This window comes from Schistocerca serialis, chromosome 6, assembly GCF_023864345.2.
Source record: "Schistocerca serialis cubense isolate TAMUIC-IGC-003099 chromosome 6, iqSchSeri2.2, whole genome shotgun sequence".
Lineage (NCBI taxonomy): Eukaryota > Metazoa > Arthropoda > Insecta > Orthoptera > Acrididae > Schistocerca > Schistocerca serialis.
Window position 1 is genome coordinate 503,750,293 of NC_064643.1, and position 72,089 is coordinate 503,822,381.

Consider the following 72,089-nt stretch of genomic DNA (forward strand, 5'->3'; position numbering starts at 1 on the left):
TAGTTCACATCGACGAACACTTTTTTCATATCGACAAATCCTATGAGCCCGTTTTAATTCTTCTTCAGTCTTGCTTTCATTATCAACCGCAACCTCAGAATTGCCTCTCTGCTGCATTTACCTTCCGTAAAGCTAAACTGATCGTCTTCTAACAGATCCTCAGTTTTTTTCTCATTCTTCTGTTTATTACTCTTGTCAGCAACTTGGATGCATGAGCTGTCCAGCTGAACGTGCGATAGCTTTTCCTTCTGCCTTATCTGATCTTAAGTCTTCCAAAGCTCTTTTAAATTTCGATTCTTATGCTGAATATTGGTACTCACAAATTTAATCCCTCCAGGAATTTGCAATGCAGTGCATATTCCCCTACAGAAAGATAGGTTAATTCCTGCGTGACTAAATTTGCATCTGGGAACTTTGGTAGCAATTTGTTCCCACGCTCCAGTTCCCTTCCAAAGCACATTAAACACGGTAAAATTTTAGATTTGACGCTAATGATTAATCATTCAATAACCAGAGTAATGTTTTACTGGACGGTCTGGCTACTCAAAGCTTCTACCATGGTTTCATTACATCCGACGGCCAAGCTTAATTGACTGATTTCTGCTCTGAAATTGGCGTCCGAGTTACAATTACGTTCGCCACTGCATTTGCATGATCAAAATTCGGCGCAGTTAGTTCCCATTAGTCTGAAGAGATAGCTATATGCACGAGGTATTTAATTACGCTGTAACTGCGAAGTAGAAATTTTAAGCCATGCTACAACCAGAAAGCTCTCAACTTGGAATGTGGCCATAAAACAGAGAGTGCATAAAAGGGCCAATTTTATAAATAAATTAAGGCGAATGTTCACTGATTTACGCATTTCGGCAGGTGAGTCAATTCACTGCCATCTCAGCGGCGGGATTAACTTCTCTTTGAACAAAATTGTTGGATATCAAATAGTGTAGCATCAGATGTACACTGATGAGCCAAATGGTTATTACCACGCGGCTTATAGGTTGTCTGTACGTCTTTGGAACCAAACACATAATTGATTCTGCGTATCAGGGATCTGACCAATTGTTCACAGGTTTGTGGAGGTACGTGGCATTAGTTGTCTACGCGCAGGTCATGTAAATCATGTAAATAATGAACCGCCGATTTGCGCACTCGGTGATGGCGCCCGATACCGACCCAGATGGGTTCTATAGGATTTACGGCAGGCGAATTTGGTCTCCGAGACATAAACGTGAGTTCACTATAACGCTTCTCAAATCACTGTAGGACGGCTCTGGCTCCGAGACACGGAAACATACACTGCTGAAGGATGGTATCGCCGCCGGGGAAGAAATCAAGCATGAAGGGATGGATGCAAGTGGCTCGAAGCTTCCAGTCTTCGATCACTACCACATGTTCCATGCAAGCGCAGGACAATGTCATCCTTAGCATAATACTGCTTCCACCAGCCTGCGTCGTGCCATTATGTTCTTTCGGCAGATTCTATGAAGATTCGAGGACGTACAACTATTTAACGCCTAGTTGTAGTTTCACTGTCCTATCTCTTTCCGTAGATGCTCACGACAGCAGCACGTGAATGTTTGACCAACTTCGCCGTTTTCAGGATACTCGTTTGCAGGTTCTACGTAATGATAATCTGCCGTTTGTCAAAGTCACTTATCTCAATCGATTTTCATATTTGCAGCCCATGTCTTCAATAGGGTGATCCCCTGTCTGCGTCTGCTCCGCTTACATTCTAAAGTTATCGCGCCACTGCCCGCGACGGCAACAGGTGACATTCAACGTCGTGGTGGGCAACGCTCATAATGCTTTGGCTGATCGTTGTATTTTACAACTGTATACTGTGGGGAAACACTGGTGGAAGTAGACCATAATAACATAAAACAGAAGCAGCTCTTTTTATTCTAGGAAGCGTATCTTCATTCAGCAGTTCAAATATCTTTACTGTGGATCACTTATCACAATTCAGTTTTTTGTTAATTTACAGCGTAAAATATGCCGTGGAGACTGACAGCGTAGGTGAAAACTGAAATGCATGTGCACTTTGCGAAATTCTTGTCGTCGGCTTAATGCGTCGAGTATTTTAACCAAGGCGATAGAGCATAACACAGAAGACTATGATTTTATGTTACATTTAAAGAATTTATATTTCATTACCGATGCTTAGTATTCTTCACACCATCCTGTACATCTTCAGAACCAGTTAATTTGTCTCGCCAAGTTCTGAAGCCAGCGTCAACGTCACTGTTGCCACTTGTAGGTGGAAAAAGGTGTGGTTCAGAGTCCGAGTGGAGCTTTATGTTACGAGGGGCATTACATACTGGTCTCCTCCGTAGTCTGTGACAAATTCTCCGGATCTGAAACTACTTAAACGTGAGCCACATTTATTAGACACTGAACATAAAGACTGGCATGCAGAGGCGGAATTTGTTAAGTACGCAAGTGCGCTTATAACTGCGCCAGAATTGCAGTTTCAGTAACACCATTGTAGCTGTTTTCTTACGTTTCTTTGTTCACTTCTTAATGTGCAAGATTCGTATCGTCATCGAACTGTTATCTTCATTTCTTGTGAATTTTGTCCTTACTTTGGTCACATCGGGCATGTATTATAGAATTCACTTCGTTACTTCTGCGCACTGGCAGTCATGGAATGGTGACACGCAGAAGACTACGATACAAGATGATCTAACATGAAAGAAGGCGCAGAACATTCGTGACAAGTAAAGCTTTTATATACTGAAAGGTTTATCGACAGCATAAAAGTATTCTGGTAGAAATAAGAAGATTCGAAATTTGTTTTATCTGTAGTATTGTACTTTGTGGCATTTAATACCTTCACAGTTAAAATTTATTTGGCGTAAGTTTGAAAAATTAAAGGTCAAAACCTGTATTCCTTTGTAATAAATAATATACTTTCACTACCAAAAACTTTTTAAGCCGACCAATTTTGAAAATCGATGAAGTGGGACATGGGACACATGTGACCCCTCAATCTAACTAGAGCCATGTTTTCACTTGCGTCTAGGATTTTCAGAGTTAAATATATAATTTTAGAATTATTTTATCAAGGTGGTGGTTATGTAAAATGTATAAAAGATCAGTACCAAAACATATTTATTCTCCTGACAATGAAAAACATGAAATATCGCACACAGATTTTCAACATAGCATTTGAAGATGGCTCTGAAATATCATACAAAAAACAGTTGTTGAAGTTTTATGGACCATAAGCAGATTCAGAAGGATGTAGGTTGCAGTAGTTACTGGGAGATGAAGAAGCTTGCACAGGATAGAGTACCATGGAGAGCTGCATCAAACCAGTCTCAGGACTGAAGACCACAACAACAACAACATCTATCCCACTAGATACATAGGACATACAGATTAGCAGAATTACTGAGTTGTGTAATAACGTTTAGAAACAAAGTCTATGATGTGTAAGAAAACTCAGTTACTTCATTCTTGGAATTGAGATGATGGTGATTTGATCTGATTTTCGTGGAACATTCTACAAACACACTCCACCCCATTTGATCGCTTATATCTTTCTATATATCCACCTCACAGCCAGAGGGACATATATGTACCACCAACCACGAAAGAGTTAATCGGGAAAACAGGACAAGATATAGTAGCATAAGAAATGGCATCAACAGAAAATGCAGTGAAAGATAGAAAACTGCTGACAAGACGCCTTCTAAATTCCTTAAGTGGTCTGATGAGGAAACCAAATAGAACTCTTGACAACACTACTAAAGACAATTTCTAATTCTGATATCATTTCTCAAAATTGGCTACAATGAGAGTTTTTAATCTTGCCAGAAAAACGAGGAGACAAAAGGAAGCAGTAATTTAAGAACAATAAGTTTGATGCACCATATCCAGGAAGTATTTCTAAAAGTTACTCACAAAAGAATCTACGAAGTTTGGAAGAACAGATGGTGTCCACACAGTTTGGATTCAGAAATGCCTCGGTACTAGAGAGGCTCTGTTCTGCACTCAAATATTATTCAAGAGGTGTGGAGACATGAACTGTGTCACCTATGCATGCTTTATTGACTACCAAAACGCTTTTGTTAGTGTACAAAATTATAAGATAGCACAACTGCTAAAAATAGTGAGATGGATGACAAAGATCTCTGGATCATAATTAACCAATATTAGAATCAACACGATACTGTGAGGGTAGAAAATCGGAAATTTTGCACATTAGAAATATGCCAAGGAGTGATACTGGGCCGTATTTTCTTCCCACTGATATTTAATCATTATTTGGAATGTATATGCAGAGAAGTCAGTGAAAATGTCGATGACGAAATCGTCTTGGATTGAGAGAAACTAATCAATATCTGCTACGCTGGCGATACTGTAATATTTACTGACAGCTTAGTCTTCAACATCTTGTATCCTGAATCAACGAAAGTAGTGAACGTTATGGGTCCAGAAATCAACTTCAATAACACCAAATTAATGGTCATCAGCAAGAAAGAAATACCAAAGTGTCATCTGAACATTAATGCAAAGTTACTGAGCAAGTAAAGAAATACATTATCTGAGAGCTAACATTAATAGTGGGATAACTGACAAGAAATTAAAGTCCATGTTGAGAAAACCAGAGGCGTGTTTTGTACAATGAGTGATGTGTCCGAGAGCCGTCACTTCTCAGTCGAAACCAAATTAAGTTTTCTATTTGGTCCATATTTCTCATCCTCTTTGGTGGAGGTGAGACCTAGATTGTGGCCGAGGCGACAGGCAAACGGTTGGCGGCTGTATTGGAGAATTCTAAGTGCACTACGAGCATTTAAAATTGGTAACCACAACATTTTTCAAGGTTTCAAGATTCTGAGAACCTCACACACCGGTGGGAAAATCCAACATCTGGAACAGAAAGGTGCTAAAGAAGAAGATGTCTAAAAGAAATCAGTACATGCTAGGACACTTTTGAAATGTCATTGGGAAATAAACGCACAAAACAGAAACAAGACTGACGGAATACTTTAAAAATGGGCGAGGAAAGAAGCGTAGTGGAGATAATTAGAAGCGGAGAAAACATCTTGTCTGACAAGGGATATCCCCAGGGGTGACATCCTTTTCAATCCATCTGTGCGGTGGTGTAGGTTAGGGTCTAGATATCATACCTCGCAGCCATTCTGAGAAGTGGGTCCTCATTAATTTGCATGAATGTAATTTTCTTATTTATAATCCTTTGCTATGTCATTTCAGTCAACGTACTAACTTCTTTATTTGCTCCCATTCTGTTTCCTGCTATCGTTATTTTTTCATTCGGAATATTTGTGCATGTGATTTTAATTTCACGTATTTTTTTGTCTCTCACAATATTTAAAGGTTAGAAAATGCACGATCTATCGATAGAATACGAAATAATCTACGCACATGGCTCTGAGCACTATGGGACTTAACATCTGAGGTCATCAGTCCCCTAGAACTTAGAACTACTTAAACGTAACTAACCTAAGGACATCACACACATCCATGCCCGAGGCAGGATTCGAACCTGCGACCGTAGTGGTGACGCGGTTCCAGACTGAAGCGCCTAGAACCGCACGGCCACACCGGCCAATCTACGCACATCAAAAAGAGTTTTGCATCACCTCGGTTCCGAGAGTTCCGGAACCTGTACAGAAGAATGGAATAGAGATCAGCATAAACATCATTTCCGCCCTTTTTATTGCTCATGAAAACCACACATTGCATGTTGTACCACCATATAGCGACACCTTCAGAGGTGGTGGTCCATGTTGCTGTACATACCGGTAACTCTAACACCCACTAGCACGTCCTCTTGCATTGATGCATGCCTGTATTCGCCGTGGCATACTAACCGCAAGTTCATCAAGGCACTGTAGATCCAGATTGTCCCACAACGGCGATTTGGCGTAGATAGGTCCCGCAGAGTGGTTGGTGGGTCACGTCGTCCATAAACAACACTTCTTACTCTATTGTAGGAATGTTCGATAGGTTTCATGTCTGGAGAACATGATGGCCACTCTAGTCGAGCGATGTCGTTATCCTGAAGTAAGTCAGTTACAAGATGTGCACGATGGGAATACGAATTCCTCGCCAATATGCTGCCGATATGGCTACACTATCGGTCGGAGGACGGCATTCACGTATCGTAGAGCCTTTACGCGCCTTCCATGGCCACCAGCGGCGTACGTCGGCCCCACATAATGCCACCCCAAAACAGCAGAGACCCTTCACCTTGCTGCACTCGCTGGACAGTGTGTCTTAGGCGTTCAGCCTGACCGGATTGCCTCCAAGCTCGTCTCCGATGATTGTCTGGGTGAAGGCATATGCGACACTCATCGGTGAAGAGAACGTGATGCCAATCCTGAGAGGTCCATTCGGCATGTTTTTTTTGCCCATCTGTACCGTTCAGCTTGGTGACGTGGTTGCAAAGATGGACCTCGCCATGGACGTCGGGAGTGAAATTGCGCATCATGCAGCCAATAGCGCACAGTTTGAGTCGTAAAACGACGTCCTGTGGCTGCACGAAAAGAATTATTCAACATAGTGTCGTTGCTATCAGGATTCCTCCGAGCAATAATCCATAGGTAGCAGTCATCCACTGTAGTAGTAACCTTTGGGCGGCCTGAGGGAGGCATTTTATCGACAGTTCCTGTCTCTCTGTATCTCCTACATGCCCGAATAACATCGCTTATGTTCACTCCGAGACGTCTGGACAATCACTCGTTGAGAGCCCTTCCTGGCGCAAAGTAGCAATGCGGATGCGGTCGAACGGCACTATTGACCGTCTAGGCATGGTTGAACTACAGACAACACGAGCCGTGTGCGTCCTTCCTGGTGGAATGACTGGAACTGATCGGCTGTCGGACCCCTTCCGTCTAACAGGCGCTGCTCATACATAGTCGTTTACATCTTTGAGCGGGTTTAGTGTCATCTCTGAACAGTCAAAGGGACTGTGTCGGTGATACAATATCCACAGTCAACGTCTATCTTCTGGAGTTCTGGGAAGCGGGGCGATGCAAATTTTTTTTGATGTGTGTATTTATATCGTTCGTGCATTAGTGCCAAAAAAAATATTTTTCTTTAAGGGATATACATTTTTTTCAATGTTAATCATATTATAATCATTTGAAAAGTACATTCTTGTTGCAGTAAGCAGATGAAGATATAAAGAAAAAAAGGGATTGTAAATAAAGCGAAATTCAAGAAACGTGGAAATTAAATAATGAACGCAATAATGTGGACGACAATATATGATGGTAAAATGAAAGAAAGTAAATCGTAGTTAGCACATAAGCGCAAAGATTCCAATTGGGAAAATGATACGGTAGCAAGTAGAAAAATGAGAGCAAATAAATAAGTGAATACGATGATTAACATGATATTGCAAAGGACTATATTAATAATAAGTGAATACGATGATTTACATGATATTGCAAAGGACTATATTAATTACATTTAAAACAATTATTTGAGGGAAAGTGATGATCAAAATCATTTAGATGGGGACTTTAAAATAAAAATTTCAAAGTCTATTACGAGTTAAGAACTCAAAACCTTTGACACACTTTAAGCACTACAGTAAGTCAGCGCACCCTGGCGAATACTGCTACGTTTAAGGCTCCAGAGCATTATGCCAAGTTTTTCATTGTCGATTAGTAGCAAATTAGGGGCCTATTTGGTTAATAGCTGCAGGCTGTGAAACCTGGCACACTAACTTGTTACATGGAAGCCTAACCTACACGACTGTATTGGTGATTTCAAACACAAAATTTGAGAGAAAGGGGGAGGGGGGGGGGGGGCGTGTGGGTTGTGAGACGTAAAATGTGTTTGACGTACGAATGAAAAAAAAAATCATGCCTGAACATAAATGCAGATGCCAAGCCAGCGGGTTGCGTTGAACACGAAAGACACCTGCTGTGTAACGTTCTCAAAACGCTGCAAAACGCTGCGAGTGTCATTCGTAGAAACAGTGTTCTGCGTAACTTGAGTCTGTTATGTCGGTGGTGAGTGAATTCGGATACGGGAAGCTCTTGGTGCTCGTTTCGTTGTAACTTCCACAAACAAGGTAGCCGAAGTATTTGGTGTTTCATGATGTGTCTTACCGAAGATTTATACCGCGTACAGGGAAAGCAGAAGAACATCATCCACTAAGTCAGTTGGTGTTTCAAAATGTATCTTACCGAAGATTTATACCGCGTACAGGGAAAGCAGAAGAACATCATCCACTAATTCACGACTTGGATGAAAGTGTGCGATGAGTGATCTTGACAGATAGTCACTGAAGAGAATTTTCACGAAAGATAAAAGGACGACAGCTGCAAAAGTCACTGCAGAACTGGAAGTCGCACTCGCGAATCCTGTCAACACCAAAACAAAACGAAGGGAGATCCATAAGGAGGGAACTTCAGGGCGAGATGAAATTTCAGAGCCGGCCGAAGTGGCCGAGCGGTTCTAGACGCTACAGTCTGGAGCCGTGCGACCGCTACGGTCGCAGGTTCGAATCCTGCCTCGGGCATGGCTGTGTGTGATGTCCTTAGGTTAGTTAGGTTTAAGTAGTTCTAAGTTCTAGGGGACTGATGACCTCAGAAGTTAAGTCCCATAGTGCTCAGAACCATTTGAACCATTTTTATTTTTGAAATTTCAGAAACACGCATCAGCCACGCAAATTCCTGTAACAGGAAGCCACAAAAACTGGAATATGGAGCAATGGAAGAAAGTTATTTGGTCGGATGAGACACTGTTCCCAATTTGTGGACGAGTTTACGTCCGAAGACTTATCGGGGCGGGGCTTCGGTGATGATCTGGGCAGCCATAACTGCTATTCCATCGCCTCCATGATTATTCTGCAAGGTCAGATTACTGTCAAGAATTATGTGACCATTTTGCCTGATGAGGTTCATCGTAAGGTAGAATGTTTTAGCAGTGGTGATACTGTGTGCGAAGCTGTCAGGGATCCTGTTACTGCTCGTTTCCTGCGGGGCTGGTTTTGTGAGCACGAGGGGGAACTGTCGCTTCACCCCTGGCCTACAGAGCCACCAAATATCAATATTATTCAACCTTTGTCGTCTGCTTTGGAGAGAAGAGTGCGCGATAGCTAATAACCTGCCATCGTTACCTGAAGTTACCACTATTTTGCAGGGCGAGTAGTACAGGTTTCCCTTGAAAACTATAGAGGACCTGTAGTTCTCCATTCCGAAACGACTGAAAGCTGTTTTGAATGTCAACAAGTTTCTTGCACAATTTTTTTCCTAATAAAGTGTTGCGTTTTCGGTGTTTTCACATTTTTGTTCGCCTCCTCCTACTGCGGTACTTCGATGGTTGAAAATACAACAGCAGACATCGCTTACCTTATATGATCATATTATATGTAAGACCCGTAAGTCTTTACGTTAGGAGGTAGTACTCGAAGAAAGATCCCAGTGCACCGGTCATACATACTCCTATCCGAAAAAAAATGGTTCAAATGGCTCTGAGCACTATGGGACTTAACTACTGTGGTCATCAGTCCCCTAGAACTTAGAACTACTTAAACCTAACTAACCTAAGGACATCACACACATCCATGCCCGAGGCAGGATTCGAACCTGCGACCGTAGCAGTCACGCGGTTCCGGACTGCGCGCCTAGAACCGCTAGACCACCGCGGCCGGCCCTATCCGAAATTGTGGCTTCGTGTAAAAGAGACGGGTTCAATAACTCTTTACAGCAAAGGGGAGGAATGGTGGTGGCGTGAAGTTCTTTATCACCAGTCTTTGCGCCAATGTCCTGGATTAAATTCCAAGTCTCTCAACATCGTCACGTCAAGTGAGGGCGACACTGTTGATGGTGATCCATCCTACCCACGGGGACCTTAAACTCGGCTATTGGTACTCGAGAGGAATAAACCATATGCCGGCATCCTCCCCCTTCTCTCATCATCATCAAACACAAACATGATACCACACTACACACACACTATACAGTCACGTTCACTTATCAGATCTTAAATACGCAACTGTCACACTTGGCGAAGGAAAAGTGTTAGTGTGAACAAAGGATAAAGAAAAACCTTTCCAGTTAGATTGCTAAACTGCCCTTCTAGATCTCCCAGCCAACCATACCCCACAACCTACCTTTTCTTGGCAGAGAACTTGGAAAAAGCCGCTAATAATCTGTTATCTACATGATTAAATTGCGATTGACACTTATGTATCTGTCATAGGGTTCATAGAAACACTTTATAAAAATTTCTCAGCTTTTCCGCAGCGGGATAAGCTAGTGACTTCGCCGTAGAGCGCTCGTACACCCCCCCCCCCCCCTAAACATTTCCTTACGAGCTCTGATTTATCTTATTTTGTTCCGATGGTATGTAAGTGGATGTCAACCAATCATTTTGGCGTTTGAAAAAGAAAATTGAAATTTCATAGAAATATTTCGCAACAACAGAAATCGCCTATGTTTTAATAATTGCCATCCCAACTCGCGTACCGTATCAGTGACTCTCTTACGCCTAATTTGGCAGAGTAAAAAACGAGTTGCCCTTCTTTGATGTTTTTAGATGTCTTCCGTCAACATTATCTGTTAGGGATTGAGCAGCAGCACTCCAGAACGGAGCCGATTAGTGTAGCGTAGACAGTTTTTTTTGTAGATTTGTAGGATCTTAGAAGAGTTGTGCCAACAACACGATGTCTTTGGTTCACCTTCCCCACAACACTTTCTGTGTAACCGTCCCAGTTTAAGTTATTTGTAGTTATAATCCTTAGGTATTTACATTAGCTAAAGGAAACACCTTTTTAGTGATTTTTCACAAACTTTATTGTTACTGAGCGACTTAAGTTTTGTATCATAATCCTGTTTTCCAATACATAACTGATCCCAAAGATGACAACCAGGCGAAGATAAACGTGTCAACTTTTTTAAATCTATCGGTTCTTGATTGAAACTGTAATTGTTATCTCTGCTGACAGTTCTGACAAATTACATGTGAACTTACGAAATTCATTACGTCAGCAATCAGAATAACTATGACTAACGTACATTAGAGTAGAGTTATGCGCAGGAAAGGATATTTTTACGTGTCAATGAAAGCACCAAGATTCTTCTTCTATGTAGTGGTTGTTGCATTGTTATCTAAACTAACTGAATTGAGTTTGTCCATTCAATAACAAATGTGGGGACGCGCAGAACTGTTTCTTAATTTCTAACTGACTGAGCTATGCACACTTTCCCTCTATGTGAAGTACTTCATGTGTATGATTTATCTGTTGTTTTCGTTTATGCAGCGTTCGGCAAAGGATGAATCTGGTTTCTTTAATCTCCAGTTTCTATGGCATTCTCTGAGCCTAGTGAGATCGACCTCCCAATCTGCCCAATATAGCAGGACTGACACTCTCGGCAGATGAACTTGTAAACCCCACTTTTTATCATTTCTGGTTGTTTATCTTCTGAACTGCAGTCATCTATGTACCGTCTGTAGGACATAGCAAAGCACAGACAAACATTTTGCTTTTAAAAAGGTGCCAATCCCATTTGAAGTTTTAAACATAAAACGTACACTGCACCATTTTCTTTTCAGCATATGCATCTTGTTCACTGGGTACAGTAGGTATCTGGCTTCATTCTTCAGCTTTCTTATTAAGGATTTCGTCAATAATGTTGGAATCAAATTTGTTATTTTGGCTATTGTTTTAATTGTACTGAGTTTCTCCTTACAATCTTGTTGGGTCATGGGGGTGGGAGACGGTGGATCATGTCGTGGTATTTTACAGCGTTTAAATTTGTTGTATAACCGAATTTTTATAGCACTCATGTAGAGGACCTCAGGTTTTATTTTTCCGCATTATGCATATTGCTATCGCTTGAGCCTTGTCCCGCAGTTACGCGGGGTCAGCCATCGTTAATCGGATTCGGCATTTTAATGGTTAAGGGGTGGCCGACACTCCGTACCCTCCAGGACGGAATTAGTGTACCCCACTGTCTGTGTCGAGTGTAATCCATGGAATAGTGCGAAAGTGTTCAGATTTCTGCGAGCCGTGTAACTGAGGCGGAACATGGGGACCAGCCCGGTATTCACCTAGCGGGATGTGGAAAACCGCCTAAAAATCACTTCCAGGCTGGCCGGCACATCAGCCCTCGTCGTTAATCCACCAGGTGGATTCGGTCCGGGGCCGGCGCGCCTACCCGAGTCCAGGAAGCAGCGCTCTCGGGTACCCTGGCGGGTTTTCCACACTATGCATGTATCATGTCTAAATCTTTTTTATTTTAGGTTTGATCTTATGAAGGTTTACTAGACGGCAAACGGTAGTATCATCTGGAAAGATTCTAAGAGGACTGCTCAGATTTTCTCCTAAATCCGACTGAGCACAGCAGAAGGTTCAAATGGTTCAAATGGCTCTAAGCACTACGAGGCTTAATATCAGAGATTTGAGGTCATCAGTCTCCTAGACTTAGAACATCTTAAACATAACTAACCTAAGAACATCACACAGATCCATGCCCGAGGCAGGATTCGAACCCGCGACCGTAGCAGCAGCGCGGTTCCGCTCGGTCACAGCGGCCGGCACAGCAGAAGGCCTGTAACGCTTCCTTGTTATTACGGAATGTGACCTTTCTTGTAGGTATCACGAAACAAGTCGCACAACTGTTGGAAGCTGCCTGTGTGGAACGTTCTCAAAGGCTTCTGAAAAACTAGAAATATTGAGTCATCCACCCATTAGCTCGATAAATATTGTTGCTGTCTCTATTTACGTGGCATCACGATTCGAGGTACAGTCACCACAACTTCCAGAAAGATACACTTACAGTCGAGGACTGTGAAGGATCTTATCGAATCACTGGATTTCGCAACAGCGAAAGTCACGCCCTTTCTCTCCATCCTCGCCGTTTGGGACACTAAGAAGATGCGAAAGAAATTTGCTTTAGTTGCGTCACGAGAAAACTTGACACTCTATTCGATGCTTGGTGTCAGTGATGACTATACAATACTTTAAAGTGGGGAATTAAAAATGCAGATTATGCACGTCGGGAGAGCCTCGGAGGGCACGCCCTAGGAAGCACGTGGTCATTGATCCGTGGCGCGGCGCCAGGGACCGGTCGCCCGTGGACTGGCTCCTGACGAGGGGTCCCTGATGGCCGCACCCGTCAGGCGGCCGTCTTTTTGCTGTCTCCCCGGCGGCCCCGGCGGCGCGAGACGGATTACACCGGCACGGCAAGTGCCGACGTCTCGAACCGAGCCGGCAGGTGTGAGGGCAGTGCGCCGCTGTCGACACTCTGCGGGAAGTCTCGTTCTCCTTACTGAGCAGCCGAGGCACCACCATCAGCACATTCTGACCGAGTGAGGTGGCGTAGTGTCAAGGTGCTGGGCTGGTATTGGAGACGATCGCGGTTCGAATCCACACCTGGTCAGATGGATTTAAATAATCTGCACTTTCCCGTAAACTCCTTAATGCAAATGCTGAGATGGATCGTGAAGTACTGAATCATTTCAATCGAATCAGACAAGTGTAGTTGGGTCGAAAATACTGAAACACTGTAACACAGTGTAACACCCTAATGAACCCCAAAATCTAATTAGGAAAGACCATCATGATGTAAAGTATGGAAAACTTATCCTCACAGGTACGACAACTTTGCCGATGATATAACAGCAGAAAGCCTTGATAAACACCAACATTAAGCATTACAGAGTGTTTCTTGGTAGAAAGGAAGAAGAAAGAAAGGTCATCTTTAGTTATTTGCCAAGCATCTAAGTAATAATTGCAAATTAATACTATGAAAGTTAAGTCCAATGAAATGTCGGTCAGAGATAACTACACTCCTGGAAATTGAAATAAGAACACCGTGAATCCATTGTCCCAGGAAGGGGAAACGTTATTGACACATTCCTGGGGTCATATACATCACATGATCACACTGACAGAACCACAGGCACATGGACACAGGCACAGAGCATGCACAATTTCGGCACTAGTACAGTGTATATCCACCTTTCGCAGCAATGCAGGCTGCTATTCTCCCATGGAGACGATCGTAGAGATGCTGGATGTAGTCCTGTGGAACGGCTTGCCATGCCATTTCCACCTGGCGCCTCAGTTGGACCAGCGTTCGTGCTGGACGTGCAGACCGCGTGAGACGACGCTTCATCCAGTCCCAAACATGCTCAATGGGGGACAGATCCGGAGATCTTGCTGGCCAGGGTAGTTGACTTACACCTTCTAGAGCACGTTGGGTGGCACGGGATACATGCGGACGTGCATTGTCCTGTTGGAACAGCAAGTTCCCTTGCCGGTCTATGAATGGTAGAACGATGGGTTCGATGACGGTTTGGATGTACCGTGCACTATTCAGTGTCCCCTCGACGATCACCAGTGGTGTACGGCCAGTGTAGGAGATCGCCCCCCACACCATGATGCCGGGTGTTGGCCCTGTGTGCCTCGGTCGTATGCAGTCCTGATTGTGGCGCTCACCTGCACGGCGCCAAACACGCATACGACCATCATTGGCACCAAGGCAGAAGCGACTCTCATCGCTGAAGACGACACGTCTCCATTCGTCCCTCCATTCACGTCTGTCGCGACACCACTGGAGGCGGGCTGCACGATGTTGGGGCGTGAGCGGAAGGCGGCCTAACGGTGTGCGGGACCGTAGCCCAGCTTCATGGAGACGGTTGCGAATGGTCCTCGCCGATACCCCAGGAGCAACAGTGTCCCTAATTTGCTGGGAAGTGGCGGTGCGGTCCCGTACGGCACTGCGTAGGATCCTACGGTCTTGGCGTGCATCCGTGCGTCGCTGCGGTCCGGTCCCAGGTCGACGGGCATGTGCACCTTCCGCCGACCACTGGCGACAACATCGATGTACTGTGGAGACCTCACGCCCCACGTGTTGAGCAATTCGGCGGTACGTCCACCCGGCCTCCCGCATGCCCACTATACGCCCTCGCTCAAAGTCCGTCAACTGCACATACGGTTCACGTCCACGCTGTCGCGGCATGCTACCAGTGTTAAAGACTGCGATGGAGCTCCGTATGCCACGGCAAACTGGCTGACACTGACGGCGGCGGTGCACAAATGCTGCGCAGCTAGCGCCATTCGACGGCCAACACCGCGGTTCCTGGTGTGTCCGCTGTGCCGTGCGTGTGATCATTGCTTGTACAGCCCTCTCGCAGTGTCCGGAACAAGTATGGTGGGTCTGACACACCGGTGTCAATGTGTTCTTTTTTCCATTTCCAGGAGTGTATTATGTGGAAAAGAGTTGTAAAAGCAACGATGAAATTCAATGCGTCTGCAATACTCATTCACAGAAAAAGTAAGTCGCTTGCTAGTTATCGTGCTACCAAGTCATACGAGAGCAGCTCTTGCCATAGTTGAGCGAAAGGAGCGCGACGAAATTGTTTCACTTTCAAGAGTCGTTGTTGCATGACGTAGAAAAATGGTTCAAATGGCTCTGAGCACTATGCGACGTAACTTCTGTGGTCATCAATCGTCTAGAAATTAGAACTAATTAAACCTAACGAACCTAAGGACATCACACACATCCATGCCCGAGGCAGGATTCGAACCTGCGACCGTAGCGGTCGCTCGGCTCCAGACAGTAGCGCCTAGAACCGCACGGCCTCTCCGGCAGGCCCACGGATTTTGTGAACTGATATTCAGACTAGAGACTTGAACCGAGATAGTATGCTGACTGTGTATACCGAGTTGTTGGACTTTATTAACAGAAGTAGGCAATATTGGAATCAACATGCCTATAAGTGAACTTATAGAAAGGAATGGACAAAGTTTCAAAAGACTATAACACACGTTTAGTCTCGAGTAGGAGACATTGACACGAATACATGAAGAAGATACAATTAAGCCGAGGGTTAAAGCTGTCGCAATTGTCACGATATTTGTAACTAACAGAACTGCCAGTGCTGATCAACCGTGTGTGCGTGTGGCGTGATGTTTATAAAGTATTTAGCGAAAAGGAACAATAAAATTGTTCATCAAAAGTGGAAATTCAACGTGTCGCCTCCATCATTCTATGAATATTTGGTAACTGCTCATCAAAAGTTGATGAACAGTGACTATATAACTTGGAAGTAAATTCGTGGACTGTTAGTTGTGACAAGGAAGGTTTGGACATACATAATATTACGACGCAAGATAATTAAGACATTGTTAAAGAGTATCTGTGGATCTCGCGTCATATAGAGCGAACAATTTTACTTAGCAACGAACAAACAACGACCAATACGATCTGTAATTGAACTTTTTCCTCGCTTTTGGTGATGTGGACGATGCGCATGAGGGTAGATTCATCAGTTGCTGCACTAAAGTGTTAACGGGGCACATAATAATTCAACTTCAAACCATAAGAGACAATCTGAGTGCGCAGTTCGCATTAATAAGGAAACTGTGCGGACTCGCAATCAAACTTTAATCATTAAGCGAGGAACGATTTCTTAAGACCTTTTTCACATCTTGTCTCTCGTTAACCGACGGAGACATCCATCATCGCGCATCGCGTCTCGACTCCACCGACCGAGCTGTAGCAGTAACAGCTCCACGGCGCCGACAACACCAGCACGCGGCGGAGAGGGAACGTCACAACAGTGAGGGTGTTCAGAAATTACCGTTACAGACTTCTAGGACTTGTAGAGGGGAATGAGCACACAATATTTTGATTAGGAACCCATGTCCGGAAACGTTCAACTCAGCCATTTCTGCTTGAGCAATTCAATTAGGGGCGATGCAGTGCAGTTATTAGACAATAATTCGAAATGAACCATAACGAAACATCCATTTATGACATAAGCAACTGCGACTGTATTAAGACTTAAACATGACGTGTTTATATTATTTAATAAGAAAAAAGAACACAGCATATTGTACGTGCAGAACAGTACTGATGCATTATAATGGCGGCTCAATGTGGCGACCTCCAACGTCGTTACAGACATTGAAAATACGAAACATGTTCTGGTACACTGTCTCCATCCCACCTGGTGTCTCTTCGATTTCTAGTGCAGCGGCCGGAACTCGTGCCAGCGTATCTTCCTCCCCTCTCTACAGGAGTCACGTAGCAAGGCAGATATTAATTGACGTCAGGTCACCTTCTGACGTACATCGTTCATTCCATTCAGCATGTCTACATTCCCCTTCCCCTAAGCAGACTTGCACGCGTTACACATCTGAACTGAAATCGTCGTAGAACGGAAACGGTACGTTTTTGGACATGACGTTCAAATGGTTCAAATGGCTCTGAGCACTATGGGACTTAACATCTGAGGTCGTCAGTCCCCTAGAACTCAGAACTACTTAAACCTAACTAACCTAAGGACATCACACACATCCATGCCCGAGGCAGGATTCGAACCTGCGACCGTAGCGGTTGCGCGGTTCCAGGCTGAAGCGCCTAGCACCGCTCGGCCACCACGGCCGGCTTTACATGAGGTCCTGTTCAAAATATTATGCACTCTCTCCCTTCCAAAAGTCCTAGAAGTTGGTAAAGGGAACTTCAAGACATACTGTGGGAGGAGCGATTGTAATTTTTCCGTTAGTAGGTCACTTTATGCTCTTGCCTCCACATCGGTGCTTATATACCCGCATCGGAATCGAATTGGTTTGCCTACACGCTGCAGCAACGCACTCTAGTGGAAACTTTTTGATCGTCGCTTATATTAATAGACAACTGAATAGTAGAATTTTCAGACGCGGACTGGAGAAGAACGTCTATAACACAGCTAAGTTCCCAGCGTCGCGAATACTTTCCTACATTTTACTGACACACGGAATCAAGTTGTTTTAAAGGAAGGAAAAGTTAAACTTCTTGTAGCTGGGATTCAGTCATGAAAAAGTTTTTGAAGGATATCTTTCCGCAAGTGACTGTTATAAGTTTTTAGTACACTATTGAAATTTTAGCCTTAGGCCATTATCAAGTGAGATTATGCCTTTAAGCCATGTCAACGTAATGTAAGGTAATACATTTCTATGTCGTTGTCAGTACTGCTAAATACACTCGTGACGTTATTACACAGTGCGAGCACACGTATTCAAACATCGTAAAAGACATAATCTGTAAGTGCAAATGTTCGTTAAAACCATCACTAGTCACAAATGCATTACACCACACGTGTGTTTCACTACCATACAATGCTGTACATTCTCAGAAATTTATTCCTCAAATCAAGGCTTATGTTTGATACTAGTAGACTTCTCTTGGACAATAATGCCCTTTTTACCAGTGCTAGTCTGCTTTTTATGCCCTCCTTGCTCTCTATGTCATGGGTTATTTTGCTGCCTAGGTATCAGAATTTCTTAACTTCATCTACTTTGTGACCATCAATCTTGATGTTAAGTTTCTCGCTGTTCTCCTTTCTGTTACTTCTCATTACTTTCGTTTTTCTCTGGTTTACTCTCAGTTCATATCCTGTACTCATTAAATTGTTCATTCCATTCACCATATCATGCATTTCTTCTTCACTTTCACTGAGAATAGCAATGTCATCAGCGAATCGTATCATTGATATCGTTTCACCTGGAATTTTAATCCAAGTCCTGAACCTTACGTATGTTAGAAAGTCGTTGAATCCTGTCCTGAGTCAAGATGTCCCACGACTGTTGTAAATAGTCCTTGTCGTCCTGGATACTGGTTCTGGGATGGAGTTGACGCGGGTGCTGGTCACGCATACATCCTGTCAGCGAAAGAGCTGAGGATTTTGCTGGCCGAGGGAGTGCCTCAACATCACGCAGACATCTCACAGAGACGGATTGCACGTGCGAAAGAGCGTTGTTCTGTTGGAAGATGGCTTCACACTACTGTCGCATGAGAGGTAGCACACCTGAGGTCAGAGGATATATGAAGAACCATAGTGCCGCCAGAGCTCACTCAGTCACTACCAGCTGTCAAACAAAGTCATAAGCGATGGCATCATACTTCGTGACACCAGAAATAACACCATTGTCCCTCTATAAAACTTTGGAAGAACGGCACCACTCCCCTTTTTGGCGCCATACTCGCAGAACGATGGTCATCCGCAGTAGCACAGAACCGTGATTCATTGCTGAACACAGTGCGGCACCATTCTTCGGCAGCCTGTACATGGGACGGCAGTTCCATAGTCCACCTGTTTTAGTCTCAGAACATTGGTACGCAATGACACAGAGTACTGCAGTGAGTCCATTACTCGTTCTTGGATGGCAGGCGCAGATGTGTAGCAGATATAGGTGCTTGGTGCACAAGGTGGCGAGTGGAACCTTGACGACGAGTGTGGTTGTCTTCACGTTCCCATGCAGTCCAACATTGGGTCACTGTCAAATTCTAACAGTGGATATTGCACGAATCGACCAGCCAGCCCAATGGAGATCCTCAATGAGACCCCTTTCAAACTCTTGATAGATTCTGAAAACGCTGACACGAGCACGCATCACCTCCGACTCCTTCACAGTGATCACGTAACTTCTCATGATGTTCGCGCCCCTTATATACATTACCAAGCAACAGCACTAAACACAGACATCAATAATGCACTCTGGTGGTAGTTCTTTCTCTCATAGATTATTGCGACTCGATTCAAATACACTGCCACTGTTGGTTCATACGTTTACAGTGTATTACATACGACATTTTTTCTGCTTGCTTCAAATTTTTGTCAGGCAGAGCATTTCCTGCGCTTGCTCTTTTGGTTTCCTTGTATTTGATATGTTTCATTTTTCTCAAGCTTGTCTAGTTCATGTTCTTCTTGCATATTTCGAATACCATGTACAAGCCGCATCTCTTCGACCGTAAACGATCTCGATGTTGACAAACATCCATCTCATGGATTTATACCATTTATGAAGTCTGGCGAGAGCCATACAGCAGTTGGTCATTTGCTTGTCTAATAAGACTATTGAGTGATGCCTCGAAAGAAACTTCTACATCTACCCACATGTTCGGCAAGCGCCGGCCGCGGTGGTCTAGCGGTTCTAGGCGCTCAGTCCGGAACCGCGCGACCACTACGGTCGCAGGTCCGAATCCTGCATCGGGCATGGATGTGTGTGATGTCCTTAGGTTAGTTAGGTTTAAGTAGTTCTAAGTTCTAGGGGACTGATGACCACAGATGTTAAGTCGCGTAGTGCTCAGAACCATTTGAACCATTTTTTTGTTCGGCAAACCACTGTACGATGCGTGGCGGAAGATACCCTGTACCACAACTAGTTGTTTCGTTTCCTGTTCCACTCCTAGAGAGTGTGAGAAAAAAATACTATCTGTATGCCTCCGTATGAGCCATAATTTCTCGTACTATCGTGGTCCTTGCGTGAAATGTATGTCGACGGCAGTAGGGTCGTTCTGCAATCAGCTTGCCGGTTCTATAAATTTTCTCAGTAGTGTTCTTCGGAATGAATGTCTCCTTCCCTCCAGGGACTTCCACATGAACACTCGAAGCATACTTGCATGTTAATCGAACCTACCGGTAACAAATCTAAAACCCAGCCTTTGTATTCGGTCGATGTCTTCTTTCAATCCGATATGGTGCTGATCGCAGACACTCGAGAAGTACTCAAGTACAGGTAGCCCTAGCGCCCTACACACTATTCCACTCTCGCAGGCAATACGTTCAGTCAGGTGCTGGAAGGTTTCTTGGGGAAGGGCAGCCCATTCTTCACGGAGAGCCGCACTGAGGAGAGATATCTTTGTCGGCCGCTGAGGCCTGGCACGAAGTCGGCGTTCCAAAACATCCCAAAGGTGTTCTACAGGATTCAGGCCAGGAATCGGTGCAGGCCAGTCTATTAAAGGGATGTTACTGTCGTGTAACCACTCCGCCACGGGCAGTGCATTGTGAACAAGCGCACGATCGTGTTGAAAGATGCAATTGCCATCCCGGAATTGCTGTTCAATAGTGGGAAGCAAGAAGGTGCTTCAGTCATCTATTTAGGCCTGTGCTGTGATAGTACAACGCAAAAAAATAAGAGGTACAACCTCCTGCATGAAAAACACGACCACACCATAACACCACCGCCTCCGAATTTTATTGTTGGCACTGCATACGCCAGGTGACGTTCGTCGCCATACCGCACCCTGCCATCGGATCGCCACATTGTGTACCGTGATTCGTCACTCCACACGACGTTTTTCCATTGTTCGATCGTCCAATGTTTACGCTACTTATACCAAGCGAGGTGTCGTTTGGCTTTTAACGGAGTGATGTGTGGCTTATGAGCAGCCGATCGACCATGAGATACAAGTTTTCTCATCTTCCACCTAACCGTTATACTACTTGCAGTGGATCGTGATGCAGTTTGGAATTCCTGTGTGATGGTCTGGATAGGTGTCTGCCTATTACACATTACGACCCTCTTCAACTGTCAGCTGTCTCTGTCAGTCAACGGACGAGGTAGGCCTATGCGCTTTTGCGCTGTACAAGTATCTTCACGTTTCTACGTCACTATCACCTAGAGATGTTTAGGAGTGTGGAAATCTCGCGTACAGACATATGACGCAAGTGACACCCGATGGCTTGACCACGTTCGAAGTCCGTGAGTTCCGCGGAGCGCCCCATTCTGCTCTCTCAAGATGTCTAATGACTACTGAGGTCTCTGATATGCATTACCTGGTATTAGGTGGCAGCACAATGCACCTAATATGAAAAAAACGCATGTTTTTGAGTGTGTCCGGATACTTTTGATCACATAGTGCATGTGGTCTCCTTTACATATGAACCACTCTTTCCTAAAGTTCTCCCAACAACCCGAAGTCGATCATTCGCCTTCCCAATCACAGTTCTCACATTTCATATCGCTATACAACGTTACGCCCAAGTATTTAAACGACTTGACTGTGCCAAGGAGAACACAGGTAATACCGTAACCAAGAATTACAGGATTGTTCTTCTTACTCATCAGCATTAATTACATTTTTCCACATTTAGAGCTAGCTGCCATTTATCACACCAACTAGAAATACTGTCTATGTCTTCTGTATCAGCCTACAGTCGCCTGTCTTCGACATCTTCCTGTACACCACTACATCATCAGCGAAGAACGACAGATTGTTCCCCATCCCGTTTGCCAGATCATTTATGTATATAGGAAATAGCAACGGTCCTATCACACTTCCATAGGGCATTCCTGATGTTATCCCTGTCTCCCACGAACACTCGCCGTCGAGGACAACGTACTGGGTTCTGTTATTTAAGAAGTCTTCGAGACATTCATATATGTGGGAGCCCATTCTGTACGCACGACGTACCTTCGGTAACAGTCTGCGATGGAGTACCGCGTCGAGTGCACTACGGAAAAAGGAAGTGGTATTGCCAAGGAAGAATACAAGGCGTGAAACAATAGCGCATTGGGTCATTCAGACTTCGTGTCCTTCTTAATCAGAGAAGTTAAGCAATAATCAACGTCCATTCTGTACAGATTCCTCGATTCATCCCATGAAATTCCACTCGTAAATCTCCCGTCTGACAGTGATCAGCCGTCAGACAGATGGTTCTCCAGAAGCACAGACAGCTTCATATGCTATTATCGGCAGGCCAAAAGAGAAAAAAAAAAACAATGCAAAATGTCGGCTACGCCTATCAGGAATCTGCCATAATACACGTAAAAATGTTCGTTCCCTTCTGATAGTCCTGTTCTATTACTGGTATCGACTGGACGAGCTCGACTACGTATCTAAGTTAATCATTCAGAACAATATATAATTACAAGATAATGTTATCCTTATAATCATATTCTCTTCTGATACTGAAAATTTTAAAAATAATTATTAAGGCTTGTTTGGCTAAGAAACAAAAATAACAGATAAGCAGTTACAACAGATAAGTAATAGTTATCCTTATCAACAAAATAAACAGCTTTGAGCTAGCAAGTGAGAAAGACCAGGTGCAAATATTAACAATGAAAGTAGTGGTAGTGGTGGAAGTAGCAGCCACTGTCTTTTCATTGTTTAAGACCCGCTTTTCCGCCGGCAGTGGAACTTACTTATATAATCTCAAATGATGAAAACCGCAACAGCTGCGTCTAAATGACATATTAATTTCGACTAGTTCTGTGACATTATAGGGACATCTACAGGTAACAAACTGTTGACCTTTCGATACATAACGTTCTTAAAATCTCCGCAAGATTAATAACGAGAGTCCCCGATCTTGCTGCACATAACTGCCGTCATAAAGTACGCAACCGCCGTGAATATAAGAGCCAGTGGAACTAGAGAAAGACTGATCCCAAATATATTTGGTAAGTACTCTGAGGTACGACGCGCGACGACTGAAAAAACGTATCACGTGTATTTGGGTTAAGTCTTCTCTAGTTTCTGTTCTTGTTGATTACGTACATTACGACGCCAGCTGTGTGCAGGAAGATAGCAGACTCGTTTAATTTACCCATAAGGAGATTTTAATAACATTATCCATTGAAAGGTCAACAGTTTGTCACCTGAAGATGTGACTGTAATACCACGAAACTGGTCGTGTTTAATGCGACATTATGAATCTGCTGTTACTGTTTCCATCAACTGAAATGTGTCATTACGGCTGTGATTGTCCCTCAAGTCAAGTGATTAGTTGCTTATATGACTTATATGTGTAGCTCAGTTTCATCCAGAGGTGATTGCTTTGTGTATCGAACCTGACAATAAAATACGAAGTATGTTGTAACTACACTACTGGCCATTAAAATTGCTACACCAAGAAGAAATGCAGATGATAAACGGGTATTCTTTGGACAAATATATTGTACTAGAACTGACATGTGATTACATTTTCACGCAATTTGAGTGTATAGCCGGCCAGGGTGGCCGAGCGGTTCTAGGCACTACAGTCTGGAACCGCGCGAACGCTGCGGTCGCAGGTTCGAATCCTGCCTCGGGCATGGATGTGTGTGATGTCCTTACGTTAGTTAGGTTTAAGTAGTTCTATGTTCTAGGTGACTGATGACCTCAGAAGTTAAGTCCCATAGTGCTCAGAGCCATTTGAACCATTTGGGTGCATAGATCCTGAGAAATAAGTACCCAGAACAACCACCTCCGGCCGTAATAACGGCTTGATAAGCCTGGCATTGAGTCAAACAGAGCTTGGATGGCGTGTACAGGTACAGCTGCCCATGCAGCTTCAACACGATACCACAGTTCATCAAGAGTAGTGACTGGCGTATTGTGACGAGCCAGTTACTCGGCCACCATTGACCAGACTTTTTTCAGTTGGTGAGAGATCTGGAGAATGTGCTGGCCAGCGCAGCAGTCGAACATTTTCTGTATCCAGAAAGGCCCGTACAGGACCTGCCACATGCGGTCGTGCATTATCCTGCTGAAATGTAGGATTTCGCAGGGATCGAATGAAGGGTCGTACCACATCTGAAATGTAACGTTCACTGTTCAAAGTGCCGTCAGTGCGAACGAGAGGTGACCGAGACGTGTAACCAATTGCACGCAATACCATCACGTCGGGTGATACGCCAGTATGGCGATGACGAATACACGCTTCCAATGTGCGTTCACCGCGATGTCGCGAAATGTGCATGCGACCATCATGATGCTGTAAACAGAGCCTGGATTCGTCCGAAAAAATGATGTTTTGCCATTCGCGCAGCCAGGTTCGTTGTTGAGTACTCTATCGCTGGCGCTCCTGTCTGTGATGCAGCGTCAAGGGTAGCCGGAGCCATGGTCTCCCAGCTGATAGTCCATGCTGCTGCAAACGTCGTCGAACTATTCGTTCAGATGGTTGTTGTCTCGCAAACGTCCCCATCTGTTGAATCAGGGATCAGACGTCGCTGCACGATCCGTTACAGCCATGCGAATAAGATGCCTGTCATCTTGACTGCTAGTGATACGAGGTCGTTGGGATCGAGCACGTCGTTCCGTATTACCCTCCTGAACCCTCCGATTCCATATTCTGCTAACAGTCATTGGATCTCGACCAGCGTGAGCAGTAATGCCGCCATACGATTAACCGCAATCGCGATAGGCTACAATCCGACCTTTATCTAAGTCAGAAACGTGATGGTACGCATTTCTCCTCCTTACACGAGGCATCACAACAACGTTTCACCAGGCAATGTCGGTCAACTGCTGTTTGTGTATGAGAAATCGGTTGGAAACGTTCCTTATGTCAGCAGGTTGTAGATGTCACCACCGGCGCCAGCCTTGTGTGAATGCTCTATAAAGCTAATCATTTGCATATAACAGCATCTTCTTCTTGTCGGTTAAATTTCGCGTCTGTAGCGCGTCATCTTCGTGGTGTAGCAATTTTAATGGCCAGTAGTGTAAATGTAACTAACGCAGAATACTCTTTTATTTATGGGTCAGCTTGCAATGTTACATGACGTATTGTAATATTTATCTGCGACAATTTCTAAATCTGACAGCATTAATTTCCCCTAGACGCTCGGCTGTGACTAGACGAGTGCCGCAAAAAGCGGAGAAGCTCTCGTCCCACCGGCTTCCCCGGAGCGCCTCGCGCAGCAGCGGGTTCGGAGTCGCGTTCTTGAAGCGCGCCGACAGCAATTAATCCGCCAACTCCAGGCAGGCTGCTCATTTAGCAGCCTCATCTTTATTCATACACAATTTTCCGACAGACGGGGGGAAAGGAGAGATATGTATCAGGCGCCTTTGTATGATGATTCTAATGTGGACAAGCGCTGGGAAGCTCTGCGGCCACCCGACGTCCATTAACGCAACTTTCGGCGTCGCTGGGGTCGAGTCCGGTCAAGTGAAGACTTCGTAATTATGAATCATTAACAAGTGCTGTTGTTTAATTAAGATTATACTGCACTTCTGATTCTCGCATACAAATAACTTATTAACAACCTGTACCGAGCTATTGGAAGTTTACGTACGTGGAGAGCGTCGTCCGATTCTTTGGTAGGACTGACAGTGTCCTAAATATTACAACCGAGGTGAATAATGCTTACGTATTAACCAACTGATTATCATCGGGACGTAGGTGTCCCACGATAGGTTATCAGAGAACTGCTGCATGTTATTGCTATGTATCAATGTCCCACTGGTAAAGGGAAGTCTGCTAATGGTTAGCAGGATTATTATAATTACAGATTGCACCTTTAGGTTGTGCTGTCCTAAAGTTTCATTGTTAACCTTCGTCTCCGTATTGTCACACCGAATTAGTTCGCACCTGCAGATAGGCGCTCTTAATACCAGAGTCGCAAAGCGGGTGCCTTCGTGCCTTCTCGGACATATTGGGTCAACGACTTGCACGACGAATTGACGCTTGCCACAGCACAAACTAAGCCATATTGAGCAACTATAGTGTGAGTTACAAATTAGGAGAGGTGTCCTGTCCACCGATGTGTGTCTGTTTTCAGTATTTTTTGCTGTTTTCGCTCAGTCGACTTCTGAAACCCTGGAGATACGTATGAGTAATCCTATTTGTGTGCCACCCTCCTTTCCCAACCCCCTTGCGAAACGAAAGGGCGGGAAACATTCTTTTCACATTGTTACTTTTTTTTTTTGGTCATCAGTCTACTGACTGGTTTGATGCGGCCCGCCACGAATTCCTTTCCTGTGCTAACCTCTTCATCTCAGAGTAGCACTTGCAACCTACGTCCTCAATTATTTGCTTGACGTATTCCAAACTCTGTCTTCCTCTACAGTTTTTGCCCTCTACAGCTCCCTCTAGTACCATGGAAGTCATTCCCTCATGTCTTAGGAGATGTCCTATCATCCTGTCCCTTCTCCTTATCAGTGTTTTCCACATATTCCTTTCCTCTCCGATTCTGCGTACAACCTCCTCATTCCTTACCTTATCAGTCCACCTAATTTTCAACATTCGTCTATAGCACCACATCTCAAATGCTTAGATTCTCTTCTGTTCCGGTTTTCCCACAGTCCATGTTACTTCTATGACGTTAATTAAAATAACCACACATTAAGGTTTTTTAAGTAAAATTGTTAATGAAAGGGTTGAATCGATGCGATACACCACGATAAGGATCCACATCTTTACCTTCCACAGGCAATGCTGAGTAGACACTTCGATCCTGACAGATATACAGTCATTGCTAAAACTTTATGGTCGAAAGAAAGTGGCAACAGTCAGTGATGTCAAGTAGTTTTGGACACGATATGCACCCATTTTAAGTAATATGGAGTACACAACTGTATAGATAAAATTGAAGATTACGTAACTAGTAACAACAATACACTATGCGTAGATATATAATATGTACATTTTATTACTATGCCGGATTTGTCTTTAAGCTCTTCGAGTCCAACCTACTGTCAAAAGGGCATTCAGAGTATGAGATTATATTATTAAATGTCCAGCTACATAACATAATAAGATTAAAAAACCAACGAAAAGGTAACATTCAACGAGGTGGAGCGAAGAATGGTAGCAGTCTAAATATGGTAGGGAATAATCCCCTTGAGGTTGAAGCTCTTTTGTCTGTTTGCTATAACAATAACATATGTTCTTGGGTAGGGTCCGCCTTTAGCAAAACACAATATTGTTTGTTGTCCGAGACATGTTTCACTGCAGTTGCAGCATCATCAGTGGGTTTTTTATTATTATAGCTTCTTACCACATGGTGTTGTTCTCCTGCTGTATTACGTTTTTACAGTGTCTGTTTTTCTTTACAGTTTGTCATCTGCAAGTTTTCTTTTTCCGTCATCTTCTTCATTGTCAAGCTCTGTGTATTGAGTTGTGACAACTCAAACACAGAACTTGACACTGGAGAAGATAACGGAAAAAGAAAATTTGCGGATGACAAACTGTAAAGAAAAACAGACACTGTAAAGACGTAATACCGCAAGAGAACAACACCATGTGGTAAGAAACCATGTTGTTGTTGTGGTCTTCAGTCCAGAGACTGGTTTGATGCAGCTCTCCATGGTACTGTATCCTGTGCAAGCTTCTTCATCTTCGAGTGACTACTGCAACCTACATCCTTCTAGATCTGCTTAGTGTATTGATCTCTTGGTCTCCCTCTACGAATTTTACCCTCCACGCTTCCCTCCATCACTAAAATGGTGATCCCTTGATGCAGCAGAACGTGTCCTACTAACCGATCCCCTCTTCTAGTCAAGTTGTGCCACAAATTCGTCTTCTCCGAGCTTCTATTCACTACCTCCTCATTAGTTACGTGATCTACCCATCTAATCTTCAGCATTCTTCTGTAGCACGACATTTCGAAAGATTCCATTCTCTTCTTGTCTAAATTACTTATCGTCCATGTTTACACAACCATACATGGCTACACTCCATACAAATACTTTCACAAAAGACTTCTTGACGCTTAAATCTATACTCGATGTTAACAAATTTCTCTTCTTCAGAAACGCTTTTCTTTTCATTGCTAGTCTGCATTTCCTATCTTCTCTACTTCGACAATCATCAGTTAGTTTGCTCCCCAATAAGCAGAACTCATCTAGTACTTTAAGTGTCTTATTTCCTAATCTAATTCCCTTAACATCACCTGATTTAACTGGACTACATTCTTTTATCCTCGTTTTGATTTTGTTTGTGTTCATCTTATATCCGCGTTTCAAAACACTGATCATTCCGTTCAACTGTTCTTCCAGGTACTTTGTTGTTTGTGACAGAATTACAATGTCATCGGCAAACCTCAAAGAAAACATAACAACAACAAAAAACCACTGGTGATGCTGAAACTGCAGTAAAACATGTCTGGGACAACAAACAAAATTGTGTTTTGCTAAAGGCGTATCCAACCCAAAAACATATAGTAGAGAACTTATAAAATATAAAAGTGAAATACAAGGGCTGACTATACTAGGGCGTTCAATAAGTAATACAACACATTTTTTCTGAAATGAGTTGGTTTTATTCAGCATTGCGGTACATCATACTATATACCATATTATTTTTCAACAAAATCTCCGTTCAGTGCGACTGCCTTACGCCATCTGACTTCGAAGGCCTGTATGCCCGCATGGTACCATTTAACGGTCGACATCGGAGCCAACGTCTTCCTACATCAATTACCTCATCATCCACGTACTGCTTCGAAGGTGCGAGATCCAGGCTGTAGGGTGGATTACGAAGAACAATCCAGTGAAGTTTTGTGAGCTGCTCTCGGAGGTGCAGCCTTGTGTGAGACTTGTATTGTCACGGAGAAAGAGAGGTTCGTTTGCACTTTTGGGGCGACAAACTTGCCGAAGTAGTTTCTTCAATTTCCTGAGGGAAATCGGACAGGTTTGCGTGACCTTGTTGCAGTGATAACAGACGCCACGGCCAACGACTCACCATGCTTTTGTTCACTTCCAGGTCCCCGTAGATATTCTGCAAAGTGCCTATGAATATCTCGGAAGATCTGATTTTCTGCTAAAAGAAATTCGACGACAGCTGTCTGCTTGGAACCCATCTCCGTGACAGACGACATCGTGAAGGTCGTATATACCGCCGCCACCTATCTGGTCATGCACCTCCACCTGTATGAATTTCATGAGACTACAAGGTGAAGCAGAAATATTCCACAATGGCACACAAAAAATTTCACAATTTCCTAACCGAAAATGACCGAGAAAAAAATGTTGCATTACGTTTTTAGCGCCCCTCGTAGATGCAATAGGGTCAGTGAAGTGAAATGAAAAGAAAACATTTCTGGTCAAAAACAACGAAGGTATTAACAACAAAAACAACAGCCGAAAATCATATAATGGGAATAGGATTCGTTATAAATAGAAGGGTAGGACAAACAGCCAAAGAATGAACTGCTGTGAACACTTGAGCAAGGATAATTCTTATTACAATGGAAATCAAACCAACGCCAACAAGTATGTTTCGGAGATAAAAGTGTACGCAACAAGCATAAAAAGACGAGACGGAAAGATAGTACCAGAGAACGGAAAGGATAATTCGTAAGAAAAGAGATAAGAAAGTTTAACCATTCTGGAGAATTGAAACGCAGCGGAAGTGAAACGTAAAGACAGGAAAGTTGCTGAAGACTGGGAAATCGGCATTACGAATGTGAGAGAAGAAATGCTAAGTGATTACCACAGTAATTCACAGTTGGTATAACACGGCTCAAAATTAATTATAGAAGAAGTATACTTGGAAGAGACCAGAAAATACAAGAGGTCACGGCTGGATTACATCATATTTACATAGAAATTTCGGAATCAGTTATTGACGTAATCAGGTGCAGATGTAGACTCAAGTCACAATTTAGTGTTGATGAAGAGTAGGATGAAGTTTGAAAGAATTGCCAGAAAGACTCAATATGTAATGAGGTGAAAAACTTAAGTAACGATGAATAAAAATGTGCTTTTCAATTTCTCTGAGGTTGTAGATAGTTCGATAACGAATATCAAAATGAACAATTGTGTTGACGAGGAATAGACACACTTAAAAAGGGAAATCGCGGAAGTTGCACGGGCAAATATAGTTATAAGAAAGGTAACTGTGAAGAAATTTTGGGTATCAAAAGAAATAAATTGGTCAACACAACAAATAAATGTACAAATGTCCAGGAAAAAAAACAGAAATATGAGCCACTTAGGAATGAAATTAGTAGACAGGTGTAAGGAAGCTAAAGAAAAACGGATGAAGGAAAAACGTAAAAAAATCGAAAAGGAACTGACGGTCGCAAGGAGAGAGCATAAGAATACAGAAAATACAACAGCAAAGGAGTCAAAATTAAGAGTGCAAAAGGAATTTCACTGTAAACTTAGAGGATAGCGTGGTTAGATGGGAAGAGGATACTGAGGGCCTCCAAGAAGAGGAGGAAGTGTCTGATAACATGATAAATGATGAAATTAGTGTCGACGTTGAGGACGTATGGGATCTAGACTGAGAGTTTGGAAGAGCTTCAGACAACTTCCGATCAGACAAGTCAGTAGAAGTGGAAAACACTTCATCGGCGTTTATAAAATCATTAAATGAAGTGGTAACCAAATGACTGTTGAAGTTAGTGTGTAGAATATAAGAGAATATAGACATCACATCGGAATTTTTGACGAATATCTGCGACGCAGTCCCATAGATACCGAGGCCAGAGATAAAATAGATAATTATTGCACAGTCTTCTTCATAGCACACATATCAACATCGCTGAATAAAATAAAAGAGGATTGGGAATGAAAATTGTCTCACCTCTGCATTCTCCAAACATGCACCCAGTAACTTCTTCTTCTGACGATGAAACCATTGCGTGCCGAAGTTCCCAGGAACGTTTCCTCAGGTCTGTACAACCAAAGTCTCCTCCAATCCATCCTTGATTGGGGAAATGTGTCCCATTGCAATACGAATACGTAGAGAAAAATTATCGCCTATGCAAAATTTCATGATAGCAGCTCGGTTTCTTTCTACATGATACTACCCATCGTATTGTGTAACCACTGCCGCTTTGCACGATACTGGAGTGGTTCCGACTGTTTGTGGGACGTGGTGGTCTCGAAACTGGTCGAGACAATTCAATAAAGCAAAGCCAACATTGATGATGGCTTTTCAACGCGTTGCACAGTCTCTGTTAGCTGGAACCCCAGCCACAGAACTCGTATCACGATTACTATGGCTACCACGTTTTCTGCCTTACACCTCCGTCTATGGGATACGGCACATAATTTCATTTGGCTCTTAGCGCGTCGGAAATCGTTAGCACTGCCACAACGGGGCCACTGCGGTGCTGAATGCGGCAGCGGTTGCTGTCTAGTTACAGGAGGAGATGTATCGCAGCGTATGTCGATGGCGCAGCGTGCGTTCCTCACTGGGGGTTACTGATGCATCGAGGCAGTACGTAGAACAGATGTTACAGCTAGCTCAGGGCGGTAGATCGCATACTGCATTGATGATTACAGCCTTAAAGGTACAGTTCCCCTACTTTATCTACAGACATTTCAAATTCAGGTAGCCCTTATTTTTCGTTTCCTACAGCCTAGTTCACAAACACGCAAAAACGAACACTCCATCAGTTAGTAGGAGGTTCATTCAGTTACAAATCATTTATGCCTTTGCATTCTGGACTAAGGATTCCTGTTTCCAGTACAAAAAATTAAGCAGTTGTTGATGACCATTTCATAGTGTAAGGTGTCAGGCAAATCCAACACCTTCCATGAAAACCCTGACATGATAAGCAAATCCAGTAGTATGTCACATAGCTCCGAATAAATCGTGACATAAAATTAACCAAAGTAATATGAGTAACGAGTGAGCAAATGGAATACCACAGACTAACACAAGAATGCCTAAATGCATGTCATACCTTCCCACCGTAAGACAGACGCAGTTCCGAGGGGAGAAACGAGAACAGAAGCCGAGAGCAGAACAGTGTTAAGCGGGAAGGCCCTATGATAAGCGACAGACACCCACGTCGCCAGCTAACCTCTACGACCACACCACCCGCAAGTTTTTAGCGTGAGACTTTTTCGCGTCTCTGTTACGTTAGGACCACCCCCCAGCCCATGTTAAAAGCTAGAGCCCTCTAGAAGAACAGTATAGATCTTACGATAACACTAAAAGGACCACACCAGCTGCAAGTTTTAGCGTGAGACATTTTCGCTTCTCTGTTACGTTGAAAACTTTAAAAGCATTGCCCCACCACGAAAAGTATAACGTTTCTCATTGGATAGACAGAATTTTTGTAGGCGGAGCTTAAGGTTAACATTGAGACCCTGATTGGTCAGATGAAAACACAGCCAGATAGTTTTTTTTTAAACCAACTTCGGTAAATTGTAGTAAGGAGAAGTTAGAGGAGATTGCTTCTGAGAGGGCGAGCTGGACGGAGCTGCGCCGGCCGCCGCCCCCTGACGAACACCGACAAGGTAATGAACGCATGCGATGACGCATTTTTGAGCGCATAAGGCTTCACTCAGAACTGCAGAAGTCTCATCTGTTACATCCCCTTTACGTAATACTAGTGTCGATCGTCAATTAAAGCTCACATTTGCCACTTGAAGTAAAAATCTGAAACTCGATGATTTTTCTGTTATATAGTTATTGAGAAGCCACATCAGCCACTATAATTTACGACAAGTTAGGTAAGTAATTAAAGATAATTGAGGGTCACTGTAGACCATTTTGGTAGTTTTCTCTTTTGTGAAACTTAATTTAAACCTAGATTTTAGATGTCATATGGCATAACTCATCCTTCGATCCATTGTAGAACTTGGAAACCCATTCAGGGAATATTCGTTCACATTTTTGTTGAACGCAGTTGGTTTTTACCATCCTGTATTAAAACATTTCCTTTTATCAATAGTGCAATTTATAAACGACGTTTTGTGAGTAGAATAAAATTTCCAATGGTAAACTTAACTGCTTTTTCGGCGTTATTTTACCAGATAACTAAAAATAGGAAAGCCTTGAACCCCTTCCACTAAATTTAGTTAGTATTAAGATTCCTTTACAAGGAGTGCAGTGGACCTGACGCTGAAATCATTAAGTATTTGGTTATATCATCGCTAGTCTCACTGAACTCTTCTGAATTCTACATGTCATGTGTGGTCTGACGTCTCCTTACCAGCAACAGGTCCCAGGTTCAAACTAGTCAATTCCCTAAAAAACACCCTCAGAACGTCGTTGCGCGAAAGTGGTAGGGAGACACGATATAGAACAAACAGAAACCACACAGAATGTTTAGAATAGTTATGTTTAAGTTTATATATTGCTAGAACTATAGCAGTTGTCCATCAGAAAAATGTACTGAAAACAGAGAAGTGATCACATGGGCTGCCTACCTAAACGTCAGCCATAGCAATAGTAGTTATCCTAATACACTACCATGGGAAACATGTGCAAACCGGAAAATATACATAACGTGGAGTATGCTTGATAGGTTCTATGGAACTCTAATTGCTACGTACAACATTATGAAATAGAGACCATGAGATCATATTGCTATCCAAGATGAATTCTGACTGTGGATAATGCATGGAGGAATGCAAGCTCACACTCTGTGATCCATTGAGCGCCGTGGGTAAGATCTAAAAAAGTGATTGGGGCTTATATCGCTTGCAACCGTAGAGACACGTGAAACAACGGAAACAAAATTTTGAAAAGACCCGTTTATGAAAGACATAGAGAAAGTTCTCTTTCTGAGTAGTTGAATAAGAACTCGTATTTACGCAGGTGTGTTTGGCGCCATATCTTCCACCTGGAAATTCTTCTGCGGAGTAGAAAGTTGCACATCCATTGTACTTCTATTTTTTAGCCATCTGTCTTCTCACTGGTTTGATACGGCCTGCCACCAATTCCTCTCCTGTGCCAACCTCTTCATCTCGGAGTAGCATCTGCAACCTACGTCCTCAATTATTTTCTGGGCGTATTCCAATCTCTGTCTTCCTCTACAGTTTCCACCCTCTACAGCTTTCCCTGATGTCTTACCATATGTCTTAACATATGATGTCCTATGATCCTACCCCTTCTTCTCGTCATTGTTTTCCGTATATTCTTTTCCTCGCAGATTCTCCGGAGAAACTCCACATTATTTACCTTATTAGTCACCCTAATCTGCAACACTCTTCTGTACACCCACATTTCAAGTACTTCGATTCTCTTCTTTTCCAGTTTTCCCACAGCCCGTATTTCACTAACGTCAATGTTGTGCTCCAAATCTCAGAAATTTATGCCCCACATTAAGGCCTATGTTTGATACTAATAGACTTCTCATTCCAGTAATTCCGTTTTTCCCACTGCTATTCCGCTTTTCACGTCCTTGCTCCGTCCGACATGGGTTATTTCGCATCCTAGATATCAGAATTTCTTAAGGGGGGTAGGACGTCAAACGGGCCAACTTCGAGCAGGAGAGGCACCACTGAACATTTTGATTTCCACTGTCTATACTTTTACAAATAAATTCATAAAACTTTGTCAGCATGACCAGGAAGGATTCAGAATTCACACTCTTAGCAGTGGAAATTCGAAAACATAAGAAATAATTCTTTTTACATGTGAAATTTCTTCATTTCTACACTTACTAATGGCAGCATTTGTTGCTGTAGGTACACGTTTCTTCATAAGTAAGAGAGATTCTTCGATAAATTTTGCACCGCATACAAACCATACTTAAAAGTGTATGAAACTCTAGAATTTTCCAAATCTATTAAAAACTGTGGTAAAAATTGAGGTAATTAACTATACAATTTGTGTTTTTCCTAAACATGAAGTTTAAATTATAACAATTCATTCGTTTCTTCATAAATTAAATAAATTCTAGAGTTTCATACAGCTGTGAGTATGGTATGTATGCTGTGAAAAATTCATAGAAGAATCTCTCTAACTTATGAAGACAAGTGTACCTATAGCAACAAATGCAGCCATTAGTAAGTGAAAAAATTATGAAATTTCGCACGTAAAAAAATTACTTTGTTATGTTTTCGAACTTCCACTGCAATGGGTGTGAATTCTGAATCCTTCCTGGTGATGCTGACAAAGTTTGATGAATTTATTTGTAAAAGTATAGACGCTGGAAATTAAAATGTCCTGTGATGCCTCTCCTGCTCCAAGTCGGCCCGTTTGACGTCATACCACCCTTAACTTCATCTACTTCCTGATTTCCAGATCCGATATTATTTTTCTCGCTGTTATCATTTCTACTACTTCTCATTACTTTCGTCTCTTTTTGGTTTACCCTCAATCCATACTATGTACTCATTAGACCATTTTAATCAAGAGATCCTGTACTACTTCTACACATTCGATGAGGATGGCAATGTGATCAGCGAATCTTATAACCAATATCATTCCACCTTGAATTTTAATCCTACATTTGTACCTTCTTTTTATTTCCGTCATTGCTTCATCGATGTATACACTGAACAGCAGGGGCGAGAGACTGCATCCCAGTCATACACCCTTTTTAATCCGAGCAGTTCGTTTCTTGTTCTCCTACTCTTACTGTTCCCTCTTGGTTCTTCTACATCTTGCGTATTACCAGACTGTCTCTCCAGCTTACCCCTTTTTTTTCAGAGTTGCAAACTTCTTGTACGATTTTACATCGCCGACCGCTTTTTCGAGGTTGACAAAACTGTGAACGTGTCTTGATTTTTCTTCAGCCTTGCTTCCCTCTTCAACCGCAACGTCAGACTTGCCTCTCTGGTGCCTTTACCTTTTCTAAAGCCATAATGATCGTCATTTAGCACATCCTCAAGTTTTGTTCCATTCTTCTGTGTATTGTTCTTGTCAGCAACTTCGATGCGTGAGCTGTGAAGCTGATTGTGTGATAATTCTCACACTTGTCGGGTCTTGCACTCTTGGGATTTGTATGGATGATATTGGATGACGTTTTTCCGGAAGTCAGATGGAATGTCGCCAGACTCATACATTCTACACACCACTGTAAATAGTCGTTTGTTGCCTCGTTCCCCAACGATTTTATAAATTCTGACGGGCTGTTTCATATCCCTATTGTCTTATTCGGTCTTAACTCTTCCTAAGCTGTATTCAATTCTGAAATTAGACCTGAAAAAAGAGTCATGATAATTTCTCCATTTGCAAAAGATTCCGGAATAGTCCCCCATTAGGATCTCCGGGAGGGTACTGCCAAGGGAAGGTGACCATGAGAAAAAGATTGAATAATCAAAGAAATGATAACGTGCTACGAGTCGGGGCGTGGAATGTCAGAAGATATCGTAGGTAAGGAAGCTATAAAATCTGAAAAGGGAATTGCAAAGGCTAGATATAATAGGAGTCAGTGAAGTGAAATGTAAAGAAGACAAGGATTTCTGGTCAGATAAAAAAAAAAAAATGTCGTGTGACGAAGACCTCCCGTCGGATAGACCGTTCGCCTGGTGCAAGTCTTTCGATTTGACGCCACTTCGGCCACTTGCGCGTCGATGGGGATGAAATGATGATGATTAGGACAACACAAGACCCAGTCCCTGAGCGGAGAAAAGGTCAGATGAGTATACGGTAATATCAACAGCTGCAGAAAATGGTATAACGGGAATAGGATTCCTTATGAATAGGAAGGTAGGGCAAAGAGTGTGTTACTGTGAACAGATCAGTCACAGGGTTGTTCTCGTCACAATATAAAGCAAACTACCAGCCCCAACGATACTTCAAGTATAAATGCCGACGTCGTAAGGTTAAGATGAGGAAATAGAGAGTATACGATGGTATTGAAAGCGTAAAACAGTAGATGAAGTGAGATGAAAATTTAATAGTCAGGGGGGACTGAATTACAGTTGTAGGGGAAGGAGTAGAAGAAAAGGTTAATACGAAAGAATATGGGCTGGGGCAAGGAGTGACAGATGAGAAAGACTAATTGAGTTCTGTAATATATTTCAGCTACTAATAGCGAATACTGCGTTCAAGAATCACAAGACGAGAAGGTATACTTGGAAAAGGTCTGGTGATTCAGGAAGATTTCGATTTGATAACATCATGGTTAGACTGAGATTCTGAAATCAGATACTGGATTGTAAGGAGTACCCAGGCGCATGTCCAGATTCACATCACAACGTTATAGTGGTGAAGAGTAAGCTGAAGTTTAAGATATTAGTCATTAAGAATCAATACGCAAAGAAGTGAGATACGGAAGAACTAAAGAATCAGGAGATACGCTTGAAGTTCTCTGAGGCTATAGATACAGCAATAAGGAATAGCTCAGTAGGCAGCATAGTTGCAGAGGAAAGGACATCTCTAAAAAAGGCTATCACAGAAGTTGGAATGACAGACACAGCTACAAGGAAGGTAATTGTGAAGAAACCATGGGTAATACAAGAAATACTTCAGTTGATCGATGAAAGAAGAAAGTACAAAAATGTTCAGGGAAATTCAGAAATACGGAAATACACTCCTGGAAATTGAAATAAGAACACCGTGAATTCATTGTCCCAGGAAGGGGAAACTTTATTGACACATTCCTCGGGTCAGATACATCACATGATCACACTGACAGAACCACAGGCACATAGACACAGGCAACAGAGCATTCACAATGTCGGCACTAGTACAGTGTATATCCACCTTTCGCAGCAATGCAGGCTGCTATTCTCCCATGGAGACGATCGTAGAGATGCTGGATGTAGTCCTGTGGAACGGCTTGCCATGCCTTTTCCACCTGGCGCCTCAGTTGGACCAGCGTTCGTGCTGGACGTGCAGACCGCGCGAGACGACACTTCATCCAGTCCCAAACATGCTCAATGGGGGACAGATCCGGAGATCTTGCTGGCCAGGGTAGTTGACTTACACCTACTAGAGCACGTTGGGTGGCACGGGATACATGCGGACGTGCATTGTCCTTTTGGAACAGCAAGTTCCCTTGCCGGTCTAGGAATGGTAGAACGATGGGTTCGATGACGGTTTGGATGTACCGTGCACTATTCAGTGTCCCCTCGACGATCACCAGTGGTGTACGGCCAGTGTAGGAGATCGCTTCCCACACCATGATGCCGGATGTTGGCCCTGTGTGCCTCGGTCGTATGCAGTCCTGATTGTGGCGCTCACCTGCACGGCGCCAAACACGCATACGACCATCATTGGCACCAAGGCAGAAGCGACTCTCATCGCTGAAGACGACACGTCTCCATTCGTCCCTCCATTCACGCCTGTCGCGACACCACTGGAGGCGGGCTGCACGATGTTGGGGCGTGAGCGGAAGACGGCCTAACGGTGTGCGGGACCGTAGCCCAGCTTCATGGAGACGGTTGCGAATGGTCCTCGCCGATACCCCAGGAGCAACAGTGTCCCTAATTTGCTGGGAAGTGGCGGTGCGGTCCCCTACGGCACTGCGTAGGATCCTACGGTCTTGGCGTGCATCCGTGCGTCGCTGCGGTCCGGTCCCAGGTCGACGGGCACGTGCACCTTCCGCCGACCACTGGCGACAACATCGATGTACTGTGGAGACCTCACGCCCCACGTGTTGAGCAATTCGGCGGTACGTCCAGCCGGCCTCCCGCATGCCCACTATACGCCCTCGCTCAAAGTCAGTCAACTGCACATACGGTTCACGTCCACGCTGTCGCGGCATGCTACCAGTGTTAAAGACTGCGATGGAGCTCCGTATGCCACGGCAAACTGGCTGACACTGACGGCGGCGGTGCACAAATGCTGCGCAGCTAGCGCCATTCGACGGCAAACACTGCGGTTCCTGGTGTGTCCGCTGTGCCGTGCGTGTACAGCCCTCTCGCAGTGTCCGGAGCAAGTATGGTGGGTCTGACACACCGGTGTCAATGTGTTCTTTTTTCCATTTCCAGGAGTGTACAAGTCGCTGAGGAATGAAATAAATAGGAAGTGCACGGAGGCTAAGACGAAGTGGCTGCATGTAAAATGTGAAGAAATCGAAAAAGAAATGATTGTCGGAAGGGCTCACTCAGCTCATAGCAAAGTCAAAACAACCTTCGGTGAAATTAAAAGCAAGTGTGGTAACATTGAGAGTGAACGGGAATTCCACTGTTAAATGCAGAGGAGGGAGCGGATAGGTGAAGACGAGACGGAAGATTTGTCTGATGTGATAGAAGAAGTAACAGATGTCAATATAGAAGAGATAGGGAATCCAATATAACAATCAGAAACTAAGCGAGCTTTGGAGGACTTAAGATTAAATAAGGCAGAAGGGACAGATAACATTTCATAAGAATATCTAAAATCATTGGGAGGAACTGGCAACAAAACGACTACTCACGTTGGTGTGTAGAATGTATGAGTCTGGCGATATACCATCTGACTTTCGGAAAAACATCATCCACACAATTCCGAAGACAGCAAGAGGTAACAAGTGCGAGAGCTATCATACAGTCAGCTTAACAGCCCAACGCATCCTTGTTGCTGACAAGAATAATATACAGAAGAATGTGAAAGAAAAAGGAGGATGTGTTAGATGACGATTAGTTAGGCTTTAGGAAAGGTAAAGCTACCTTAGAGGCAATTGTGACGTTGCGGTTGATGATGGAAGCAGGATTAAAGAAAAACCAAGACACGTTCATAGGATTTGTTGACCTGCAAAAAGCGCTCGACAACGTAAAGCGGTGCAAGATGTTCGAAATTCTGAGAAAAATAGGGATAAGCTATAGGGTGAAACGGGTAATATACAGTAAGTATAAGAGCCAAGAGGGAAGAATAACAGAGGATTAGCAAGAAAGAAGTGCTCGGATTAAAAACGTTGTAAGACAGGGATGTCGTCTTTCACCCCTACACATAAATTTGTACATCGAAGAAGCAGTGATGGAAATAAAAGAAAGGTTCAGGAGTGGAATCAAAATTCAAGGGGAAATGATATCAATGATACGAATAGCTGATGACATTGCTATCCTGAGTGAAGGTCAAGAAGAATTATATGATCTGCTGAATGGAATGAACAATCTAATGAGTACAGAGTATGGACCGAGAGTAATCGAAGAAAGACGAAAGTTGCAGAAGTTGCAGAAATGAGAACAGCGAGAAACTTAATATCAAGATTGATGTTCAGGAAGTAGGATGTTAAGGAATACTGCTACCTAGGCACCAAAATAACCAATGACGGACCGTGCAAGGAGGACATCAAGAAGAGACTAGTACAGGCAAAAAGGGAATTCCTGGCAAAGAGAAGTCTACTAATGCCAAACATAGGTCTTAATCTGAGGAGGAAATTTCTGAGAATGTACGTCTGAAGCAGAGCATTGTATGGTAGTGAAACATGGACCGTGGGAAAACCGGAACACACCGAGCGAGGTGGCGCAGTGGTTTGCACACTGGACTCGCATTCGGGAGGACGACGGTTCAATCCCGTCTCCGGCAATCCTCATTTAGGTTTTCCGTGATTTCCCTAAATCGTTTCAGGCAAATGCCGGGATGGTTCCTTTGAAAGGGCACGGCCGATTTCCTTCCCAATCCTTCCCTAACCCGAGTTTGCGCTCAGTCTCTAATGACCTCGTTGTCGACGGGACGTTAAACACTAACCACCAACCACCAACCAAAACCGGAACAGAAGAGAATCGAAGCATTTGTCATGTAGTGGTACGAACGAATGTGAAAAATTAGGTGGAATGATAAATTAAGGTATGAGGAGGTTCTGCGCAGAATCCTAGAAGGAAACGAATATGTAGCAAACACTGACAAGAAGAAGTAATAGGATGACAGGACATATGCTAAGACGTGAGAGAATGACTTGCATGATACTAGAGGGAGCTGTAGAGGGCAAAAACTGTAGAGGAAGACAGAGACTGGAATACATCCAGCAAATAATTGCGGAATTCTTCGTGGTCCGCATCAAACCATTCTGAAGACGCAGCCCCCCCCCCCCCCCTTTCAAAAAAAAAATCTCGATCCCCCATCTCTTCTATATTGACTCCAATTTTTTCTTCCATCACGTCATCAGACAAGTGTTCCCTTTCAAAGAGCCCTTCAACGTAATGTTTTCACCAATCAGCTCTCTCTTCTGCATTTGACAGTGGAATTCCCACTGCAGTTACTTTTTAATGGCTAAACTTTCAATAGCTGCTGGCATGTTATTGAAACGTTTTTTCTGTATAGTGGGCGGCATTCTGAATCAAAGTAAGTGAATTTAATTTTTATGTGCGTTATTCTTATTTCTAATATTGGTTCCGCCATCAACAATATTAGTATGATAAATATTACATAGTGTTAAGAAAAATATTTCTCTTTTTGACTTTGACAAGTCGTAGGACGGACGCAAACAAGAAAAAAACTTGAGTTGATACATTACAAATGTATGACAAATTTCATTGCAGAATAAATGTACGGAGAACACTAGTACTCTCCCCTTCCTTGGAAAGACCTTTCGCAACAATATTCTTAAATTCACATCACAAATAATTCATAGAACTTGAGCTTGGTAATCATATGAGATAGGAAAAGAGATAAAATCTGTCTATATTAACAAAACCGTGTTTACATATTTTAAAAGATAGAAATATAATACGAAAATTATAAAAGAACTCCTTTTACAAATGCATGCTAAATTAGTTTTTCACAAAACCGAGTTTTGTACTTGGTGTTTAGTTTGCCCTCCAGATGCAGAACAATAAGTTCTTTCAGATTATAATGAGTTTTACACGTTACTCCTTATCCATCCGTTCTCAGTCTTCCAAGGGTAAAATTCCATCACTGTTGTCACCACTTCAGCAACCCTAAGAACTTAGGATTTGACACTAATAGAGTTTCGATTTGATTACTTTCAATATTACGCCGCCCAACTCCATTCGTAAGTCTACTACTGATTTACGACGAAAACACTGTATTTTTTCACAGTTTAAGTAATACATGCACCAACTTCGGGTGAAACTGCACCAGGCGCTCCGGAGTTATGCTTACGTATCAGCACTTTCCCATCCCAGCACCGCGGTAATTGTATCCTGAAACCAAGTAACTGTGTATAACATTTGGTTAAAATTACCCTCTGTGTTTCACTTACTTAAAAAAACACGCTGGTAGCTTTGGAGCGCTGTAGATGGTGAATTCGTGTACGAGGCGGTCATGTAACGCTCGTCCGCTGACGTGTCACGACAGTGAAGTGCTTTGTATGTGCCAGGAGGCTGTATGGAATCAGCGTAGCAAAATGGTTTGGCTTTGAGACCTGAAGGAATAGCAGAAAATGATCTATCGTGTTTGGACGTAACCATGGCCAGACCGTGAACGAAATTGCTCGATTTATCGGTGTATCATCGATTACCACACAGCGCGTCTACAAGGAACGATGTACCATTCACACCTACGTAATACGGAGCAGGGACAATGAGTGTATAGAGATCTTAACCAACAGAGACCAGAGAGGAGTCACATTTTGTAAGTAACAGTCGGCCTAGATATTCCATTTCCATCCTTTCAGAAACTTACAGCAATGAAATCTCATCACGATCTTATGTCAATGAATAAACATCTCAGTCAGTTTTCGAGCGAAAATTTTCATGCGGTGGACATCTGGAGTCGGATGTGGTCGCATCGGCACACTAACTGCTTGTTTTAAGTGCATCGAAACACGAATTAGCTTGACGGGAGCCTTGTAATGTGGTCAGAAGAGTCGTCGTTTTGCCACTTCTAAAATGATGCAAACCGTGGAGTCCACAGACGAGGAGTTCAACCCGCAGTGTGTGGAGGGTGTAATTCATGTCGGTGGATGTTACATGACGTTTTCGCTGGTGTTTTCATTCGATTACTTGGGACTACTCATTCAGATTAGCGTGAACGTAACCCAGTTCACCTTTCTCGGTGACCAAATCTTAATGATGTGGACGCTCCCATCTACCCATTTTTTAAGGTGACAACATCTGTGCACACAGTACTTCACGCTTGTGACCCTCTTTGGCGAACGCTAAGGCATCCTATTGTTCCTTGACTCTATCGATATTAATCCAACGGAAAGTGTCTCCTATCCTTACACTACACTTTGTAATTCTACATTGCACTACACACTTCAAAAACACTACTCTACTGGAAGCTACAAGTTAAACAGTCTGTTATATCAGTGCTGTTTCTGGGCTATTGGATGCTGGTGCACTACGTCATAGCTCAGGAGTGATAGGGTCTGTTCTGCCTCTTCTTTCCCCATACGAGGCTGCAAGAGATTGAGATAGGATGCGCAATGGTTGTCACGACCACAGAAAGTTCTTATGGCTCAATCTTCTCTCTGCTCCTGCAAGAATGTTATGGCCGGGTATTTTGCCTGGTTTTGTCTTGTTGTTATGTGAAGCACTTCACAGTATCTCTCGGCCACATTGTCTGATGGTTCAAATGGCTCTGAGCGATATGGGACTTAACATCTCAGGTCATCAGTCCCCTAGACTTAGAACTATTTAAACCTAACTAACCTAAGTACATCACACACATCCATGCCCGAGGCAGGATTCGAACCTGCGACTATAGCAGCAGCGTAATTCCGGACTGAAGTGCCTAGAACCCCTCGGCCGGCCCAGATTGTCTGAAAGACGAATATTGTGCATATGGCAGAGGTACTAATCGCGTATTACGTTTTACACCGTTTTGCTTACAAGCCATTGCTCAGGTCTATGAAATCATCTCATCTGGTACATTCCCAGACAATGTGATCTGGCGCGTCGATTTCTCTACATTCGCAGGAATCTGTGATGGCACAGTTCTACTAAATGCACGGGATAGGGATCATAGCTTTATCGATACTATACTGCACCCTTGGTCTACAAAATTATGACCTTTTTGACCTTTCCTTGATACGAGGGAGGGAATAATTGCTTTTCTGTTTCTTTTTCCTGTTTTACTACCATTCAATATCAATAAACTTCTTTTTCATTTGTTCGATGTAGCTCTTGTGCCTAACAGGCTTTCCGTTTTTAATACTCGTCCTATTTGAGCCAACGCTTTGGACCTCTGTTACTGCAAGATATGAGAGTCGTATTCCTAATACTATTATAAATGCTTTAGTGTGTATATCTGGGCCTTTGAGGTGCAGGAGCATACGTTTTATGCTCGACCTCTATGTCCTGATCTTTCTGGATCTTGAAGCCACATTCTCACACCTCAGGACGCAATTTTATTTTTTCAGTAATAATTTTATCGGCTGGTTTGATGCTGTCGCACGATTTTTTCTATGAGGCCTTCGACCTGTACGTAACCGCAACATAGAACAACCTCCGTATTTCGTTAATCACATTTTAGCTTTGTCACTGTTTATCTCTTTTACTGATCCCTACCGAACCAAGTCAACTATTCCTGAATGCCGCAGCAAATGTCACACTAACCAGTCCGTTCTTCTGCTAAGGATCTTCCACCTTTGTCTCACTTATTTTTTTACTTCTTCATTCTGTATCTTACCTGCATCATTAAGTTTTAGTATTCTTTGGTGGCACCACATTTCATATGCTTCCAGTCTGTTCCTCTCCGCAGTTCTTAAGGTCAACGTTTAACTTCCACATAAGTTTCTGCTGAACATGCATATTTTCAAGAATTTTCTCCTCATCTCTGTGTCAATATGTGATGCTGTGATGCTTCTGAACAGACACAAGCAATTACAGAGAAATATCATTGCTGGATGTAACTTGTAATATTATATTTCAAATAGAGCAGAGCCACAGTTGAACACACAACTGGGGCAATACAGAGAGGGTTGGAAAGGATACATCGTGCTCGGACAAATACTGAAACTCAAAAACATTATGGCAGACCAAAAATTAAGGGTAAAGACATAAGTCATTTTCTTCATTGATGTGAAGAAAGTGTACTATTTGACTGATGGACAATTTCTAATATCAGTAATAGAAGAACTGGGTGTGTATGAGAAAACAACGAACATATTGAAAGCCATTATTACAAACATGTTTTCAAAAGTTAAATTCGTGTGTGAAGTACCAGACCCATACGAAATGATCATAGGGGTAAGATAAGGGAATGGGCTTTCCTCGGTATTGTTTAATTGTGCACTTGAGAAAGTAGTCAGAGAACAGAACGAAAATACAAACCGTAGAATAAGACGGGGTTGCAAAAAGAAGAATCTCAAAATCAACTGCATTACCTTTGCAGATGATCTGGCGCTGTTTAGTGAAACAATGGAGGAAGCAAAGAAACAAGTTGTTGAATTAGAGAGACAAGCAGCTAAAATAGATCTCAACATTTCCTTTGAAAAACTAAAATTATGACAAACAGCGAAGAGCTAAATAAAACCTAAAAGTTCAACAACAGATAACAGAAATAGTTAAAGAATTTGAATATCTGAAGGAATGGATTAGCAGGAAGGCAACAGAATACAAGGCAGTAGAATCCAGGTGAAACGAACTGGCCTTCAAGTTGACAAAAGAGACGTACAACAAGACATCTCTTTCGTGAGGTTCCAAAATTAAGCATTAAAAAACAGAAATCAAACCAGAACAATTGTATGCAGCAGAAGTCCTAACCATGAATCTCGTATGTGAAATAGAACAATTAGAATCAAAATAAACTAATATTTTACGAAAAATCACAGGAACGAAATTGAAGATAATAAAATTGTTTACATTAAGACTGAAGCTCTCTACAAAAAACTGAAAAACTCGCAATACTTTGCAGAAAAGCGTTTTTACGGACGTCTACTCAGAATGAACTCTAATAGATTAACTAACCGAATTTTTGATTTCTTCCATAAACGCATAACGAAACCTAAGTGGCCTGCGAAAATTGAAAAACCTAAGACAGCTAAAATTGCAGAAAAGTCATTATTGGATAGAACAGCTGAGATGAGTAGTAAAGGCGAAAAAATAACATTCTAAGGCAAATTTAAAATAAAGTCGAAACGGATCATCTCTGGAGAGGGAAGAAGAAGAAGCTCATAGAAAAATAACATATACTGGACACAAAGGAAGGAACAACACGCTGATACAGAAAAAGCATACTCTGCCTATGATATCGTTCCTGCTTCGGTCATCCTTTGTAACCCTGTTACATGGACAGAATAACGGTGCTGCGTAGTTCCAAAATTTGATGGTAAACTACCCGATATTCTCTTATCTATGCTCTTCATCGTTTTCGTAATTTTGTTATGAAGTTTCTTGCGATGGCCATTTTCACAGCAGTTACATACAAATTGTCGTAGTTAGCAAAAGACGCCTTTTTGTAAACTACAACTAATTTTTATTCGTATATCAGAATGTCATTTTGCCTTATCACCAAGGTACATTTCAGTTTTTAAATTTAAAATAATTCAAGGAAATATTTTATAATAACGTAGAGCGTCTAATTCATTACTTGAAGGTCGTGCAGGTTTTCTCCAAGTGGAAAATCAAATGAAAGTCACAATTTTTCGTGTAATCAGTGCAATTTTGTAACGTATCATCAACTCAGCATCCGTTTTCGGAGTCTATTGTGTCATGTGTTCCTGTAAGTGATGCCAACTTTCCGATTTTTTTCACATGTTTACTGTCAGTCTATATGTGTGTTTATGTAACTGTATGGGTGCATGTGTTTGTTTGTTTGTTTGTTTGTGTGTGTGTGTATTTCGTCATATTCCGTGTTACTTATCTTTCCACGCCTTTCAACAGTCAGAGTGGCTATTTCGTAGCACTGGTAGGGGCACCAAATGCTCCTTTCCTCCTCTTCGAAAATTACCATTCACTGCTTTTATTGTGTCTTCGACGTATAGGTATAGTCTCGGTGTCCCCTACTTAACACCTCTTTATTCGCTTTCCACGTTTAATTACACTTGCTTAATTTTTGTATGTGTTGTAGATTATTAGCCTGCCTTTGTTCTCCGTCCAAGTCACCTTAGGATTGTTCTACCGCACACTGTCGAAGGCTTTCTCCAGGGCTACAAACGCTATGAAGGTATCCCAATTGTTCTACAATCTTCATTCCAGTACAAACAAGGGACACTTCCCGAACCGACCGGTGTGGCCGTGCGGTTCTAGGCGCTTCAGTCTGGAACCGGTGACAGCTACGGTCGCAGGTTCGAATCCTGCCTCGGGCATGGATGTGTGTGATGTCCTTAGGTTAGCTAGGTTTAAGTAGTTCTAAGTTCTAGGGGACTGATAAGCACAGATGTTAAGTCCCATAGTGCTCAGAGCCATTTGAACCATTTGACACTCCCCGTCGCACCCCTCCCCCCTCCCCCCTCAGATTTAGCGGTAAGATGGCCCAGTGGATAGCCCCTCAAAAACTGAACAGAGATCAAACATGAAAACAGAAAGAAGTTGTACTAAACTATGAAAAAGGAGCAAAATAGAAACATATGCAACATCGAGCGAATTTCAGTTGTCCAGGCGTCGTGGTTATGTGATCACGATATTATACAGCGAACGGGGAGATCTGTGTTCAAACCTTCATTCGGCTCCGTATTTTTTTCACACAATTATGAGTTTCCGTCCGGTCGTTGATGCGTCTCTTCGCTGTATTCAGATTTGTGTCTGTGTCGTGGTGCAACATCCGTCTGCAACAGCGAGGTGTAACGCAGGGACATCCAGACGTATGTATCTCCTATTTGTTCTATACAAGAATCACATGTTATGACTCTTGCGTTCCGTTTTGGAAGCTTTGACTCTTAAATTCTTTTGTTGTAACATAGTTCACACCTGTTTATTTGTTGTTTTCACTTCTGTGAGACTATGCTGGGATCTCGCCTGCTCTCACTTTTCATCACATTTATTTGATACGTTAATATATTCTTACCACATGACTCATATTCTATAATAAATGTATAGCATGACATTTGCCAAGACTACAGAAGGAGAACAGACACGCGAATGATCGGACCGAAAGTTCATAATTTTGTGAAAAAAAAGTGTGACACGAGGGAGATTTGAACAAGAAACCCCCCCATTTTTTTTCTTTTTTAAAATTTTGTCGGACGTAATAAACCACAAAATGTTGTAGATAATGACAAAGCAAATAAAAATCTCTGTTGTTCTAAAGTAAATGACCGTCTTCTTCCAAAAATAAAAAAAATATTTCTTGAAAACGTAAATAAGAACCCTTTTTCAAGCTAGTTTCTTTTCCAAGACCCGACGCCCTCAACATTTCCGGAGCTATTGTAGTTTGACGGGGGTGCCAATGTTGTTGACATTGATAGAGTCAAACTGTAAGTTTGTCTCGGATTTGGGATTACTGGAACGCTCATGGAGGCACGAAGATCAGCAGCGAACAGGGCCGTTGTCCCAAAAGGCTGCACAACCCCATCTAGCAACCCAATCGATTAGCAGGTGTGGGTTGGAGCAGCAGCATTCGCTGCTGTCACGACGATGGGTGTTTCGTGGTTTACATCGTCAGACCACGCAAAGGTGTGTGAATGGTGTGCTTCCAATGGAGTACCTGTCGAGTCCGAGGGCCGGCGGCGGTAGTGTGGTGCTGGCTTAGCTGCTGTTCAACGTCCATAGGTACAGCGCGAAGATGGGTGTACCACCGACGGGACGCAGGCTGGTGCTTCCACCACGGAATCACTCATCAGCGGAACATCTTGAGAGTTGTGATCCTCATCGTCTTGAGATTGCTACCTGCAGGTGTCATACGGGACGACTCGTTGCTGGCGCACGTGATCTTCAGTTTTCGAAGACGCCAGGATATCCCGCTGGTCAGGCATCGGTAGGCGCATCCTCGGAGTGAAGGGCCAGTCCCTACACTAGAGGCTGCTCACCACTGCACGAGACGGTAGGAGGGCGCAAGGGCGTCGGTCTGCCCGCAACAGCCCGTGCATTACTGGAGATGACGATGTGTCAGTAGTAGGAGCCAGTGGCGATCGCGGTCGGGGTTGTTATGGAGACAAACGTCGGCAGGAGCGTCGTCGGAGCGGTCGCCGCCTGCAGGTCCCCAGGCATTGCAGACAGCTGGAAAGGAGGTGTCCTTCTTGTCCACATCCCGAGCATGACTTCGGCTGGCTAACATAACTTATAACTGCATGGCAGCCACCAATATATAAAAAGGACGGCACACGTTTGGTTTGCACTATGTGGATCTGTTGTGCTCCACTGTAACTGGGTATGGGGTGAACTGAACCCAATTTTCAGCTGTATGACTAATCATATTTCCATTTGGGTGGAATGCAGATACCACTACCTATGAAGGCACCTCGAAAGGGAGTTCAAACATGTGGATCGTCCACAGCCCAAGTCTCGCATGTTCCACAGTTACGTCACCAATGTGTCCATCAGAGTGACAGAACTTAAGACCACTTAGAGTTTCACTTACAATTTTGTCACATATTTCTTCATTAATTAAGTTCCCGTATACTACATTCCTCACTATAGACGGGTGGATACCAACAATATCGTTGAAATCAGTCTTGACTTCTTCTCTGACAAACTGTTCGATTTCAAGTGCTTTTGGTGGGGCATATTCGAGTGAAAAGCTAATTTTCAATGTCGATTTTCTCTGGGCATAAGCATTCTATTTCGAAGGAAATATAGCGCGGTAGCACGGCAAAATTACGTAAACAACTCCGCGAGCGAGCTGCGTGGCGAGGACGTAAACAAGACGTTCGTGTCGCTTGCCTGCCGAAAGGCGACTTACCCTTTGCAGTCCAACAGAGCGACCACAAAACCACGACGCCGTGGCTCTATAAATGCGCTCGAAGCTGCATATGTTGAGCTTGGACCCCTTACTCTTACTATTTTGCTTCTTTGTTCACCATTCTGTACACCTTCTTCCTGTTTTCACATTTGCTCTGTGTTCAGTTTTTGACGGACTATCCTGTGGGGCATTTTACCACTAAATCTGAGGCGGTGCGAAGGGGACTTCCCTTGTAAGGTTAAAGTGATAATCTGTTCTCCGGTACTCCTCACTCTTACTATTTTGCTTCTTTGTTCACCATTCTGTACACCTTCTTCCTGTTTTCACATTTGCTCTGCGTTCAGTTTTTGACGGACTATCCTGTGGGGCATTTTACCACTAAATCTGAGGCGGTGCGATGGGGACGTCCCTTGTAAGGTTAAAGTGATAATCTGTTCTCCGGTACTTTTCCCTTTTTCAAAGAAATTGTTCAAATGGCTCTGAGCACTATGGGACTTAACTTCTGAGGTCATCAGTCCCCTAGAACGTAGAACTACTTTAACTAACCTAAGTACATCACACACATCCATGCCCGAGGCAGGATTCGAACCTGCGACCGTAGCGATCGCGCGGTTCCACACTGTAGCGCCTAGAACTGCTCGGCCACTCCGGCCGGCTCCCGTTTTCAAATCATACTGATCTTTTTACAGTTATTGCCCAGTTTCTCTTTCTAGACCGCAGAATCACTGAAATGTCGTTCTTGTGGCAATTTGAGTCAGCTGGAACACGGCAAGTACAATAACCTGATTTCCCAGAAACTTCGCTCAGTGGAAGAGAAGCGAATATATCTTGGCTTATCTCTACATACGAGACCATGTCAGAGAAAACTATTTTCAAAGTTTTCGACGTACTTCAGATGCCTTTGAACGCACATACGTCAGCCCAGCTGCTGGAACAGTGGCTAGCTTCATGGCCCTTGACTTCCGCACCCTGTTTTCGAAACCCGGTTACCGTTTTCATTTATTTTATTTTATTTTATTTTATTTTATTTTTCATTTAGCTATTCATGTCCGTAGAAGGTTACTACACGAATGTCTTTTGTGAAGTTAGAGAACACAAGGATGTTATATTAATTGTAAAAGCCAGCCGGTGTGGCCGTGTGGTTCTAGGCGCTTCAGTCTGGAACCGCGTCACCGCTACGGTCGCAGGTTCGAATCCTGCCTCGGGCACGGATGTGTGTGATGTCCTTAGGTTAGTTAGGTTTAAGTAGTTCTGAGTTCTAGGGGACTGATGACCACAGATGTTAAGTCCCATAGTGCTCAGAGCCATTTGAACCATTTCATTGTAAAATTACAATTGAATTCCAAAGTAACTGTCATGCATTAATTGTATAATGTAAGTGTATATAGTATTATCAGGGGTTACAATCGTTTTGAAGTCTCATGTTCTTATATTTCATTCTTATTCCTTATATTTTATTCTTGTGTTTATTCTTCAGGAAGATTTATTGCCTTCTCTTTGATGATGCCAATTGCCTGAACATAGAAATTCCTAACAGCATTAGTATCGCGAGAAGGCAAGTTTGCTGCTGTAACATTTCTTCGTATGAATCCAACTCTGGAAAGTAGCGTCGTTAACACGGCAGAAGATTTCAAGCGTTGGCAATAATTTCGTTGCACGCCACGCATAACGGATACCTTTTAATAAAACTGGAGCTTGCAGTTGATTATTAATCAAGGTATAGAATAGGAATTTTATCGAAAACAGTTTCGAATAATTTTTCTATTTGTTTATAGTTTTTATTTTTTCAAATTCATTCACCAAACACGCCATTGGTTCAAAAATGGCTCTGAGCACTATGGGACTTAACTTCTGAGGTCATCAGTCCCCTAGAACTTAGAACTACTTAAACCTAACTAACCTAAGGACATCACACACATCCACGTCCGAGACAGGATTCGAACCTGCGACCGCAGCAGTCGCGCGGTTCCAGACTGTAGCGCCTAGAACCGCTCAGCCACCCCGGCCGGCACGCCATTGGTAGACGAATGCGAAGAATGTCACTTTAGTATACATGGCGAACATTCGTGTAGTAATCTTCTACGGGCATGGGTAAATAAATGAAAAACAAAAATAAAAATAATAACCAGGTTTCAAAAACGGGGATCAAAACTGTGAAGCCACTGTGCCAAGTTTTCAGCTAAACCACGTACTCGCTGAATTGCACATAAACTGCCTCGAAAAACCTGACCATCGATTCTCAGAAACGGTCAAGTATCTACGGAAAAGCCGAGACAGGTTTATTTTGATCCCTCTTCCACTTAGTGAAGTTACTGGGAAATCGAGTTATGACATTTGCAGCGTTCTCCTCGTTAGTGCTCGTAGAATGGGAGGGCATTAGGTTGTTTGGTTGATATCGAACATTCCTTAACTTATGTAGATGAACTCGATAAGGAGTGTTTTTCATTATAGGCACTGTGTGCGGATTTATCACATTTGAGAACCATAAAAATAAATAGGCAAAGAGGAAGGATCCACGCAGATTATCGAAGCTGGTACAATGTTAGCAGTTTCAATGTCACGATTACGTAACATGCCGGGAATTCGAGTTTTTAGTTACCGGTGATGGAGCATTATCCAAGTGCCTCAGTGCATAGTAATCTAGAGCGTCGTCTTAAGTTTTACTTTCATCATTGCATCACTCGTCGTGCTGCCGACATATTACAGCATGTGGCTGACGTAAACCGTTCTTGCTCCGTGCTTACATTAGTCATTAGGCAGAATGACTGCGAGGAAACAGAGGAAGTCCTTTGAGACTTTTCTCTCCCACACCACTCAATGTGAGCCTGTCGGCCTTGCACGGAACGTGGAATGACATGCGTAATCGCCTCACGTGTAAGTACCACAGAGGGTAATGAAGTACTTAACACAAAGAAACTCAGTCGGTACGTACAGAGTTGTTTTTTTAATCATTCTACTTTGTGGTGCGTATTACTCTACAAATTAAAGTAAGTAGTCACTGTAGCTTACGAACAAGACATTAAGATCATCATTAGCTACTGGGAATGTGCTCGTGATGGACCACGTAATAGCCGAAGTGAAACATTTGTGTTCGGCGCAAAATAATGCATGATGAACGAAGCAAAGAGGAAAGCAGAATGTAATAAAACAGGCAAATATTTATGAAATAGTTCTGCTACAGTCAAACGTAGAACTTAATTAGGGTAAGAAGATTTCGGGAACACAAGTCTATAGCGCGGCGCCGTGTGCAAGTGAACCATGGACAATTTGGGAACGAGAAAAGAAGGCAATCAATGTGTTTGAGATGTGATGCTGCAGAAGAATGTTAAAAATTAGGAGGTTATCCATAATCTCTAATAATGCTAAAATACAGTGAATTAGAGAAATTAATTTAATAATGGAAGTGACTTCAGTTTCATAATAAGTGGAGATACATAAAAAGGAAACATAATTAGAAAGAATAAAACATGAAGATAAGTAATGAATCAAAACGAAAGTAATATGTTGGGAAATTGTGTAAGAGATGGCATATGAGCCCCTCATCCCCTTGGCAACAAAGTGAATGTGCTACAAGACTTCTTATTTGCATTTCTCTAGTTCACCGTTGTGCAAACCTCAAGTTTTGCCTGAACTGAATGGGAAAGTAGCCTCCACTTCAGCCACATCTAATGCGAAACAGTTAAAACTGATAATTTATTGTCCAGTTGTTGAGCGACTCAGCAAAAACATCCAGTCCTCACAATCATTTGTAAATGAAAACACCTTAATATTACAAATAGCTAATGTATTTGTATTAAACTAAATAACATTTACGTAGATTCTTCAAACGAAACTGCGTGGTTCCAGAGACCTATTCAAATCTCAAACCTCTATGATGCACTAACTACTACGTCGCCCTGGCACAATGGTTTTGTACATCTGCACGGAGTACCCTAGTTTGCCTCCCTCCCCAATCTTGTCCTTTGTACAAATTTTCATTTGTCGCTTCAGTCTGCATCATAGATGTTTGAGACATGAAAAGGTCTCTAGAACCATATAGTGTCATTTGATTAAAGCACATATGCCTGGGTTTGAGACAGGATCCCCCGTTTCGTTCGATGCTGAGATGCTACACCATTACTGTCGCAGAACCTCTGCGAGTTTAAGGGTAATACCAAATGGGCTGAAGCGCTAATGGGAATTTGGATTGATGAGGGAAGTCTGCTAGGATAGTCCTCGCAGTTGCGTAAAGCCACTGTGCTAGTGTAGCTTAGTGATTAGTGTATCTGCCTAGTGAGTAGGAGACATTGGTTCGAATCCCGGCTTTGGTACAAATTGGTGAGAGATCTGGAGAATGTGCTGGCCAGGGCAGCAGTCGAACATTTTCTGTATCCAGAAAGGTCCGTACAGGTCCTGTGACATGCGGTCATGCAGTATCCTGCTGAAATGTAGGGTTTCACAGGGATGGAATGAAGGGTAGAGCCGCGGGTCGTAACACATCTGAAATGTAACATCCATTGTACAAAGAGCCGTCAATGCGAACAAGAGGTGACCGAGACGTGTAACCAATTGCACGCAATACCATCACGCCGGGTGATACGCCAGTATGGCGATGACGAATACACGCTTCCAATGTGCGTTCACCGCGATGTCGCGAAATGCGCATGCGACCATCACGATGCTGTAAACAGAGCCTGGATTCGTCCGAAAAAAATGGTTTTGCCATTCGCGCAGCCAGGTTCGTTGTTGAGTACTCTATCGCTGGCGCTCCTGTCTGTGATGCAGCGTCAAGGGTAGCCGGAGCCATGGTCTCCCAGCTGATAGTCCATGCTGCTGCAAACGTCGTCGATCTGTTCGTGCAGATGGTTGTTGTCTTGCAAACGTCCCCATCTGTTGACTCAGGGATCGAGACGTCGCTGCACGATCCGTTACAGCCATTCGGATAAGATGCTTGTCACCTCGACTGCTAATAATACGAGGCCGTTGGGATCCAGCATGGCGTTCCGTATTACCATCCTGAACCCACCGATTCCATATTCTGCTGACAGTCATTGGATCTCGACCAATGCGAGCAGCAATGTCGCGATAGGATAAACCGCAATCGCGATAGGCTACAATCCGACCTTTATCAAAGTCGGAAACGTGATGGTACGCATTTCTTCTCCTTACACGAGGTATCACAACAACGTTTCACCAGGCAACGCCCTCAGCTGCTGTCTGTGTATGAGAAATCGGTTGGAAATGTTCCTCATGTCAGCACGTTGTAGGTGTCGCCACCGGCGCCAACCTGCTGTGAATGCTCTGAAAAGCTAATCATTTGCATGTCACAGCATCTTCTTCCCGTCGGTTAAATTTCGCGTCTGTAGCACGTCATCTTCGTGGTGTAGTAATTTTAATGACCAGTATTGTAGGAACATCATTTCATCTTTAGGTGGCTCATGTCTCATAGCTTCCACTGGAGTGAGAGAATGAACACTACAGGCGTAACATACTCTGATTCATAAAACGCACACAACGCTGACTTTGAGATTCTACGTAAAAGACATGGTCAAAAATGTGTGCCTGTGGTGATTTAGAATCCATGTGCATGTGCTTTTCACATGCCTACTCTAATCGGATGCTAGGACACATGAATCCCCTCAGGGTGCAATAACGTTCATATTTAGGATGTTGACATATTTAAGGTTGCGATGATAGCGGCATACAATGAACGAACTAAACAAGGTCAAATGGTTCAAATGGCTCTGAGCACTATGGGACTCAACAGCTGCGGTCATCAGTCCCCTAGAACTTAGAACTACTTAAACCTAAGGACATCACACACATCCATGCCCGAGGCAGGATTCGAACCTGCGACCGTAGCAGTCGCGCGGTTCCGGACTGCGCGCCTAGAACCGCGAGACCACCGCGGCCGGCTAAACAAGTTCAGATTAGATATTAAATACAGAAATACGTGAATGATAGACGTTTACAGAAGTGGGGAGGTGAGTGAACGAGTATCTGTGAATGAGGAGGAGGTATGACTAGATGGCGGCAGTCCCGATGGAAGGAAATATGTTGCAATCGTTAACTAGAAGGAGAGACAGGATGGTAGGAGTTAAGACATTAGGGAGTAATTGTGGTGTCACCGCCAGACACCACACTTGCTAGGTGGTAGCTTAAATCGGCCGCGGTCCATTTAGTACATGTCGGACCCGCGTGTCGCCACTGTGGGAACGCAGACCGAGCGCCACCACAAGGCAGGTCTCGAGATACGATATAGCACTCGCCCCAGTTGTACGACGACTTTGCTAGCGACTACACTGACTAAGCCTTTCTCTCATTTGCCGAGAGACAGTTAGAATAGCCTTCAGCTAAGTCCATGGCTACGACCTAGCAAGGCGCCATTAACCGTATCTGAAGATAGTCTTATTTGTATTATCAAGAGCGATGTACCACAAGGATCGAATAAAGTTAAGTATTCGAGGAGCTGCATACTTTTCTTATTAGCATTCAATAGTTATCCTGTTCCAGACTTCACGCCAGTCGGCGTGTGTGTACGCGTGCCTTTCTTTCGGCTCCCTTCTCAGTGTGGCGTAGCTAGCTTGTTACGCCACAACAGTAAATATACTCGAGAGAGAGAGAGAGAGAGAGAGAGAGTGAAAGAGCCGTAAATGGGAAACAGATGGAAACTAGAATAGATATAAATAATAAAGGGCGGAGGTATTACTATTAGATGAAAAGAATGGCACAGAAAAGAAAGTCATGAGCGGATGCGGATAACCAGTGAGCAGATCGCTTGCCAGAACAAGAGAACTGCGTAAAGACTTTCTCTCCACTTTTTTAATGCGTTATGGGCTTCAGTAATACGAGTCCATGTTGCTCTTGTATATTTTTCAAGTCCAAGTACTTCTCTACCATTAAGATGTCATGGTCTCTTCTTGTCTCTTGAAATTCAACAGAGAACTTCTTGGTCAGTTTGAAAGGCATGCAATTGGCTACATGCCCAGCGCACCTCCATTTCATTTTCTTTCACTGCCGTCATAATCACTTCTTAAAGTCCAACATTTTTCCTCATCCATTTCTTTCCAGAATTCTTGTTTCAACGCTCCACTTCTGAATGGTTTTCACATTTAAAGTCTGTTTCTCAGAACTGGTAACACACTGGTTGTGAGCTTCTCTTTTTACAGAACAGCCCAGCCCGACAGTACTTTACTTCGCTGAACCATTGTTACCACTGCGGCAAGGCCGTTGGTAAATAGGCTTTTATAAGCCTATTTAATTCACCAAGAGCACTCAAGCCCACATTTACTCTTCTTTGTAATTCCTACCGACCCAGTCGTTGTCTTTAGTTTTCCGAAGTATGCTCACGCACTGCATCTTTGGATACTTTAGCAATCGGCACTATTTTATATCCAGAAAGTTGATTATGACTTCATAGCCTTATATTAATTGACTTTCACCTTCTGTTCAAGCTTACTCTACTGAGTACATTTGTGCATTGCTGAAGATTTCCTGCAGCGGAGGCAAACAGTAAAATGTGAGCAGAAAATCTAAAGGGACTCGAACCTATTCTAATAACAGAATGCATTCTTTATTCCCAGTTGAAGTTTATAAAAGCTTCCTCTTGAACCGCTGTTTGTGAAATAGAATCTCTTTGCCTATCTCCTTTTCCATTTGTGAAGATCGAATTATCCTGATTGAGTAAAATCAAAGCTGTGACATTGATATGTGTGTTATTCGGTACTCTGTTATGCCTTGAATTAATACCTCCTTTCTAAAGGACTGCCAGTCAAAAGATTTCTGTAAAAATGTGAATCCGAAAGTGGTAATTTATACAAATTCTTCCATTCTATAATTTTTTTCTCAACTTTCAAGCTGTTTATTGTGCTACATCCACTTCTAAATACAGCTGATTAAAATCTACTGTTATTTTTCTATGGGGCTGTTGGTTTATGAACAAGTACTATTATTCATTTCCTCTACAACTACATGACTACTCTGTAACTGACGATTAAGTGCTTGGTATAGGGTTTATAGAACAATTTTCAGACTGTTTCTTGACCTTTCCGTTCTGATTAGCGCATGGGAAAAATGAACGCCTAAATATTTCCGTCGAGTTCTGATTTCTCTTATTTTATCACGACGGACATTCATCTCTATTTAGGTGGGAGCCAACAAAATATTTTCTTATTCGGAGGATGAAGTTAGTGATTGAAATCGCAACGAAGAGCACCTTTGTTTTAACGATTGCCAAGCCAACTCGCTTTTCACGTCCGTGAGACAGTCTCATCTATATCCCTATCATACTGGAAAAGGTGCCCTTCTTTGAACCGTTAAATATCATCCGTCAGTTCTACTTGGTTTGAATCACATACCGCGCAGCAATACTCCTTCCGTTTCTTCATCTTCGAACGATGATAAGTGACACTCTTTTATGCTATAATCCACGAAGAACCGATCCCGCACGATTGTAGCTTTGTTTGAGTTGTTCACTGTATACAACTCTTTACAAGTTTTGACATAGTCTTGAAAAAGTTTTCAGCTATCCAGGAAAATATTTGCTTTATTATAATTCCAGCCTTAGATCGCATGTTTATTTGTAATCAGGTAATTAATATCTATCTGAAGATGCTCATTACCGAGCGGAATTAATTACCTGGTTGCAAATAAACGCTGTGGTATGTGGTATAAGGCTGGAATTATAACAAAACAAGTATATGATCGCAGTTATAGAGAATTACACACACAAAGCAGCTGGATTTCAGATCACCAGCAATACGTCTTTGAGGTGTGACTTGGAATTGTGAAGATCAATTGCTAGCACCTTATTTGCTGCTACCTTCTTGGATGTAAGTTTTCTGGTTTTCCTCTAAGCTCTGCTGTCACAGTTGTCGAAGATTGTCCCCGCGAGAGGACTGGTTTCAATGCCACTGCACCATTCGACTTACGTATTAACACATGTGAATGGCAAATGCAGTAACAGAATTGGACTGAGACGGGAACTCCTGTACCGTGGCCAGTGTCATAATCGGACATGATTTCCTCCCACATACGTCTAGCGAAATGACCACAACTACAAAAGTCGATAAATTCGAGCTAGTAGAAAGGCTTACCAGCAGTCGTCCTCCATACGCGCCATTCGATAATCGAATTCCTCCCACATACGTCTCGCGAAATGACCACAGCAACAGTAGTCGAGAAATTCAGGCTAATATAGAGGCTTACAGACAGTCATTCTTAGCGCGGTGGAGGGGGGGGGGGGGGGTGGTACCAGAAGCACCCTCCGCCATATACCGTCGGTTTCGGAGCTTTGATATAGCTGTAATCGTGATGTGTACTGACCTCATTCCAATTTTCCACAATTTTACCCACTTTGTTTCAAGAGGTATCCCTTGTAATATTCTAGCCCTAGAAAGCAGGAAGACGCCCCAGATTCTGGCTAACGGAAAACGAGCTAACTAGAAATGCTGGCGTTTGCGGATGGGCTCGTGATACAGACGCGTGCAGTATGTGAGGGTCTGCGCCACTCAGCGGGCTGGAGTCCTTGTCGTAGCACCTGTCGGGCATTCTGTATCAGTCGCGTGAGGAAATACCTGTTGGTCACAAAACTCTGACACATCAGACGATTCACTTTCATTTTCTACTGGTACTCAACTGTCGCTCCCAGCCGCTACAGCTTGGTTCGCCGCCTCAGACTGCTCCGCGAAGCGGGAAACTGTTACATTCCTCTCCGATTCGCTTTATTGCCATTTTCCTTCACTACGTACTTTGAATCCAAACTGTCTCTCGGATCATTTCAAGAATCCGTTACAAATCCTCCGAGGAGATACAGATCAAATAAGCTTGCCTTTACATCTTACTGATAGATAGCAACTATTGCTTAACAGCCATCTGCGTTAACGAACCCACCTGCTATTGTTGCGACTTCTAGAACGCACGAAGTCTTACTAAGGGTCATTCTTATGCCACAGACTGATCTTTACTATCTAGAAGAACCCTTATACATTTGACGTGATCTGCTGCTCTGTCTTAAGGTCATAATGTATGCCATGACAGCAAGAGTCTATTGAAAAACAGTTGCTGGCCAATAACTGAGGTATGTGTAAATTTAGCTTCTCCTCGTAAAACTTACACAATGATTCTATCTGTCTCTATCAAAACAGCGTGTACACTCTTACTGTTTACCGTTCGATGCTGCAGTCCTTATAGAACCTTGGCCACCTTTGTCTACTGCCTTCTCTATCCGTTGCTGTCCTCCAAATTCTGACACCAGTTTCTTTGAGGTGCTCCTCCATACCTTCGTGCCACCTTTTCCTGGGTCTTCCTCTTGTCCTCGTCCATTCGATCTTTCCTCTAAACACTTTCTTAACACTACAAGTTTCTGGAGTTCTCTGTACATGTCTAGCCCATCTTGTTGTTCCTTGCTTGATTTTCACTACAATACTCATCTGTCCACAAAGCATTTGTAGTTCTGCACTTGTCCTGATTCTCCATCTTCCCTCCTCTCTCAAAGCACCAAATACATTTCTCAAAATCTTCATTTTGCATTTCAGTAACCAGCATTCCTCCGGGGTCATCACCCAACCTTCCGATCCACAGAGTCAAATATATTTGGATTTTGTGCTCCTACTAGCATTTATGAACTTGAATATGTTCCGCAAGGAGCAATAACATCGGTTTCCACTTTCTATCCATTCTTGAATTATTGCTGATCTCCTACTGTATTCTATTATCATCGAGACCAGATATTTAAACATTTCAACTCTTTGGTACTATTTCTCCCTTTTTTTAAAAAATTTAAGTCTCTCCTCTATCCCTCCCAGGATCTCCTATCATCACATACTTTGCTTTACTTATATTAACTTCGAGTTCTAGGTTGCGTGCTGTTCCTTCCAATCCAGCATAGATATCTTTCAACACTACCACATTCCTTGTAGTTAATGCTACGTCATCAGCGTATTCTATCACCTGAACCTGTCGGTTTAACCTTTCTCCGCCTGGGTTTGCTGGAATTTGACGAATATAATAGTGTAAGGATCACGTCACCCTGCCTCAGTTCCCTCCCCACGTGGAACTCTTTTGACAGCTCTTGCTCTATTATGACCAGGCATAAGGTTGCTTTTTGGTCACTAATTTAGGAGGTTTGGTTCAAATGGATCTGAGCACTATGGGACTTAACATCTGAGGTCATTAGACCCCTAGACTTAGAACTACTTAAACCTAACTAACCTAAGGACATCACAAACATCCATGCCCGAGGCAGGATTCGAACCTGCGACTGTAGCAGCAGCGCGGTTCCGGACTGAAGCGCCTAGAACCACTCGGCCACAATTAGGAGGTTTCTAAAATTCTTCATACCTTGGAGAACCTTATTCCTATCCAGCCTTTCATACGGATGTTTAAAATAAAATCAACGTGCAACTGATGCAGGTGATTGTCATATTCATAAAATTCCTCTAGCACTTGTCAGCTCCTAATTACAGCCTGATAATCCTCCGGTATCATTACCACCTGGTGATAGCATCTTATACGTTGCATCCAAGTGAGTTATCGCGTGGTAATCAGTGTGCCTTATCGCCTTACTTATATAGTGGGCATATTATTCCCATGCCCCAATTCTTAGGTATTTCTTCCTTTATCCATTTCTTTTTACTCATGAGTCTTCTGATTGGCTAAATGCGACCCGCCACCAATCCCTGTCTTCTGCCAACCTTCTCATCTCAGAGCAGCATCTGCAACCTAAATCCCTGTCTACCTCCACAATTTTTACCGTCTACAGCTCCCTCTAGTTCAATGGAAGTTATTCCCTAAAGTCTTAACGGACGTCCTATCGTCCCATTTCTTCTTCTTGTCAGCATTTTCTTTATGTTCCTTTCCTCGCCAAGCCTGCAGAGAACCTCCTCATTCGGTACCTTTCCAGTCCTCCTAATTTTCAGCATTCATCTGTAGCACCACATCTCAAAGGCTTCAATTCTCTTTGGTTCCAGGTTTTCCACAGTCCATGTCTCACTACCTTATAATGCTATGCTTCAAACGACATTCCCAGAAATTTCTTCCTCAAATGAAGACCGATGTTTAATACTAGCAGACTTCTCTTGGGCAGCAATGCCCTTTTCGCCAGTGCTAATCTGGTTTTTATGTCCTCCTTGTTCCATATGTCAAGGATTATTTTGATGCCTAGGTTGAACAATCCCTTAACTTCATCTCCTTCGTGTTCAGCAATGTTGATGTTGCCGGCCATTGTAGCCGAGCGGTTCTAGGCGCTTCAGTCCGGAACCGCGCTGCTGCTACGGTCGCAGGTTCGAATCCCGCCTCGGGCATGGATGTGTGTGCTGTCCCAGTCTAGAGGACTGATGACTTCAGATGTTAAGTTCCATGGTGCTCAGAGCCATTTTAAACAGAGCCAATCTTGATGTTCTCATTTCCACTACTTCTCATTACTTTCGTCTTTCTTCGGTTTACTCTCAATGCATATTCAGTATTAATTAGATTGTCCATTTCATTCAACAGATCCCGTAATTCTTTTACAGATTCGATGAGAGAAGCATGTCATCGGCGCATCCTATCATTGATATCCTTTAACTTTGAATTTTCATACCATTCTCGAATCTTTCGTTTATTTCCTGCATTGTGTCTTTGATGTAAAGTCTGAACAGTAGGGGCGAAAGACTATGTGTTTTACATCCTTTTTAATCTGAGCACCTTCTTGGTTTGCCAGTCTTATTGTTCCCTCTTGGCTCTAGTACATGTTATGTATTACCCGTCTTTACCTGTACCTTATCCCTATTTTTCTCAGAATTCCTAAAATCTTGCACCATTTTACAATGTTGAACGCTTCTACCTGGTCGACAATCTATGAATGTGTCTTAAGTTTTCTTCAGTCTTGCTTCCACTATCAACTAGAATGTCAGAATGGCCTCTCTGGTGCCCTTACCTTCCCTAAAGTCAAACTAATTGTCCTCTATCAGATCCCTTATTAATACATTAACAGCAGTCTCCATATTGTTTTCCCTAAATTTTAGTAACTCGGTCTATGTGCTGTCTTCTCCTGCTGGTTTATTAATCTCTATGTTTTTGATTGCAGTCTTCGCTTCCTGTAAGTTTAGTGGTTGGACTTCCTGCTCTTCCGCTTCTGATTATGAATTCCAAGTGCAGTTCCTCCTCTTCCTCATTCAAGGTTTCGTCTCTGTTCCCTCCCCCATTTTCATCATGTAAAAAAGCAAAATACTCACGCCATTATCCCAAAGCTTTGTTTTTACATTTCATTAAGTTTAAATCTTTTTCCTTATAGAATCTGCTATTGGTTGGAATCTTTTCATTTCTCTAGATCTTTTATGGAGCTTTCTATTTCATTATTATCCCTCAATTTTGTCCAACTGCTCTATCTTGTAGCCAGACTGCTGCTTCCCGGCGTCTTGACATTTGCTTAACTTACAGCTGAGGATTTACAGTCGTTTCACTTATCTATATTCACTGCTACTGTCAAATATTAGTGTTTTTATATTTGTTACTTCTTAGTCTGGGAGATGTGGTACAGTGGTAATATAGTGTACTATCATTAAGGAGGACGATGGTTAAAATACCCTTGTGGCCGTCAATACTTATGTTTACTTGGTTACCCTAAATCTCCTGAAGCAATGCCTGAAGAAATGCCTTCTCCATTCCGAGCATTTTGACCTCGTAGTCTGCACTGCAGAGTCTACAGGAACTACTATTCCAAGCCTTCTTTAGTCTTTGCAAAAACAGACATAATGTCTGATGGGATACCGCAATCACTGGTTACACAATGTTAGTTATAGTCCGTCTTGATTGCAAAAATGTTTATTCACATGACTGGTTTCGGTTCCTCTAGAACCATCTTCAGATCTGCAGTTTGGGTTACAGGAGTAACCCGTCCACACAGCATGTGAAGGTTGTTGTGTGTGGACGGGTTACTCCTGTAACCGAAACTGCAGATCATAAGATGGTTCTAGAGGAACCGAAACCGGTCATGTGACTAAACATTTTTGCAATCAAAACAGATTATAAGTAACATTGTAACTTCCGTAGTCACTCATTTTACGTTTCAACATGTGGCCATCGACTGCAGTGAGGTAGGCCGCCACAAACAGGCCGACCGGTTGGCCGACGTCCCTGCCAAGCGGGTCTGCCTCGACACGGAATTAGTGTGGGCGAATTTGCAGCGGTCGGTTTGCTGGTGGACTCTACCTACTGGCCCCTACTGCTACTTGCCATTTCAAATTCTGTCAGAGCAGGCTGGTAGGGGCCACCACGGAGTCGCAGTGTACCCACACACAGCCAGCAAGGAGGGGATCGGCCGACCAGTCGCGCTATGAATGGGCGGCTTCACACTGACAGACCACAAGCTGTGTTTATTGTAGCGTAACTGAGAGTACTTTCAAATCAGAGCCGAGTGTGCGTGGTGAACATTACAACCACGATAACTCCTGGCGTATGAAGATTCCGACTTCATGCCGAGTCCTCGGCGTCCAGGAAACCCTGAAAAGCGACAACACTCCCTCCTGCTGCAGCTGCTGGTTACTTGAGTTGGAAACTGTGGATCCAGCACTTGACTCGTGTCTTGGCAGCGTGTGGATGATATTCACCGGCGCTCCGCTGTGCATTCGAGCTAATAAGCAGACTGTCAAGAGTGCGAATGCAAATATTTGCTGCAGCCTGGCGTGCAAGCTGCGAGGCGCTGCAAGACGGCGGCGCTCCCCGCGTCAGCTGTTGACGCCATAACGCGACGCCGCGCCACGCCGCGGGCCAGGCGCCACAAATAGCGGCCCGTAATATAATGTCTCCGTGGGTTCCCGGCGCGGCGGTGGTCCCCGCCCTAAATATACTCGCGACTCGGTCGCCGCTCGTAAACAGCCGGCCCGGCCCGGCCCGCCGCCCTCCCGCGAGGCCACGCCCCTTTCCGGGGACTCCCCGTGCTGGGCACCGTGCCCGCGCCGCGCCGCACCTCTCCAGTCACACCCTCTTCCTGGGTCCGGCGCGCCATCCGCTGACACCGTGACATTATGTACTCTCTTCGGCGTAAGTCGACACTCAGCTAGAAATTCTTTCGCATTTGTTGAGACGTGATTGTATCCTCTTTTCCGCGGAACGTAAACCACTCCTCGTCGAGCACAGTCGGTTTTTTATGCTCATTTAAAGCTGTCCATACACTGTCAGTTAACATTTTGCCATATTTCGCATGGACAACATTATTGGCCATCTATAGAAGAAATTAGTTTCTGATTGGGCGGATTACTCGAATGTGTATATCTCTTGCTAATGTTGTAAGTGAATTCAGTCCCGTATGCCACACTGTTTATTTCTTGCGATTTGTTCCGTTGTGTAAGCCGAACTGTGGAAATGGCTTCGAAATTCTGGAGAACGCACGTCCATCTTAGAATTACTGAAAGTCTTTAGGGGTGGCCAACCTTTGATGTATAAAATCAAACGAGTGTAGTAAGCGTAAGAAGGAAACCGAGAACTCCGTTGAGGACGACTTACAGGAACGAAATGAGAAGAATTGAAGATGTAGCATTCTACAAAAGAAAGGAACAAAGGATAATGTTTTGCCGGCCGCATTGGCCGAGCGGTTCTAGGCGTTGCAGTCTGGAACCGCGCGCCCGTTAAGGTCGCAGGTTCGAATCCTGCCTCGGTCATGGATGTGTGTATTGTCCTTCGGTCAGTTAGGTTTAAGTAGTTCTAAGTTTTAGGGGACTGATGACCTTAGAAGTTAAGTCCCATAGTGCTCAGAGCCATTTGAACCATTTGATAATGTTTTCAGATACAACAGAAAACAGTACTGTGTGACATACGCCATTAGCACGCACGTTTTTATAGTACTAAACATTCATTGTCGTACTGATAGGTAGAGAAAATTTGCGATGTATTGTCCCGAAAAATAAAATAAAAAACTTGAGAGCGGAAGATATCTTAGACATTACCTTACGTAATGGGCTAAGTCCAAGAGGGACATCATGTTATAATGGTTGACAAAACATACCTAAAGTAAATACCTTACGATATGTTAACAATACGAAACAAATATCATCAGACTGCAGTACAAATCCGGAAAACTTGCCGATGGTGATGTGGTATAAAGGATAACATGGCAAACAAATCCTTTTTTCAGCAGACAAACGTGTAATATTTCGCATTTCTGAAAGTTTTGTATAAATGAAACTGCCAACAGTTGTAACTTTCTCATTGTTCAGTGTCACTGAATTTCGTTTTGATGTGCGTTATTTCAGGTGAGACTATTTTAATTTCTGCAGAAAAACGTGTAGCTTTGTTGTGTTCCTGACATTATCAGCAGCAGTCTGGAAGTCAATAAAGTCCTTTTCCTCCATTGTGAGAGGGTTGCACGGTAAGGAAGGACGTGCTGAGGTAGTTACTTCTTGTAAAACATCAGTTACATAACACTTAACTACCCTTTTGCTCTTTTCTATTGAAGCAAAATTTATATATTAAGAGAGTTTTGTCCACAACAGTTGTCACTCCAAATCTCGAGTTTCTTTTTGTTACCAGTTACATTGACGGTACTGTTAGTGCTTTTCACAACATGGAATACACATTAAGATTGCTAGCTCCACGTGACCGCTCAGCTTCATGCCATAATTTCATTATTGCCTCACTGTTGTCACCACGGTGAACACGGAAGTTGTGAAAGCTGGAATACGTAAAACATAATCAGGATGTATAAGAGCTGTGAGGAGACGTCCCAAGTTCGAGTCTCGGTCCGGCACACAGTTTCAATCTGCACCAGTACCAGTAACTTGCGTTCGTTATTGTGGCGGTTCGTTACCTTCGTCATATGATGAAGCGCTTTTAGTATAATACGCTGGCATAGATTTAGCGCCTATAGAGCGAATAAAATTGGTTTGGAAAAACAAATGGTACTTAGCACGTTTAGAATACTAGATCTTCAATTACCAGTGCAACAAAAAGTGGATATGGCACTGACAAACTACCGGAGCCAATATTTTGGTACGTATAACCCATGAACTTTTTGCAAGGACAAGAAATCCCTTGTAATTCAAACAATATTTTCAATAGTGATTTAGGTATATACAACTTTCCTTAACTTTACATAATGTTTCACACTTTCTGTAATAGTCCTGCACTTTTCTATCAAGATTAGCATTAGAGACTGTGGTGATATTGCACTTACGAATTGTAGGTCTTAAAATGAATTTCCAGTTGCCAAATAAAGTAAGGTAATTGAGAAGAGCTGACTTGAAGAACATGTGAATCGCAAATGTGCCCTTTTCCTTGAAAATCACTTCACCATCTGGACCCAGCATCATTATGTTGCACAACTTATTGCAAAAATACATCCGCGGAAAATTCCAATAACCGTTTGGCTCCCTTACTGTCAAGACAATTTCTAAATTTTGCTGCGCCGTCTTCCTCTTTCATTCGTCTAAACTCCCTCCTTTACTTCTGCAGGAGCGAAGACTACCCATGACCCAAATAATAGCTGGCTTCCATATCCGCCATATTGAATTCGAGAAACATCCCCCAGGCTGTGGCAAAGCCATGTCTCCGCAATGTCTTTTCTTCCAGGCGTGCTACCTCTGCAAGGTTCGCAGGAGAGCTTCTGTGAAATTTGGAAGGTAGGAGACGAGGTACTGGCGGAATTAAAGTTGTGAGGACCGGCCGTGAGTCGTGCTTGGGTATTTCAGTTAGTAGAGCGCCTGCCCGCGAAAGGCAAAGGTCCCGACTTCGAGTCTCGGTCAGGTACTCAGTTTTAATCTGCCAGGAAGTTTCAGTACCAAGATACATTGGGAGACTCATCATAGTTCATTTCTTCCATGGAGGATTTGACTATCAGTAGGTTGTGTCATTTGAGCGGAAATTTTAGTACCTGCGTTATACGTGGACATTGAAAATATAAATATGAAGTACAGTGTTATCAGGACATTGCGAGTGTACAGCATTTCCAAGTCGATAATGGCTGCTCTTTCTTGAGGAAGTAGTTGCATGTGGTTGGCTGAGGTCACACAAGCTGAATCATCATGCAACGGTAGTTCTGCACTGAGATGCATGGTCCTGTAGCTATAAAGACTGCAGAGAGCCAAATGTCCTATCCTATCGTATCCTGAGAGCTAAATATCAAATTATCTGATGTGTCTATAGAAAAATAGTTTTTTATGTAGAAACAAAGTGATATGCAGCTCTGTAGTTACTTTTCTGTAGTTTAGTTTTGATCAGCAAAAATTAAAAACCCTTTCTTAAATCATTTGTGTTCGTCTCTATTCTGTCTTCCTAATTGGCTTTTGAGGAACTTTATTGACAAAATATTTGATTCTTTTGCATTTCATAATCTCACATCACATCTTCATAATGAACTGGCTCTATTTTCATTATTGACCGTAGCTATTATCATACTTCTAAATTAAATAACTTCATGTCCATATTTCGAAAAGTTTACAGTGAAAAATGCAGTCACTGATGAGCTTAGGTATGGTGGATTTTAGTTCATATATTACACAGCATGAAATGTTATTAACGTTATGGAGGGTAGAGGGGGCAGGATAAAATGGTTCAAATGGCTCTGAGCACTATGGGACTTAACTTCTCAGGTCATCAGTCCCCTATAACTTAGAACTACTTAAACCCAACTAACCTAAGGACATCACACACACTCATGCCCGAGGCAGGATTCGAACCTGCGACCGTAGCGGTCGCGAGTTTCCAGACTGAAGCGCCTAGAACCGCTCGGCCACTCCGGCCGGCGGGCCAGGACAGCTGTAGTGGTAACTGTGAAGCGTTAACAACGCTAGTAAAACGTTATTAGAGTTCAGTCATTTATTCTCAGTGTTTTATAGTCCTTGCTCTTCCGTTCCGCATGTTGATCATTCAGCTACATGTTGGTTTCTAGCTGACAACAGTCAGCTCCATGCTTGCACACCCAGACAAGGTTTAACGACCCCCGTGCGATGGTAGGTTGACAGGGAGCTGTCATGGCCGTTGCCCAGTGCATAGTGATCTCTGGCTGGTTGCTGGGGTGTCCTTGGTCCCACTCTAAATTCTACAATGACACTGATCACCCATCCACGATGTACGTGATGTCAGTAGCCGTGTGGGCGGTTGATTTCCTTCCTATCTCTGGTAGGATTCAGCATGTAGAGAAGCCTGATTTGTGAACAGGAAAGTGGACTCAAAGAGGCCCTCTTGCTGGCTTCCACATTGAAGTTCAGAGCTAACAGCACCCTGCGATCTGGAATTGTCAAAAGGGTCAGTTCCTCCATCAGTAGATGGCAGGGGGCAGACAGCGTGAAGTTAATCTTATGAAGGCCATCATATCAAGTACCATCCTTGGCTAGTTCACAGACTGCGCTGCAGCGTCTTGGACATAGATTCTCTAGAGTATCATAATCATGGGATCGCTTGCTATTACAGTGAACGCCATTGATCGCAATGATCGACTCATGACGAGAGCTTGAGAGTTGGGGTGTTAGAAGGGAGCTAGCATGAAAGTATGATACTAAGCTCGGTTTGTGATGACTATATGTGTCCTCCTTATTGTGCGATATTCGCTTAACAGGCTGTCAACTCCTGTGCCAGTTCCTTGCTATGTGCTCTTGTGATAGATGTAGAGTTTTTTTTCAATGTATCTTACAAGCTAATGCATGTGCTTCTCTCACTTTCTTTGGTTTTCTCTCACATTCTTCTTTCTGCTGAAAACATTTCCTCACTCAACAGACAGTGTCACAATGTGCCAACAACCTGACTCACTTGTGACATACTGCCTCACTTCCACCTTCGTTACTGGCATTCCTTGCATATGCCTGTGGCAATGTGAATGGTTTTAAGAAAATTTTTGTAATTTGTACCACTTCCTATTCTGAGTTGTAGCAATATACCAAAGCTATTTCTGGAGCTGTAAAGGAAGGTATACCTCCTTACAGTCCCTAGAAAATAGGTGATATATGGTGGAAGTTGGCCACTACTGTCTATGACATGCAACACCCAACACTATAGCCGAGGGCTATGCAGAGTTGTTCCTCATGTTTTTATTTCATTAATGTTTTATAAAGTCATTTGCAGTCACACTCTTAGTTAGTACTGCATTAAGAGATATCTTCGTTTAGAGCTGTTATTGTTGTTGTGGTCTTCAGTCCTGTGACTGGTTTGACGCAGCTCTCCATGCTACTCTATCCTGTGCAAGCTTCTTCGTCTCCCAGTACCTACTGCGGCCTACATCCTTCTGAATCTGCTTAGTGTATTCATCTCTTGGCCTCCCTCTGCGATTTTTACCCTCCACTCTGCCCTCCAGCACCAAATTGGTGATCCCTTGATGCCTCAGAACATGTCCTAGCAACCGATCCCTTCTTCTAGTCAAGTTGTGCCACAAACTCCTCTTCTCCCCAGTTCTATTCAGTATCTCCTCATTAGTTAATGATCTACCCATCTAATCTTCAGCATTCTTCTGTAGCACCACATTTCGAAAGCTTCTATTCTCTTCTTGTCTAAAGCATTTAGAACTAGAGACAGATCCAAAATCAGATTTGGTTATGTACTGCATCCATCTTTTTTTGTCTACACTCAGACGCTACTGGAAAAAAAATAGCACACCTAGAAGGACGATCAATTTTGATCCGATTATTGCATATGCCACTTGGGGTATAGTAGATGTATTGATAATGGTTTCAATATCGTCTGCCAACAGCACTCTGAGATACCTGACAGAGCACCATCTGTGTCTACCCTTTAATATGGAACAGTCACAGCCAGAAGGCTCAGTGTGGTGCAACGGTGTGAAGCAAGTAGGCAAACATTCCATGGAGAAGCACTCATGCTTCCGAATGAAAACTGAACGAGTTTGAAGAAGGTCAGAATGTGGTCTTCCGACTGGTGGGATAGTTTTTTTTTTTTTGGAGAATTACCACACAAGTTGGATGGACTGCGTCTGTTGTGCAATGACGCTGGACTCGTGGTCACATGAACATTCTTACACCTTGTAATGTTATGTGAGCCTCACTGTCCCTTTTTTTAACCAATATGTAGCTGATTTTATTCTGAGAAGCTCAGAAATTATACCGTAAATACCGTAAATGTAAATTTGATTCAGAAAGTACTTGAAGTGAAGTGAAGCGCAGCTGGACAGCAACAAACTCTTTAGAGCGCAATCCCTGCAACGATAGTAGTGAATCTTTGAGTATGGACTCTAAAAAGAAAGACAATTGATTAAAAAAAAAAAGAGAACTGTTAATCTGTATCTTATGGAAAGAGGACGTGTTGCTAGGCCGTCGCTCAGAATGTATTGATACATTTAATGAAAATTGATAATTTAGTGATAAAACCTAGTAAAGTATGTGTAAGAGCCGCCAAACATTTATGTATACAGATTTTCTGGAAGTGAAGAATAGAAATATCTTGATTTCGAAAAGGAGGTGAACTTCATTGTCGTCGCCGTCTATCAATCGACAGAATTGTAAGTGTACAAAGTTCACTAAAATACAGGAAAAGAAATGCATTCTCTGTAGTTTTCATTCAATAAGTGACAACCTGTCATAATTTCTTAATTACAGTAATTGGATTATGTTCTAGTACCATAGTATGGTGCTAAACTCCACTGACCTATTTTCATGCAGCAGGACGTGTAGTTTGAAGGAAGTTTGTGTGCTAAGCAATCTCCTTTTCTCACGAAAAGCAGAGTGCTGTTTGATTTTATTTACTTGCAACAGTGGTCCCTTAGGTATGAAAAGCTACGAAAACCTGGGCTCAAAGCTATCCGCAATACGGCCAAGTAACTAACAGAGTCGTATTTTAAACCTTAAAGAACAATAACTTCCTCCAAATTATAATACGTCACCAAATGGTGCAGAAGCTGATCATTCAAGGAGGCAGCAACTAAAATTCAGGTACCAGTTACGACTTAAAGTAAAAATCTCAATCAAAAATCAATCTCTCTCTCCAAACACATATATAAATATTCATATCATTATTTTTAAAAAAAGTCATTTTATAACCTGTAGATTATGTTCACACAGCACAGACGCCTCCAGGACCGACGTATTGTAATGTGTCAACGCGAACCGTTTACGATCTGTGGGACTACAGGCACGCACATCTCCAGCCCACCTTCCACTTATGCTACAGCGTTTATGTGAACGGCTCGACTGGTACCGCCAGAGGATTACTTGGAAGATGGAATGGTGCGCAGTGGTCTTCAGCTATGAAAGGAGATTCTGTCTGCACGCAAGTGATGGTCTTTTGCACGTACGACACAGCCCTGGTGAGCGCTGTCTCGTAGAGTGCATTCGTCCATGACATACTAGTCCCACCCCAGGCCTTAGCGTCTGGGGTGTGATACACTACAACTCTCGTTCACCTTTGACATTTCTGCAGGGCATGCAAACCAACTCTCCGTATGTGCAGAATATTGTCACATAAGTTATTTTTTC